This window comes from Astatotilapia calliptera, chromosome 15, assembly GCF_900246225.1.
Source record: "Astatotilapia calliptera chromosome 15, fAstCal1.2, whole genome shotgun sequence".
Taxonomy (NCBI): Eukaryota; Metazoa; Chordata; class Actinopteri; order Cichliformes; family Cichlidae; genus Astatotilapia; species Astatotilapia calliptera.
In genome coordinates, this window is record NC_039316.1 from 592963 (window position 1) to 664742 (window position 71780).

Below are 71780 nucleotides of genomic sequence, written 5' to 3' on the forward strand. Positions count from 1 at the left end.
CTTCCATTTGTGCAACATCTCTAAAGTTAGAAATATCCTGTCTCAGAGTGACGCTGAAAAACTAGTTCATGCATTTATTACTTCCAGGCTGGACGACTGTAATTCATTATTATCAGGAAGTCCTAAAAACTCGCTGAAAAGCCTTCAGCTGATCCAAAATGCTGCAGCAAGAGTCCTGACAGGGACTAGAAAGAGAGAGCATATTTCTCCTGTTTCGGCTTCCCTTCATTGGCTTCCTGTTAAATCCAGAATTCAAAATCCTGCTCCTCACATACAAGGTCTTAAATAATCAGGCCCCATCTTATCTTGATGACCTTGTAGTACCATATCACCCTATTAGAGCACTTCGCTCTCGCTCTGCAGGCCTACTTGTTGTTCCTAGAGTATTTAAAAGTAGAATGGGAGGCAGAGCCTTCAGTTTTCAGGCCCCTCTTCCGTGGAACCAGCTTCCAGTTGGATTCAGGAGACAGACACTATCTCTACTTTCAAGATTAGGCTTCAAACTTTCCTTTTTGCTAAAGCATATAGTTAGGGCTGGACCAGGTGACCCTGAATCCTCCCTTAGTTATGATGCACTGGGTGTTTCTTCTTCACTCACTATGTATTAACAGACTCTCTGCATTGAATCATACTTGTTATAAATCTCTGTCTCTCTTCCACAGCATGTCTTTTATCCTGTCTTCCTTCTCTCACTCCAACCAATCACAGCAGATGGCCCCGCCCCTCCCTGAGCCTGGTTCTGCTGGAGGTTTCTTCCTGTTAAAAGGGAGTTTTTCCTTCCCACTGTCTCCAAAGTGCTGCTCATAGGGGGTCATATGATTGTTGGGTTTTCTCTTTATGTATTATTGTAGGGTCGACCTTACAATATAAAGCGCCTTGAAGCGACTGTTGTTGTGATTTGGCGCTGTATAAATAAAACTGAATTGAATTGAATGGACCAGAGTGGTTGGTCCAAGAACTTGCAGCAGTAGTCTGCACAAACCGCAAAATTTGAGGGCTATGACCACGTTTACCCTTTTTTTAAAATCAGAACTTTCTTCGGACAGCTTTATCGTAATTTCTTCAAATAAATTTCAGGAACAGTTCTCCGTGTTGCTGGAAGAACATCCAAAGCTGTAGCAGCTGACATCCTTTGCCATGACTCTCTACTGACCTCCTCATTTTTAACCAAAAACTTGAAATCTGGATGAATCATTCGAATTTTTGTGTTATTTGTCTCTACTTTTTCTCTGACAGCCACTCTTCCACTGACACCATTTCTGATGAAGCTTCAGTAAACATTAGATGAACCAGCTGAAGATGCAGCTCTCAGATCCTGTGGATATGTTTCTTAAAGACGTGACTTTTAGATACTGTTCATCTGCAAAGTTGTTTTTTTAGGCCTACCTTTCCTTCTCCACTTTAAGATTGTTTTTGAGGACACACTGCTCACTGTGCCGAGACCTGCCATGCTTTAGGCCAGTTGCTCTTTGTGAATCACATTGTTGCAAAAATACTATTTCATGTCTCACAAGCATTTTTCTATATTCAATTAAAAAATGGGAACTAATTATGTGCTTTGGTGACGGGCTGCTAGTAACAAAGTGCCTAAGTATAAAATTTAAAATAGGCTCTTTGTAGAGAGATGCTATGTGGTTCTTTGCTTGAGTTAGGATCCTTTTTATTTATGAATGATCTAGAGACCAATGTTAAGTTGATTAAAAAACATGAAAAAGAAGCCAATGTCCAATGACCTTCAAAAACCTGAAAAACTGTCGCTGAGACCATTTTAATAAAAAACAACAGTCTGGCTATTTGGAAGCAAAATACAAAGAAATGAGGGGAGGCTTGAGACTTTTCCACAATCCTGAAATTTCCAAAACTCCCCTGTACTGCAGACGTCATACATTAACTACGTAGAGTCATATGAGTAGTTATGAAAGCATTTTCAACTCTGCAGTAAGGCTTTTTGGTTTTCAAATTAGTGTTGTAGGTGTTCAACAGTCTGATTAATCACTTTCCAGCCAAAAGCAGTTTTTTAATATAAGTGAACCAATCAGCAAAATGTTTTAATGGTGCCTTGTGTGATTGTTTTTCCCCTCACTGACTTCCATTTACATCATCCGCATCTGTTTCTGTTAATTTGAACGATGTAAGAATGAGCCAAGGTCTGACAGGTCACCCAAGTTCATGATGACACACACGTCTCAAAATTCTTAAGCGTTGCTTTAAATTCACAGAAGTGCTTATCAAAGAAGGATGATGATGATGGCATAACTATTTTAGTCGAGGCAATTCTCTGTTCTGAATCAGCCGTGCTCATCACTGTGGCAGGGGTACGTTCGTGCGGGGAGATGAGGAGATGGAAATCGTCGTCTTTTGGCTGGAAAAATTGCGCTCTCGCAGTTTCCACTGGATAGGCATTCTCGGCTGGCCAATAGAAGTGGACTTGCCAGCCGCCCACCTGGTGACTAGGCCCCTGTGTGGGTGGACACGGCGGAGAAGACACTGCTGCTCTCCAGGCTTGTCTCTGGTTCTACCTACAGACACATTTTTATATATGCAGAAAGCTTAATATTGCTCTTTGCTATTTAAAGCAAACAACACGTTTTCTTCCTCAGTTTGTCAAATACATCTGAGCAAACAAAGGTTCCAGATTGACTTTGACCAAGCAGCCCATGTTTTGTTTAGATTCTGTTTTTCTTTTTATTCAGAGTTGTTTGTCTTTTCTTTGTATAAGTGCAAATAAGAGCTCATATAAACAAAGGTAAACACAGTCTGGTGCATCTGAGCAGAAAAATGAAGCCAATGCACTTTTGCTACTAACCGTCTTTCCAAAAGTGCATTCCTCCCTAAAGACTCGCATGGTAAAATGCTCAACTTTGCAACAGAGTTAAATCAATATCTCAGCTCTTTAGCTGTGCTGTCAGTGTGGCTTATTGTCAGTCAGTCTGCCCACTTTGGTCCAGACCACATGAACTCAACAACTATTAGCTGAACTGCTAGCTGACTTTGACATTCACTCATTAGGCCAAACACGAGCAGTGACGTTGCATTATGCTTGACTGCATTTCTCACTTCAGACATAAAACACGGAAAACATTTGGTGATGTTTAATGGGAAACACTTGTGCATACAGTTGAATCATCACATAAAGCCAGATAATGCCGATGAGGTGAAAACTGCCAAAACAAACTGATCGAGGCAGGCACCTCTGGGAGCGTCACATAGAGTCTTTGAGTCATGTGACATCTGGAGAGTTTGAACATCGTAGATTTTCCATATGCATGTGACGCTGCATCCGCCTGTGTGGGTTGGGGCTTGTGTCTCAGTGGGTGGTAGTTGTCAAAGGGAAAGAGAGTTTAATCTTATTTCCTTCACCTGTCTGAACCTGTCTATAATATTGTTGCTGACTGCAGTACCCGATGCTACTGTTACACTAGGGAGAACAGCAGTTGGAGACTGTGATATGATCAATGAATTGATGAGCAATGAACTTTGAATTGTTTGCTTCAGCCATACAACACCTCGCAGTCACGTTCCATTGTTAAAGCAGGTTTGGTGCGTCGAGATGATGATAAAATAAGATGGAGTCAGCATGCTATGAGCCTACTATCTGTTTGCAGTTGAATGGGTCAAGGTAGCAGTTACATGTGGTCTGTGATAATACAGCTATTAACCTAATCACATAATAAATTTGCCTAACTCACAAATCTTTGTTTATTGTGAATGAAATTTCTGTTTATTCACAGTAAGCAGATATTTGCATCAGCCACTTGCATTCAGAATTCAGTGGTAGCAGTTGCGCAACAACTCTGAGATTAGAAATATCCTGTTTCAGAGTGATCCTGCAATCGTTACTTCTAGGCTGGACTACTGTAATTCATTATTATCAGGATGTCCTAAGGAGCCCCTGAAAAGCCTTCAGTTGATCCAAAATGCTGCAGCGAGAGTCCTGACAGGGACTAGAAACAGAGAGCAGATTTCTCCCACATTAGCTTTTCTTCATTGGCTCCCTGTTAAATCCTGAACTGAATTTATAATCCTTGTCCTCACATACAACAAGGCCCCTCTTGTCTTAAAGACCTCGTAATACTGTATCATCCCAACACAGCACTTCACTCTCAGACTGCAGATTTAGGTGTGGCTCATAAGATATTTAAAAGTAGAACGGGACGCAGAGCCTTCAGGCCCTTCTTGTGTGAAACCTTCTCCCAGTTTGGAGACTCCAAATCTTTGGCTCCTGATTTGGGAAACTTTGGGTCCTGTGAGATCTGAAGAGTTTAGAGGGTGATTTGGCACTATGTAAATAGATTTAAGAGTCATGACGTAGTAGCTGCTCAGTGTCAAACTGCAAAATGACATGTGCTCGATCGAGGCCTTTCTGTAGAATATCTAATGCCTAACCATTTAAAGCGTTTCCTTTAAATAGTCATCTCCTTTTTCTGCCGTTGGCCGAGGTGAACGTGTCCATGCAGGGCGCTGCCATCGAACAGAAACGCTTTTGTGTGTTGGGAAAACAAAGCGCTTTTCTCTTGCTGACAGCTGACTCTCTGTCAATCAACACAGCTCCGGATTAGCCCGCACTGACGGGCGGCTGGCCGTCCCATCCTGGGAACAAATGCTGTGCCCTTCCCACACTGTCGCCCGTCAGCACCTTTCACATACAGCATTGTACAAATGCAGAACGTCGCCATCCCCATCACACTTCTCCCCACTGTTCCAGCTACCCCTTGACAGCAGGGTTTTTTTTATCCCCTATCCCCACAGCAAATGTGGCCCGCGGCTCGTCAGAGTAGGACAGAAAAAGTCTGAGTCGGCTAGTTGCCTCAGCTTTCTTGTCGATGCAGAAATAACTGACAGAAAGAGCGAGATAGAGGAGGAGGGAGAGAAAGGTGGTTGGGGCTGAGGGGTTATACAAACGGGACAAACAAATAAGGGATCCAAGCGTAAACCGGGCTGTCACAACACGTTGTCTGGCTAATTGAATTGTTCCTGGCAGTGCTGAGAGAGCGCAGACCATTTTAAGTTTAGCTTTATTGAATTATTTAATCAGGGGGGAAAAAAGAGGATGTTAACATTTAAGGGAACATTCTCCAGGCTTGTACCCCGAGTGAAGAGGGAGCGGCATCGTGATTCTCTGGCTGTATGCAGTCTAACAAGACTTGAAACAAGATTACTTGTGAAAATTGTATTAGTTTGTACTGCGTCAGCATAGATCGCCATGTCTGCGTTACCTAAACCCAGCCTGGCTGCAGTAATGACTTCTTTTGTGTCGAGGTACATTTGAGCTGTTTGTGTTTTGCTCAGACTGAGCGTATATTGGTAATGAATAATTGAAGAGTCGGGCATGAGTACGTGGATCGTTATTAGAGCGCACGTACGAGTTGATGAATGTTTAAGCGTGCACTGGGAGGGGGGAGGGCTGGAATTTGGATTTGATGCCGTGTCAAACAAATCTGGCGTCTGGGATGGAGGGGACAATGTCTGGCTGCTCTCGCTTTCGTCTGCGTCTGCTGTCGCGCGTTTCCATTGCGTACTAGTATGTAATTCACAAAGTATATGTATCAAGGTCAAGGGTGCATTGCAAAGATCATTGCTAGCACTGGCGGGGCCTTCAGCAGCAGCAGACGTCTCTTGGACGCCCTTGCCCCGTCTCATCTGCAGTGCCTCCCCCCAGCACCACTGCATTATGTTGCATTTGCATCGTATTGCCTCTGCATTGCCTCTGCAAGACTGGCCCCCTTTTCATTCTCTCATCTCCCCTTGCCCTTTTTATGTCTCCTTTTCTTTCCCTCCAACCCCTCACCATCATTAACATCATCATCACTGTCTCCAGCGTCGGGGTAGTGCCTGTCTGCAGAGACTTGGCAGTGAGTTGCTCTGCATACAGGCCGGGTATTGCTGGGAATAAGCAGCAAACTTCAGAAAGATTACGGCAGGAAAAAAGGGGGGAAAACAAAAAGGACAAGGTCTGGGTGGGGGTACATCAGAGGAAGGAAATCCCTGGCTGGAGGATTCCAGCTCAGCGCTTTCTCCCTGACACCTCTCTCCTCCTCCCTCCATTTTTCTGCATCATTTTCCCTTCCCTCCCATCTTTTCCTTATTCCCACTGGTGCGTCTCTTTGCTGCGTGCTTGGATAGGTGCCTCTGCATTGATCTGCGCATTTGGGACAAGGAACGAGGGTTATCCCTGCTGTTGACGCAATGCACTGCCACTAAGCCAACCCCTCCCTTTTGATCATACACTTAACGTGTGTGTGTGTGTGTGTGTGTGTGTGTGTGTGTGTGTGTGTGTGTGTGTGTGTGTGTGTGACACTGTTAGAACTGCTGTCGCCATCGACCTCGTATTTAATTGAAGATAGTAAAATGTTGACACAGACAATTTACTGCATGTTGAATTTGATGCCTGCAGCATGTTGAAACAAAATTGGGGTAGTGCAGAAAAAGGACAGGAAAAGTTGTCCAGTGCTAAAAAACATAGACACTGGTAGAACATCACACCTGAAGCTGAATCCTAATGCAAGTGGGAATAAAGGGAGCGACTCTGCGAGGCTTTCAGGGAAGTGGATCACCGCTCAGTGGACGTCTGCATGGGCCAGTGATTTCACTGTTTGAGAAGATTTCTCAGTGTCAAACTGCAGAAAACGAGTTGATGTGCCAAATTTCTTTGACATGATCGTGAAAAACAGCCACCGTCTCTGTTCCAGGGCTCGTTTAGGACGTACTGAGGCGGAGTGGAAAACTATCTTGTGGTCACAATTTGAAATTCATTCACTGACCAACACCACTGATACTGAACAATATGTAAATATAGTTTCTGGAACGACATGTGCGTCCATCGTTTGATAAAACAGACATCTTGATGCTACCAGATCTCGTTTTGTGGCGCCATCCAATAAATAAACAGATTATTTATTTCTACGTAATAAATAACTCTTACTTATTAAGTATATTTCTGTAATAAATAAGCAAAATGTGGTCTGGCATATTTGAAGTAATGCTGAACCCCGTACTACACAATTCTACACAACACAAGGATACACGCTCCAGGCCTGTCACTCCTTCACATTTTTCAGTCATGTGACCGGCGTGATACACCTGCAGGATCTTGAAACGCCGTTCCAACACACCGACTGTGATCTTATCATCTCGTTTCAAGCCCCAAATACTTGTAAAGGAAAAACAGAGATATCCTGAAAGACTGAAGCTCTTGGACACTTGTATGCTGTGTGTAGCTGCAGTACTACAGAAAAAATCCTTTCTGCAGCGCCACTTTGGCAAGGTCTATCTGTCTCCTTTATACTGCTGCTCGGATTAAAGTTTAAAAAAGTAACGAGTTTTATTTCAGCTTGATGTGCTGCAGCGCTGCCGCTCTGGAGGCGAAGGATGAGATATTTTTTGTTGGTGAAGCAAAGGTGAGAGTTAATCAGCTGGTTAGTTTCAGGGTGGCTAGAGTTCTGGCGCAGTAGTGTTGAGTCGGTAATGTGTCGGCCAGGTTAACACAGTATGTAATGGCGTTGATCTAAGTTTGAAATCACTCTCCATCGACAGCCTGAGTTGCTATGGAGATTTAGGAGCAGGTGGACTGGTGCAATTTAGCGTGACAGGGTTAGAAAAGTGGATCAACATGCAGGCTTTACTTTAGGCTTTGCTGGAGTGGAGCGTCCCAAACAAACTGCAGATCATTACAAGCTCTCCTCTAACGATCTGAGAAACATGGAGGAATATTTTAATATGACAAGTAGCTACATATGTTTCTTTTTTATATACATGTTAAACAGTATTTTGCATGCATTTGTTCTAGATATGTCCATGGTACTAATGAAGTGGGGTTTTTAGAGCAAACGGGTGCTGGGTGCTGGTGCCTCCACCCTAGGGGCCTAGCACTGATATACAGGGTCTCTCACTCTGTCTCTGTGTCTCAGACAACTCCTGAGCTCAACAGGGAGCCTGCTGTTCTGCCGGGCCGTTATTAAAGGGCTGTTTGTATTGCCTGCTGTTTTTTTCATTAGCAGGAATCTTATATCATCGCCTCTGAATATTGCATGAGGTTCGGGGAGGCTTGGTTGTCGTGACACCGCCATAATATTTCACAACAATCAAAGATGGATGAGCCTATTCTTCTAGGTAAATAGAGGGAGGCCTGGCACCAATGAGGAGGAACCCAGAGATGGTGACGGTGACACTGACGTGCTATAAAGTGGGGTGGGGGTGGGTGGGGAGCTTGGAAGAGGAAGGGACCAGAAAAAATGCTAGAAGAGTGATTGAGTCCATAAAAATACACTGTAAGACAAATGGAGCAGGCAGAGATGAGGGAGCAAGGTAAATGAGGGGGAAAGAGGGAGGGAGAGGACAAGAGAGGGAGACAGTAAGAAAAGACAAGACGTGAGAAGGCGGAGGATTAAAAAAATGAGAGTGATGGAGCTATTAGACGTTGAGAGAAAGAGTTAGAGTTGGAGAGACGGAGACCGACGCTGGCCCAGTAATTGAAAAGGCAGCGGGACTGATTTACAGAGGAAGCTTAGCTGGGTTTGGTGGGATGGTGCTGGTGGAGAGCTCGCTGCATTGCAGAGTCCAGGACACAAGAACAGCCGAACCCCCCCTCACTCTTTGCTCCGGCACCTCTGTAGTCGTCATTAGTGCAGCACGGTGAAAATGACCCTCAAAGGCCCATAATAAGCAGTGAGGCTGCAATAGCATCATTTTACTCTCTTTCCTTTTTACCATGAATACAGCAAAAGGAAGTGAAATAAGTAAAGACGGCTCTAAAGGCAAAACATAAAACACAGCTGGGGAAGGTCCTTGTGTTGCTGCAGGTAACGTCTCCACACAAAACACAAGTTTCCAAGTGATTAGCGTGTTCGTGTGTGTGTACGTACACAGCGTGAGCGCGAGGGGTAAAGATCAAACCGCTCTGAAAGGTCGTGCCTGCCTTTCTTTATTACAGTCCTCGTGGCTTTGTGCCGTTCACTCTGGAGACAGGTGGGCCTTTAAAACGTTGCCACCTTTCCAGCCACCACAAAGGCAAATATGCTTGTTTAGGTCGATATAGCAAAGTCCGAAGCACGTTACGCTGGTGCAAATGGACCTGTGTTACTGTGTGTGTGCGCGTGTGTACTTGTTTAAATGTCTTTGTGAGGACTGTACTCGTGGAATTTTGAGGCTCAAAATGTGGTTTCAGGGAAGGCCTGATTAAGATGTGAAAACGTGTGTGTGTGTGTGTGTGTGTGTGTGTGTGTGTGTGTGTGTGTGTGTGTGTGTGTGTGTGTGTGTGTGTGTAGGGGTACTTATAGAAAGTACTAGAAGCTTTCTCATGTTGATTGCACGTCTCCGTCAGCTCCGCTCATCCACTTCCTTGACTTGCTACTACAGCTGGACGTTACACCAACCAGCAGAGCTCCATGCCCTGCCCTCCAACACACACACAAACACACACACACACACACACACACACACACACACACACACACACACACACACACATTACTAAATACAGGATACACACTCATCCTGTATGTCATAGGTCTGTCTTAAAAGCGTGCCCGTTCTTTCCAGCAGCATTGATACTTGATATCCGTGCCCGGTCAGTCCCTCTCACATTACCGCCTCTGCAGTGAGCTGCTTCATTTACACGTGAAATATTGATGTTCTTAATTTAACCCCCGGGGTGCTCAGGTGTCCCTTCCTCTCCCAAAGAGCCGGGGGAGAGGCCTTTTCCAGAGAACCTGCAGCCTCCACACTGAAACCACACCCCTGTTCTTCTGGGATTGGTTGAGAGGATGTGCTTGCTTTTTCTTCATTGGTTGGTTAGTGCTTACAGGCAAACAAGCCAGTGTGGCGGTTTGTTGTCAGTCTGCTAGCGTTTAAGTGTTGATTGATGCTGGGGGGGGGGGAACAGGCACCTGCAGGCACACCTTTACAGCTTACAGTCACCAAGCTACTGGCTCCAAGACTGTGTTACTTCCTAGTATTCACTATTTTTAAGAAAATAAATCTATTATACACTCACCAACCACTTCATTGGGTACGCCTTGCTACTATCATTCAACAGAGATTTTGGGCCATACTGACATGGTAGTATCACAGTTGCTGCAGATTTGTCAGCTGCACATCCAGGATGTGACTTTCCCTTTCCACCACGTCCCAAAGGTGCTGTGTTGGATTGAGAGCTGGTGACTGTGTAGGCCATTAGGCCCAGTCGGTGATGAGGGGCTCCAAAGTGTGCCAAGAAAAGATCCCCCACACATTACACCCCCAGCAGTAGCCCAAACCGTTCCGTGTTAGTAAACAACATGAAAGCAGGGTGGCTCTGCTCTTTCATGTTGTTGACACTAAACTCTGATCGCTGCATCTAAATGTCGCAGCAAAAATTGAGACCACGGTTTTCCGTAGAGGCACCTGGTGCGGTCTTCTGCTGCCGTAGCCTGTCTGCTTCAATATTTGCTGTGTTGTGCATTCAGATGTGCCCTTCTGCTCATCTAAGGAGTGGTTATTCCTGTTACAGGAATGGCCTGTCTGGCCATTATCCTCTGACATCAGGCTGATTAAACCAGGTTAACAGGAGCCTGGATTTTTTTTCTGGGCATCAAACTGTAGAGCTCATGTTAGAAGCAGCAGTTATCTGGCTGTATGTTTTTGGCACAAAGAGTCTCCTTAAAGCAGACACAGTAACATAGTTTCAAAATTAGATTTATTTATTTATTAATTCCAGGAGAAAATTATTAGTTTCTCCAAGAACAGTAACTAACTAGACGAAGTTAAATAATACAATATATTTTAAATGTACTAAATGTAACAAAATAGCTCTAATTATAAATATTACACAAAACTGAATATCTATGTATATCTATGTGTGTGTGTATATATATACACATATATATACACACACATATACATGTGTATATATATATATATATATATACACATATATATACACACACATATACATGTGTATATAGTTGAAATTGATAATAGTAGCAAACAGGAGCTCCACATCCAAGGATGTCATGTTGAAATAAAAAGACTACGGCTCAGTTAAAGAAAAAAAATTTTTTGTAACAGAAGTGAGACTAATGCTAAAGTTTTAATGTTATAGCAGCAGGATGACTTTCACAAAAGCGCATTGTTTTCATTATTTTATCCCACCATTCATGATTTTATTGATCTATGGGCTTCATGAAGACCTCTTTTATCTTCCTTTCAAAGTAAAATCACAGATGGAGCATCAGACTAACCGAGGTACGGTCCCAGCTGTCAATCAGCTGAGCAGCAGTTGCTATTAGCTCATCTGATACTGCAGGGAGGGGCAAAGCAGGAAAGCCGAGTTTATGTCTTCTTCCAAATAAAACATCATGACTGTAATTAGATAGGCTTCCCAGTTCCTGGCAGTAGTCGGGTGGCGCTGTTTCTTGTTACCCACCCTTTCCTTTTTTATCTGATTAACGTGTGCAAGGCAAGTCCACAGAAGCTAAATACCACCTAATTTAGACCAGATCAGCAGAGATAATGATGACGTGAGGTATGCAGAGAATATTCTGTGTTTTGTCTTTTGAAAGCAGATTCCAACCCCTCTGTGTTTTTTCTTCAACGTATATGTCTAAGGCAAGTCTTCACATCAAGCTCGAGCTTGCCAGACATGCATGCTGGTGGGAGGAGAGCGGCCACATCTTTTCCTCTTTCCAAACACGGTGACGTTACAGTCCAAATATAGTAAAACAGTTTAGGTCTGGCTTTACTTTCAGACCTTTAGGTAGCACTGAGGCATGGCAGAGCTTGCTCCCTGTTACGTTGCCTCTGTCCGTGCGTGTTGTGTAAAAAGCTGTGGCCCGGTTTGCCTTACTAGGACAAGCCAACATGGAGTCGTTGGCAGAAAGCAGGAGGGTTTATTCAAACTCCCACTTGCCTTTTCAAAAACCCCCAACATCCCAGTTACAGCATGCTCCTGTTGCCTAGCAACCAGCTGGGTCTCGAGAGGGAAGAGGCGTCACGGATGTGTATGTATATCCACGGCTGAGCGGGAAAGCAAACACATCCTGCTGCCTCTCCCTCCCCTGCGACCGCTCGCTCTCCGTAAACCTCACCGCCATGTAAAGGAGTATCACACACCACCCGGTCCTTCTCAGCACCACCCAAAGACACGGCACATGGAGAGGATGATCAGAATTATTTATTGTTGACACATTTGTCTACTCGGTAAACAACATACAGACTCATTATGCTGTCTTTATAGATCATTTTCACAATCAAGCATAAGAAAAATGACATAAGACACGATAAAGTTCATGGTCTTTTATTTGAAAAAAAGAAATAAAGACTAGCATGTACAACTTGGAATGAATGTAAACTGAACTCAGAAGAACATCTGCAAAGACCGGTGTGCCGACACTCCTAACAGCATGCGCTGCGAACACAGTACACCCCTCACTATGCTCACGTCTGAGTCGAGAAACAGAAGAAGAAAAGTGAAGGCCAGTGATTCTCTCTTGCAAGAAAAGAGGACAGACACTGCATCTCAGCGAGAAAAAAGAAAGATAAGAAAAAAGAAATGAGAAAGCTCACCGTAAGACTCTTTAAGTCCCCCCTCCTTTCAAAGGGCAGGACGCACAACTACTAAGATGGCCGTCCAAATAACATAACAAAAACAAAAGAACATGCCAAACATTTGAAAATGTTTTTTGTACATTGTGGGGTTTTGTTTTTTCCACTTTTTATCTAGCATACATTAAGTCCCGTTCCACTTTAACGCTTGAGTTAGAACCTGTTATATTCTCTCACCTTAACAGTACAGAGTTCCTCTCCAAATACAAAAAACTGTACCAAACCAACAAGAGGACAGCTCATAGTGGAATCAGCACGCTCTGGTAGCCCGGAGGAGGGGCGGAGGTGAGGGAGGGGTCGGAGGGTTAGGTTAGTGCTCCGGTCTCAAGCTGCATGCATGAAGAACAGAAAACAGAGAGAAAGAAGAGATGGCCAGCCCAGACTTTACCACTAGCAAATGGAACTGGAAGGAGTTCACCAAATGCTGCTGCTTTAGTCTGAAGGGAGTTACAGGGTTTGTCGTTATTATTTTTACTTGTTAAGTACTGATGCTAAACTGATCTCCGGGGGGGAGGGGACAGGATCACTAACCATTTTCATGCAGATATTTTTTGTATGTTTTTATATTTTTCCTGTGTGGACAGAAGGATATTTTATTTCAACATTCAATTATTTTCTATACAGAAACAGTATGAATAAATGAACATTTTTTCCAAGAGGTAAGTAAAACATTTTGATTTTTTTTTTTTTATCCTTTTTTTGTTTGTTTTTCTTCTAAGAGGGGGCAGGACGGGGCAGGCAAGCTTCACTTTGCAGTCATCATCTGTACAAACTCTGCAAACAGAGAGAGAGGGGACAAGAGACAATGAGGACATTGGGTGTGCGGCTTTGGCACAGCCAGTAAGAGCAGTCACCTGCTAAATTGTTCAGTGCTTTATTAATTTTTTAATCAACTTGAGCAGGTTCAGAACACACATACTAATTAGTGTCCCCTTTCCAAACAGCTTCCGTGTTCATCTCATTAAACCCGTTTGATTAAAAAGCTCGAGCGTTGTGCTTACAGCTGGGGAGAAATGTGATGGTGAAATTGACAAGAGTGAACAAATAAAAGGAGGTTTTCGTGTATCCGGTCGGAGTGTAGAAGTAGGGCACTTTGCAGCCAGGACTTATGGACTGTTCATAATATATCAACAGCCTTCTAGAAAATGAGCGCAGTCTCTCGTGTAATGTGCCAGGGGACCAACAGTGGGAGGAAGGGAGGACGAGGGAGAAAGAGTGAAAAGGCTCCTGGCGCACTGATGATAATTCAGGAGGATGGCTTTCTCCTATCTCTGTTTCAGCAGGCTCCATCTATACCCCCCATCTAATAACTAATATAATGTGCGGCTGGCTTGACTTGCGGTCGCCCTCAGAGAAATACAGTTTGGCAAATGAAGCGCTCCGTTCTCCCTGTTTAATAAAAGCTCGCACCCTGGCCTAGAAACTAAAGCTATTTGTGTAGCGTGACATTTTAGCATGCACTTTCCTTCGCGCTCGTCACAGTCTTTTACCTTCGTAGTTGACCTGTCCGTCTCCGTCGATGTCTGCTTCTCTGATCATCTCGTCCACCTCCTCGTCCGTTAGCTTCTCTCCCAGGTTCGTCATGACGTGACGCAGCTCTGCGGCGCTAATGTAGCCATTTCCGTCCTAGAAACGGAGCACGGGAACAATCGCATCAAGCGGTAAAACAAATACCCTGCAGGCTGACAACTGCTCAGGTAAAAATGGAGTAAGTAAGTAAGGAGAAGGTGTTACGCAAGCAGGAAGTAAACGAACAGACGACTTTTCTTTGCATCAGGTCTACTTTCTGTCACATACAGTCTACTGTTACAACGGGAGATGCTCGTCTTCAATTCTTGGATCTTCATGTCAAAGAAATAGGATATTCCCAATATGGTCATCTCAAAAAAGTTTGACCCACCTGCTGTTCAAACTCTGTTTAGGAAGGGCAGCCAATCAGAAGAAGGCTGACATAAAGGAGGAAGAAAGGCAGCTTGTTCCACACAGAGGAGAAACTGAGGGGCTTCACAACGGCCAAGAACGAGACAACTAAGGATTATTGTGTGGATTGTCTAACGCTACTGTAGTAGAGTCCAAAATAAAAACCACTGAGCTGGAAATGAATAGAATAGCTCTGCTTTAATTGAACATTAGCCTGGCCTGCTGTAATAAATTTACATTATCATGCAACTTAATAACCAAGAGGTTAAGGCGCATACCACATGCATCCAAATGCCATTTAGTCCCTGCGTTACCAAAGCATTTGCTGCATTTCTTCCCCCTCTAAAACTAATCTTAAAAAGGCAAAGAAAACAAAAAGCTCTCCCTGCTCTGAATTATCGGGCTTATTTGTTATTATGTGTAAAGTGCTTTGGGGTCCTTAGGGACCAAGTAAAGCGCTATACAAATACAGGCCATTTACCATTTATTTAACAATCCGTCGACCTCTTGTTCCACCAAAACCAAAACTTCAGCTTGGAAAGCACGGACGCTGTGCTGTAATTCCTTAATGATGCTCTTAAAAGCTTATTTACCTTGTCGAATACCCGGAAAGCCTCGCGGATCTCCTCCTCGCTGTCTGTGTCCTTCATTTTTCTGGCCATCATGGTCAGGAACTCTGGGAAGTCAATGGTTCCATTACCTGCAATGGGTGATCAACGGGGCGTGTTTAATCAGCAAAAAACTGCAATTACGTAAAAGCAAACACTGATAAGTAGACATAATACAACGCAGCATTTAGCTGATGAAAAGCACAAAAATACTCATTTATGTCCTTCTGCTGCTGCTGTGTATTACAGAAACATTTATATTAGCATTTAGGCCACGTCTGCTCTTCAAAGATGTTTTTGACAGTGAAGCTTGAGGCTGAACAGTTCAAAAATAATTTATCATACACCTTTACTGCTGTGCTAAACATATCTACTGAAGGCTGGGAGGAGGAGGAGGGGGGTATGTGTGAGGGTGACTCTGTGTATGTATGTGCTTCCTTTTCTTCCTTAGGGGAAGCCCTTGGAAAATGTTGCGTATGTTATAAGCAACGCAGCAGGATTGCAGTGAGGGGACCCATGGGCAGTCATCCATAATGCAGACATTTAGTGTACTGTGCAGCTTTGCCTTCAAGGAGCCTGCATGTATCGAAAGATCTCTTGTGGCCCCACAGTCACAAACTGAGGCTGGAGGGAGAACGAGAAAAGGTCTGGATGCTCCGTCCCTCCTATCCATCTTTGTTGCTCCTGTTCCCTGTAAAATATCTACTATTTTGTTTGCAGAAAAAGTGCAATATCTGGCACACGTGAACCAGCGATGGCTTTCCAGATGGTGCTAATGGTAGCTGCTATGCTAGTGACACATGCATGTGTGTGCAAATCGATCAATATCCATGTAGGTGTTGTCAAGACAGGATTACCAAAGGATCAGACATTCCTGACAGTGCAAGGCTCTATGGGGAGCTTAGTGGCTCACCAATAACACCATAAGAAGGAGGCTGGGAAAGCTGGTGGGGGACGTAACAGATCTCCAGATCTATTACAAGATCTGAAGAATCAGTAAGAACTATGGGAAATGTATTTTCATTAACAAGTGACAAAAAATACCCAGAAATTTATGAGGGAATTGAAATGAAGGTCAGGGACACCAAGGGCAAAGTAACCATGAGGATTAGCCCTGGGGTGGGATTGTGGGCAGATTAACCAATGGCAGAGCATGCCTTAGAGGGAGAGCTAAAGAGTGAACAAGAGGATGGACGTGTATATCAAAAAAGGAATGTCGTAATGTGATGGGGCAGATGGCGATCTCATGGCCTGCGGTAGCAGTCTAAGGACCTGTTATCTAACACAGAGACATCAAGCAGCACCGAAGGGAAAACACATGCTGCCACTGGGGGGTTGGGAGAGATGGATATTGGGGGGGGGACCACAATCCAAGGGGGAAAATAACAAGAGAGGTAGCCCTTGAGCGATATCTGTACAGCTGCACCTCAGGCCAGCTGCAACAGCAAATGAGGAAGAACGGTAGAAGCAGATGGATGAAGATAGGGAGGAAGGCAGATGGGAAGAGGAAGAGAAAAGGGTGGTAAGATAAAGAGAGAGAAAAAAAGAGAGGGAGGGAGTGAGTGGGTGGCAGAGAGGGAGCTGGAGATGAGGGAGATGTGAAGAGGAGAGAATGTAAGGAGTGAACCGAGTGGGAGATGGTGCGATTACACATAAGAGGTGCTGACGCAAACTATAGAAGGCTGAGGCATCTCGACACTTGTGTGTGGTCATTGGATTTTCCTGCATCATAAAGCCAGCGTCCATCCCAGAGCCGGGAAGGAAGGGTCGGGTTGTGTAATGATGACGAGTGATGTGCTGCAGCTAAAGCTTGTATTTTAATTCATAATTACGCTTGTTTTTTATCCTGTCTTAAACATGATGTGATCTTCTTTTAGGCTGAGGAATATAATAGCTCCCGGGTGTTTTACAGCATGTGTGGTTATGCTTTCGTGCTCAACTCTGTGCGGTGGCGAATTAAAAACCAGCATTTCTATCTGATACCACACCGACACAGTGCCGTCTCTAGCTAAAGCCTTCCATCCTGTCTCCATTTGTTGTAATTCTTTACCCCAGCCTCCTTGTTTGGTAAATAAAGCTGATTTTCAATGGGCCAGCTGACATCCCATGGCTGCTGATGTGGGTACTGGATGTGCAAAGCGCAGAGAGGCCTTATGTAACCACTTTTATTTTCCATTACTAGCTTCACTGCTGTCTGACCTAGATTGCATCAGCCAAGGGAGGCAGAGGCAGAACAAGGGGATGTTAGTGTGTGTGTGTGTGTGTGTGTGTGTGTGTGTGTGTGTGTGTGTGTGTGTGTGTGTGTGTGTGTGTTCGTGTTCGTTCTTGGGTGTAAGAGAAGGGGAGGGCATCAAGGATTGTGGGAGGACGTTTCAATAAAGGGGCAGCCAAGCTGCGACGCAATTGATTTCTCCTGATCAATGTGCTCCCATTTACGAAATCCTATAAGCTGACAGAGCAGCACTGAGGTAAAGGCCCCACTGAAAGCTAACATCCTGTGCAGCTCAAGGACGGCCAACTTTTGAGCTACTAGCCAACAACTTGGATTCCTGTCCTCTAACTCAGTTTGCTGTCTCACTATGTCTGTTTCACACTGCAGCGCAGGGACGGATGCACAGGAGAAGAGAATTATGTCAGCCGACGGTGGTTCAACATGGGCTCGGTAACGCTGAGCCTTCGACACACAGCACTCACCAGCACTGAACACTCCTCGTGCACATCCATATGCGTGACACTGACAACTGTGATGGAGCTGAACGCACGGTGACTAAACTGCTGACACAGAGAGGATACGTCATCTAAAGATAAGGCTGGCCGGACAGTTGGCTTGGACAGTTGGTTGACAGTTGGCAGAAAAGGGAGGGACGTGGGCAACAGCACCGCTGATGTGTTTCGAGAAAGGGCCGTAATGGATGGTCGAACTAATCCCTCGTCCATTTGTAACAGAGGTTTTATCGCTAAAGTCACGCAATGAAATGTTAACTAGAAATTAAAGTCCCACCCACCCCATTAGACCATCCAATCAAATTAACAGACAAATCTCCAAACAGTTAGTCCTCTTTTCCCTAGCTGGGACCACATCCTCATTTAGGTTTGATAGTGTTTCTAGTACAGAATGGCAGATGGCGTGAACATGAATTGAGGCTGCAGTCTGGGGACTGGATGCAGATCCCCATGTACTGACAAGAAGTGAATGAATTGAAAAACAGAGGGTGGGTGTGTGGGTGGGCCACCAAAACAACAACGAACAGCGTGCAGCGTGGGGGTGGGGTCCACATATAGACAGAACCAGAAGGGGTCTGCATGGAGGTGAAGTCCCACTCCTGAAAATCAGTTAAATTATGTCCAACTGTATTTAGGCAAATGAGTCGCAGTTGTGTAATTTTTGCTGCTTCTCTGTTGGGAATGACAGCTGCCGGTCATTTTGTTGATTAAAAGTGGGGCCGTTACAGGAAAGGATCATATTAACCCAAATGTTCAAACCCATCTCCCTGGTTTAGAACGTAAGTCTTGTTTTTGTAGCCTGGACGCACCGTACCACAAATAACATCCACATGCATCCCTGATTCTAGTCGCCTATATTGTTTTTGGATTTGGAAAACGTTATTGTTCAATTATCACATCAAACACAAACTCTTCACCTTATGGCACAAAGACGGGGTTAAAAAAATGTTCTCAATAAAAGTGATAATCGTCAACATAAAGTTAGGGTAGTACTTTTTCAACCAATCAAGAAAACTTCACTGCCTTATATGGCACCTAGGCATGTACTGAACTGACAAATCATAATTGTAATGAGTAACTTTACACAGTTTTGTTAGTCTAATGCCAAGAAATGAAGCGTGAGTATACTGACCATCAGCATCCACCTCGTTGATCATGTCCTGCAGCTCAGCCTCTGTGGGGTTCTGGCCCAGCGACCTCATGACGGTGCCGAGCTCTTTGGTGGTGATGGTGCCGTCACCATCCTTGTCAAATAAGGAGAAAGCCTCCTTGAACTCTGTGGGGGTTGGAGGTGAGAGCGCCAGTTAGATTGCTGTTGCTGTGCAGTTAGAGAATAGGTTGTGTTGGGACGCTGCGGTCAGGTCTAGAAAGGTCAACTGATTCTCAACTAACCTGCAAAGCTAATGCACACGTGTGCCGAGCTCTGACTGCACAAAGAAGTCTTATAAGACTCAGAAGACTGGAAGTGGGAAAAAGCCAGCGTGTCTGTTTTTATCTTTTGAACAAGCAGGCTTCTTAACTACAGGCCATAAAAACCCATCCAGAGATTGAAAATAGGCAATAGTGAGCATCAGCCTTGAGGCTTAACACAAGCTAATTAGCCACAGAGGGGCTTTGAGTGAGAAGAAACTGTGCAGCTTTCACTTTTTTCCCATCATTTATTATTAAGAATATCAAGGTGCCTCAGTGATTGAAACTGTTCCTAAGCTTGGCTTTAAAACCGTCTATGTGCTGCACGGGTTTCAGCCTTGACTTATGATTGCTGCAAATAGTTCTTCCCCTTATGTCCTGTTCATTTTGAAATGATAATGATCTGCTGAGGGAGGGCGGGTGCCGAATCTTTCAATGTTCTTTCACTTCATGTTCCCTATAAGCAACATGGAAACTGCCAGAACAGCTAATGGGAGACATTTCCTTACTCAGTTCTGGAACTTTACAGCATGTAAGTGATCCACTAGTACACAGGGGACATCGCACCAAGAGAAAAGGGGAAGTAGGGAAAACCTGCTTATTCTTACCTGCAATCTGCTCCTCTGTTAGCTGGTCAGCCTGTGTGGTTGGGGGGGGGAGAATGGAATGTTATTGTCACAAACAAACAAGTCTTAGTCACAGGGCAAAGATTGCAAATCCCAAGTAGTTTTGTCATTACATTCCTCATCATCCCCACCGTGCAACCACCACACAGCTAAACACTGGCCACAGTGTTCTGGGGTTGGCTGGCTTCAGCTAGGAGCTCCTGTTGGGGCTGCCAAAACCTACCCACAACAATACTCCAAATGGGTTTCCTTATATTTCTTATCAAAATAGTGTTTTGTTCTCTCATATAATAGTTAACTGCCAATTACATGGCAGTAAGTCTCAAATGTAATGCTATAAAATTGACGCTAAAAGCTAGTAATCAGGTTTTGCTCACAGTGAGAGCGGAGGCTTACCGTCATACCGTCAAGGTTGTATTTGTAAGACTGGCACAGAGCTAACACATAAAAGCACTACATGAAGGTGATGTATGAAATGTAATTTCCAGCCGAAGAGTGGCTCCCTAAGACTGACGTCCTCGTGTATAAAAGTAGGCTACACCATAGCAGTGCTCACAAGGAGGACTGCTGGGTAACAAGATACTGCAATAAATTTGATTAAGTGCTGCCTCCAGACCAGGAGTCAAAGTTTAGGCGGGGTTGTTTCAGGACATATCAGTGCCGGCGTGTTTTCCATAACCGTAGTAACAAGAATAATGGCCTGGCGGGTTGGCCCGGCTTGGTTGCCCTCCCAGCCCTGCTCGCTGTGCCAGCTGGAGCTGTCTTAATAGCTCAGAGTGACTCACACATACTTTAAATGGCTTGAAACCGAGCATCCACCACCACGCCTTTTACATAGATTTATTAAGCTTGCTTGTAAAAAGAGCCAGCGATTTCAAACAAACACCTTCAGCTGTAAAAGTATGAATACAAAGCTACTGGTGCAGATAACTCCCACCGGTACACTCCAATCTCTGCCTTATAAAACATGATTTTGGGTTTTTTATTAGTATTGTTAACAGAACGCTCTGACATCATTGTGCTTGGCAGCAAGGAAGGAACACACACAGACAAACATGGAAGAGTAAGCTAGGGCGCACACATACACAGAGTCCCTTTTAATAGCATTCTTCCTCAACACCAATACTTTCCACCCCCATGTTTCCTGTGAATTAGTCAGAGTAGCCGGTTATGCCTCAAAGCGAATTCCTGCAGCCCATCAGTGTGTTTATGTGTTTGCACATGTAATTTTGCATTGGGTACAGACAAACACGCCCTCCAGGTCGTACCTATACGCCGTAGCTATGGCGATTTGACCCTTGTGAAGTTCACATTTGGGAGTGAGAGTATCTTGTTTTTCTCAGTTAAACCAGTAAATCAAATTTGCTTCATACATTTGCTCTGACTGGATACGATTTAGCAGATCACCACACAATGTGCTGCCAGATGACCTTTAACTTTTCACCAAAGAAAGAAGCCTCACGGCTTGAGCAGTAGCAGCAGGCTGGGGATGGATCGATTCAGTCAGCAAGGGGTTCACGAAGAACCTCGCGAGCACTCGTACAATTAGCTGACCTGACTCAATAACCTGCTCTGAACACGTTTCTTTCTTTCTTTCTTTCTGCTTTTTTCCTCCCTGCCTCTGCCCTCCTCCTGTCTCCACTTCCATCTGATGGAATAGGAAATGTCAAGAGACAAAAGCAACCTCCCCGACGCTGACGTGCCACTTGGGTCGACCGATATTCTCAGTCTCATCTTTGTATTTGAGTTCTGCTGCTGCTCTCTTCCTCTTTACATTTTTCGTCCCTTATTAACCCCTGTGTGAATTTCTCACTGTGTTCATGACTCCACCTTCCAGTCCTCCCTTAGTCACCCTCTTTGTCAAGCTGTGTTGCTTGTGCTGTCTCTTGCTGTCTCTCTAAGCGGACAGGGTGTGGGCACTGGTGACTCAGTACTATGGAACCTCTCCTGGCTTAGGCCCAAGCTGTCGGGGCCTTATGGTGCCGCAGCACCACTGGGCTCACTACTGACCCATCTCTTCCTGTCCTTCCTCCTCTCCCTGGCACTTGTACCTCTGCCAATATTTCCTCCTTCAGACCTTTTCTCCTCTGTGTGTCCCTTCTTCTCTCTCCATATGTGGCATACTGTTGAGAGGAAACTCCCAATGATTCACCATCCTCACTGTCTTATGGACAGCCATGTTTGCTGCCAGGCTTCCGGTGTTAAAAATGGCTTGTTTGGGGATGGGGTGTGCTCTGCTGGCAATAATTCACTGGCACGAGTGGGTCAACCACTCCCACTGTTGCCTGGGCAGTCAGCCCTAGCTATGCACTCCAAACAGGACTGCGGGAGGCAGGAGACAGTTCCCTGGGCCAGCGTAAAATAGCTTTTAGCTCTCACTTCCTTCCATATCAGGCTTGTACAAACACTGCATTCGCCTATGTTCATACTTGATTTAATTAGATAGGGGATGCAAAATAGCGCAAGAGAACACCATCAACTATCATCTTCTTCTTTAACAGCCTGTTATCAATGTTTAATGTGCATTTTTTTTTCTCTGCTGCTGCTCATCTGTCACCGAGGTGCCCTAACAATTCCTGAGCTAGCATCTCTGCATTCACCAAGTGAAAGGTGCAGAACCAGCTGTCAGTCTGACAGATGGGTATGACACACACACACACACACACACACACACACACACACACACACACACACACACGGTCCTGTTCTATAGTAGCACTGAGCTCCACAGCGCATTTAACACCTCTTCTCTTTGAGGCTGGACAAAAAAAAGAAGAGAAAAAGAACAGCGAGGCCTCAGGGCCGAGCTGTGTCTAATGGGAGTGAGGATGGTGTAAACAACACCAGGCTCCCAACATCCTGCAATGGGGGCGCCCGTTCACCATATGGCTGGTGGTGGCAGGTGACCGGGTACTCCATTGTACTTCATTTCCGCCAAACACTGGGAACACGGGACCTGGCTAGGTGTTGTCGGCAAGCGTATAAATTATTCACTGCACTGGATAGGATGTCAACTGAGTTACTAAACATGCATCAGCAAGCAAGCGCGTAACAGGAACAGGATAGGGCCTTAGCCCGGTCCCGCTACATATTCGATACGTCCACCTCAATGGGGGAGTCTGTTTCCACTTCAGCGCATGTATTGATGCAGACAAGGGGGCTTACGGCCGTGGATTAAACTTTTCAGAGCGGCTGATACACGGGGACAACTATTCCCCTTTACACTCCAATTACTGCACTGCGCTGCAACATGAAACTGCATCACAGCTTGTTACCATATATGGGGTATTTGATTGCAGCAAAGGGGCTGGAGGAGGTCTACAGCTTCTTGACCTCCTTGAGCCATTAATGAGCTATCAAGCCCGATAATCAATGGATTAAGCTCGAAGGCCTCTTTTCCACATCCAGATCATTTCCACTTGTTAACTTCTCCTCACAGCCAGCAGAGAGGCTCTGCCTCGTTAGCTGGTTGCAGATGTCAAGAGTGTGTGTGGCTTCAGGGATCTGGTGAAAATTGTTAGTTGCCCCCCCCTCACAGAATTCAGGTTACTGCATTCTGTAGTGCAAGCCTGCCACTTCCCATAATTCGCAACATCTGGTTTTGGAAAAAGTCGACTGAACTCTCCAGCTGCTGATGCCTTTTTTTCTTTTTCTTTTTTTTGCGGTGACCAAGCGCCACAAAGAGCTTCTTGGACAACTCACACAGGCACCACATTTGCATAACATCGAGAAAAATTTGCAAAGAGCCAAGCAAATCAGCCACCATAACACAAATAGATAACCCCGCTTACGATAAACCACCAGTAAAGGCTGCATGCATTAAAGGTGGAATTGCGTCTATTAGTGGTTGTTTACAGGCCGGGATGACACGTATAATGTAGCCATAACCTTGCAATTACATAAATATGGTCAGTTTCCGTTGCGGAACACTGACGAGATACAACAACCGTTCCCCATCATGACACGGCTCGGCTCGACCAACAAGGTGGTGCAACCTAAAAAAAAGAAAGAAAGAAAGAAAAATGGAGGGAGGGAGAAGCAAACGCAGCCGGTTCGTTTTCCTTCTAATTACCAGTGCTGCGTTCACGTTGCGAAATTTACCGCGCTTCTCTGTTCAAACACGCTTCTCCCGGCTGGGGAAACAGCGCTTTATGGCTCGGCTACGTTTCTCCGAACGATAGGTGTGCTTCTCGGTAAGGTGTGCTCCTCAGGCGGATTGTAAAAACGCACCCTAACTCACCCGTGGCTCCAGAATTATGCCGTAATAACCCAGAATAGCTTGCTAGTTACACCGTTAAACTAGTCCAAGAATTAATTCGATATGCACCGTGCAGCCGTGAAGCGGCTACTTGACCCCATATAGCCGAATAGCCAATAATGCTGTGTGAATTGCGCAGTTATGAAGCATAAAGCAAACCCATTTGGAAGTGGACAGTATTTCCATTTAGAAAGTCACTAAAACGGACAGACAAAACACATAATAGTGTACTTCATATTGCCCCATGCACTAGCTTAAAAAATGCGCCTGGCGGGCGTTTTCCGCCTCCTCCGCGCAAACCGGATAGCTGATAAGAGGAATCAATGACTAAACAGTAAACATACACGTATGGTAGGTTTGCGCTTCTAATAAGCAGGCTTTCCCTACGTTTAAAACACATTTCCCTACTAAACGGAATGAATGACAATACATACCATGTTGGATGGGTTGTGTGCTTGTTGGTCTGTGGAGGCAGACTAGGAGTGTAGTCGTTCCTTAGATGGAGTTCCACTGGCGGGTTAGGAGTGAGTGTATTGGCCGTGGTTAGAATGGGGATTGCCTCGTGTATCCCTCCGCCACACTAGCACTGATCACTCACTTCCTTATTTTCAATTCAGGGCTGTTGCAGCAGCAACAGCGACGCGGGCCTCCAGCAGTGGACACGTCAATCACTGGGGCCAAAACGCCTGCAGTACATGGAGAGAGCGTCCCTGCACTCGTGTCAAACTACACAACTTGGGATGTGGCAGACATGCAGTTATTTTACACATTATTCTACGTTTTGTGTTGTTGTTTTTCTTTTTGATGCAGACAAACACCGCTGCCCATGTTGTTGAAATTCTGAGCCTGCTAGTAAACATGATCTGAATAAATATTTCTAGATGTTACTTTTTATTCACTTGGATGTTTGCTGACTAATGCAGACTAATATTGCTTATAGATTTACATGGTTAGTTCCCCTCGGGAGCTTTTAGGCAATAACTGAATGAAGCAGCAGTAAAGCAGCACATTAAAGTTAAGCCCAACTATTTATGGAGCCATTAAGATGCATATAAAGACCATAATTAACTTTAAGTAGAAAAGAAGGAGTGTGAAGCAAACCATTAACACCTTCATCTTTATCAAGAATAAGATGAGGCCACATTTCAGAGGATAGGATGCACTAGTAAATTGTTTGACCGAACTCCAGTGATTAATACTTATCTGGAAACACTGTAAAAACCTTTCCTACAGTTTGATAATTAGCGTTAGCCAAAAGTTTATTTTATTATTGGTAACAAGTTTAGCATTCAATGTTCAAAACTCACGATGTGGTGGTAAAAAACATACTGTGTCTTTAAATTAAAAAGAGATCGGAACAGTTGAAGTCTGGCAACTTCACTGGGTTTATAAAATAACGAGTTGTAAAGTAAAAATTACAAGAAATTTTGACGCTACCAGCTATAGCTCAGGATTTACATTGTTATTATTATTCTAGGGGCAGGTATGTTTTACTAATATGGGTACTAGTTTGCAGTCGCGGAAGGATACCGCCAGTGTAGGAAGCCCGGTTGACGCCGGAGATTTGCTGTGCCGGTGTGTGAGGTCGCTTCTGATTGGCCGCTGCAGACCTGCAATATTATACTCCATGTGTCGGCACCATCGATTGGCTACACGGGACCTGCATTGCACCAGGCAGTGGCACTTGATGGAAACAGAATAAGTACAAATACATAAAACTTAAAAACAACGCGCCTTTCAGAGCCTCGCTTTCGCTGTTTGAGGAGTTTAAGCAATTATTTATTTTGTATAATAATAAATTTGACTGGGGCGAGAGGAGAAGCGACGGCTTTTCATTGGCGAGGGGTAAACATTTAATAGGCTCGATATAGGAAGTGCGCACATTTGCTATTGGCTGCCACAAAGGTTTGGAAGGCCTGCGCGAAATTAACAGTAAAGCACGGCGGGGTTGCTAGCTGCTTGTTTTCGGTCGCAGACGAGAAAAGGGGAGTGGGTTTAAAAATGAGCCGTCCTGTGTTATTACTCTTAGTAATAACAGTGGCTGACTCCTGGGTATAACACTGTGACTTGGGCAGGTGGGAATGACGGTGCAGAATTTGGCAGAGCAGACGGCATCGCAGTGCTGTCACAAGAGTCCGCACACACACCACCAAGACCCCCGCCACAGAGTGTGAAGCGTGCCCGACAACAAAGCACCACCCAGCGGACAAAGTGGAGAAATTTTGGACGCTTGTTTACAGCAGCCAAGCGGGTAACAGGAGGACGCCACACACTTCATAAGGACAAAAAATGCCTCGTATGAAGGGTATGAATGCTTCATAAACCATTTCTAACAGTGAGATGACAGCGTGTGGGTTGCTGAAATGTTTCATCAGTCGCAGCTTTGTTTCTCAACCTTGATCTTAGAGAGAAGACCTTTGGTATCCTGAGACTAAACTGATACAAGGCCCCAAAATGTTTTAAATCACAGTCAAAGCTATTTTAACAGCAGAACTTTGAACATTACGACTCTTCTCCATACAATCCCCCCCCAAAAAAAATAAAATAAAAAAAACATATGATGCAACAGTCATTATGACTGTATTTATAATTAGATATGATTAATATATCTACAGTTACAGAGTAGCAGTGGAACTGGTCACCAAGACAGATCATCCTTTAAATATCTTCTTAGATATCTTAGTGGAAGCTTTAGCCCGGCATAGTGCGTCTATGTGTTCCAGCCGGGCTCCTCGCAGCCCTCTCATCAGGTCGAGTAACTAACTCAAGTTGAGCCGTTTCATTTGTTAATCTGCTGGAACTAATCGTGACTTCTTACTGAATTTGTTCAGTGTTTCGCCCTGTTTAACGGGAGAAATGGCCATTACATAAGCAGATATACATTTTTCCTGCTATTGCTTTGCATCTCTCCGACTCTCTCTCACACATTTGTGTCTTTTCTTTCAATTGTTTGCTCTTTGCAGAATCACAGAGGCGAAAGCATGAGCTCTGCTGGTTATTTTCCAGCACAAATGGCATATGAAACATAATATTGCTGTTTTGTATGTATGCCTTACGATCCCCTTTTCTCACCTTAAACCTTTATGTTCTTAAAAAAATTAAGGGGGGCGGGGGATATGTGGGGCTTACCTGAGACAGTATCAGAGAATGATTAGTCAGCCATTAGGAAAGACTTTGAGCTGTTTAAAATATACAAATACATTGATACAAGATTTGCAAGGCAAATAAGTATTTAAATATTCCAACCAACACAAAGACAATTAAAGGCATTTCTGATACAGCACTTTGTTCTTTTTTTTCTCTAATACGGGGGAACTTCAGGGGTTTTGTTGTTTTTTTGGGAGAGCGCATTAAATGGAAACTATCAAAGTGTGTCGACACCCAGCTGCATCAGCTCATATTGGTGCGTGTGTGTGCACGCGCTCACGGGGGCTGTTAATACCCAACCCCAGCCTTGAGCTGACAGGGCAAATGTCTCATTATAAAACACGGCACCCATCTGCCGGCACCCAAACGCGCTGCGCTTGATTTAAATGTTTTTCTTTTTTTACCCCTTTCAATTCTTCCATTTGCTGAATGAGCTGCAGTTGAAATGCGTGACTGATTTAATAAGGCGAGAGAGCTTGCGAGGAGGGGGCTGCAGAACAGCAGCAGCAGCTCGGTCCTCACTGGAGCCCGGTGAGTGGTTTGATGCCCGTGCTGCATGGGGCCACTTTCTGCTGAGCAGCGAGTTGCACATGGCTCCACATCAAGAGGAATTAAATCAACGCTGCCGCTCTCCGTGTGTCACACTGCAGCAAGGGCAGCTTAGCTGGATTTACTTAACTTGGAGGCTGATTTAAATAGGGGAGGGGGTTGTGCGCACAAACATAAACATGTACCAAAACCCACTCTGCATTCTCTAAACACTTAAAAAGTTGGGCATTAGTGCAGTGACATTATGCAGCTCCTGGAGGTGACGGCTGAGTGAAACATCACAATCAGGGCGTTTCATCCCAAACATTCTGAGAATCTCTAAATAGCCAGTGTGCTGTGCTGCGTATGGGGAACACACAAAACAAGACTTTGTGTATTAACAGGACTATTTATGACACTCGGGTCAACGGGAGAAGTCTCATAATTCATGTGAATATCTCAAAATGTTGTAGCCAACCAATGAAGACTACAGGAAGTGAAAAGGAAGCAGATGCTGCTGCAGCAAAGTGAAAGAAAAAGTGATGAGAACACGCAGTGATTAGATATTATATTTTGTCATTTATTGTTTTAACACGTAACGGTTAAAGGAGAGCGGGATAAGCCAGACATGACATGCACAAAATATATCAAACTCTCTGAGGAGGCGACTCAGCTGCTGCCTCCTCTCTTTCACACAGCGATAGATAGTGATGGGGTGGGGAGGATGAGAGAAAACAAAAATGTTTCAAGGTTAGAGGTAAAGCCCCTCTGGCGTGCCCTCCTGCTTCTTGTACAGAACGTTCTCCTTGGACTTTTTGAAGTCTTCGTTGGTGACTTTCATTCGGCGCTCTCGCAAAGCCATGAGGCCTGCTTCTGTGCAGATGGCCTGGAGGATGAAAGGAGGAAACACAGGGAGAGCAACAAGAGTCAAACTGGAGGAAAAACAAGCACGTTACACAGTCTAAAAATAACGTAGACTGGTTGTGATAACAGCTCTGATTTGTGCTGTTATTTAGATTCTTAAGTTTATCTTCCTGGATAAATGCTTCATTGAATAATCTCAGGCAAAACCTACGAACATCTAAATAGAACGTGAAAACGGCTTACTTGAAGGAATTCGATACAAATATGTGACAAAGCGGTACGAGCTATAATAAATAAACAGCCGGTTGTTTGTGGCTTGACTTGATGTCAAACTGACCATGAACAGTCATGTCAGTCAGAGTCAGACAGAGCCTTAATGTTTAATGTTTGTCTGAGGAAAGAAAGGACATCCCTAATATTCAAACTCATTGTTTGCTTCCCAAACATTTCCATTTAAATGTCATCCAAGAAATCTCCATGTGTCATTCTGCCACGCTCCACACGAGGGCAGCAAAGCTGTGTGAGTGATCCGAACACTTTGGGCCAGGTCTTTTTTTAACGGGGAGCTTAATAAAGTTAATTAAGTGTTGATGTGAAAATCATTTAGAAAATCAACCCCCGCTTGCTTTCCTTCAAGCAGCCTTTTCTGCTCATTTTATTCCCCGTTTTGCTGAGCCACAGTGTGAACTGGCTCGCCGCCAAGCCCTCACACAATCAATAGATGGCTGCAGCATCAGAGCGAGGCCGGAGCAAATGAAGAAAGCAGGACACAGCTCCTCTGCTAGGATGCAAAGAGGCTGGACATGCTTCGTATTTCACTCATGTTTTAAACAGTCCAGCAGAGATCCCTACGCCAATTCAGATTTCAGGTTGAGCATCTTTATCGATTTCTATTTTTCACACAAATGCACAAAAAAATTTAATGGGGTGAAACATTTAAAAACCATCTAAATGCTTTGGCAGACAATTTGAGCTTGGTGTTAGCTAATGCTAAAGCAGTAAAGTGGTTAATAGACTGGTAGCTAAAACTGTCAGGTCTACAAGTACAGCCACAGTTTCAGCTTTTGGAAGTGAACAGCAAACTTTGTGGGGTAATTTCTTAACACTGAACAAGTCATTTCATGGTAGTTTTATTTGTTTACTAATTTTTAAAGTTTAAAAAAATAGTTTTAATGTGAAAAATTATTTTCCCTGTGAATTAAAAATGGATTTCCTGTTCGGCAGAGTCTGCATGGAAGGGAAAAAATGAGCAAACTGAAGTTTGCATTGAGCAGAAAATTCAATACAGTTCGAGTTCAGCCTCACAGCATTCACTTGGTCAAACCATCACAGCTGGAGGACTGGGAGGGAAAAACTTGTGCTGAGCTAGAATGTGTCAGTTTCTGTCTTCAGTTATTGTTTTTTGTGCTTCTTTGTACTCTGAAGAAAAAGGTGTGAGTGCCAAAGAGAGAGAAAAAAGCCTGTAGTCTTCTCTTACCTTGATGTCTGCTCCCGACAGGTCATCCTTTGCCAGGATGAGGTCATCGAGGGTGACATCATCTGCTACTGTCATACGGCTGGTGTGGATCTGGAAGATCCTTCTTTTGGTCTTCTCATCGGGAAGGGGAAACTCAATCTTACGGTCGATTCTCCCTGAGGAGTACGACAGAAAACAAAACATCACAAACTGACTGTGACTCTGTTCTGCCACGAGTCTGTTAGTCTTCAGCAGATCAATGAGTCTCACTCAAAAACCGTCTTGTTAATCAAACTCAGGTGATCAATCGTACATTAATAATGCAGGGAAGATATTTATGGAGCTACTTTTCTCATGACACTCCCAACACTTTTCGTAAGCAGGACTTGGAGCAGTGTTTGCTAAAGCTTAGACAGCACTGAGTCTTTTCTGGAAAAACACTGAGGAAGAACATTTTACTGCTCGTGGCTGATTAGAACAAAATATGAACAGTCACTTCCAAAAGCAGCGCTGCAGTGACTCAACAAAATGCAGCCATGTCCTGAATGTCAGTCTAGTTTACAGTACTGTGGATGTGAATAAAGATGGAAGGCCGGTGACAGTCACACTGGTACTGACCGGGTCTGATGAGAGCTGGATCGAGCGTTTCTATCCGGTTGGTGGCCATGATAACTTTAACGTCTCCCCGCGAGTCGAAGCCGTCCAGCTGGTTGAGCAGCTCCAGCATGGTCCTCTGGATCTCCCTCTCACCGCCGGAGTTAGAGTCGTACCTACACAACACAGGCAGTGAACACACCACGTTAAAATCAAAGGCATCCCCTACATTGTCTCCCGTCATGGGCTTGCTTATGGTCCTCCATCAAACAGGCTTCATTTGTGTGGCACCTTTTATTCAGCTTAAAGTGAAGGCTGAGAATTAATCAAGATAAAAACTGGAGAATGTGCTGGACAAAATGTAGACCTTCATCGAGGAGAAAAGGAGGAGGTGGTGCACTGACTGTCGAAATCATAGTGCAGCCTAGTAACCTGCAGTCTGAGGTTCATACAACAAAGTCTGTTTGTTGCAGTGATCTCACAGCGCTCAACAAGAGCAGCACATGCAGCAAGCAAAGAAAAAGAAAACAGTTACAATAGACACATGGGCAGAGGATGGGAACAGTGACACACACTGCTCAGAATTGTTTTATCCTTTAAAGTTTTTACAAACAAATCAGGGAACTGAGCAGCTTTTAATGTCAAGTAGTGCCATATTTTCCTAGCAGCACTACACTGTGCAGCCACCACTTTGTGCAAGCTGCCTGTGGTCACAGAAACACACAGACTACACCCTGAACTATTACAACCTGCAGCAGGGTGAGAGGCAAAATGAAGTGTAAAACGTGTAAGAAAGGACTGTGCAGTGTAACTGATAAACTCAGCATCCTGTACTTGAGATGACGAAAACCCTGCAGCAGCACATCACCTTGCACTGTTAATGTGCTGTGAAAGTATATAAAAAAAACGCCGCCATTTATCACACATACTAATCAACACCTTGGCGTCCCCTTCCAGCTCCTCAGCAGCACAGGTAAAGCATCACTGTGCCGATGCTTTCAGAGCTTCTTTTTACCTCTTTGTGCCGATGGCGTCAATCTCATCGATGAAGACAATTGAAGGGGCGTGCTCCTCTGCTACCCTGAAGAGTTCTCGCACCAGCTTGGGCCCATCTCCCAGATACTTCTGGATCAGCTCTGAGCCCACCACACGCAGGAAGGTGGCTGATGTCTGATTGGCTACAGCCTTGGCAAGTAGTGTCTTACCTGGTACATGCATAACAGAGGAAAGCGTAAAACATACCTGCCACACGTCTATATAACTCCCTAAAAGAGTATAGTTTAATCCAAGTGAAACAGAGTCCAGCGTAGGACTGGACTCTGTTTCACTTGAACCTTAATCTTTCATTTCAATGCAACATGAAGAACAGTTAGTCTGTGACCATGAGCCTGCATTCAATTGCGGACATTTCCAGTAAAAATGGCGTCGCAAAGAGCTCATTACACAAATGTCATTTCCTGTGGCTGCTGACAGAAAGATCACCAGCTACAGTTTCTAAGAAGGCTTAACTCTTTACCCCTATGGAAGCCTCCTAAAAGTAATGCTTTAAGCTTTGTGCAGTTTGTGTCATATTTCAGGCCTGCTTACAGAACACAACGACTGGCTTTGCATCAGAAGTTAGTGAGGGTGATCTCTGCCGACGCAGCTACCCTTGAAAAATTTTTTTTTGTAAATTTTCTATTCTAATTGTCCTCAAACAAAGTTTTTATTGATTTATACTGAGGCGTCAGAACCCATCATTACGGGTAGACGGGAGATCATCAGATGGAATCTTTATAGGGGAAAGAGTTACACAGCTTTCCATAACATAATCACAGCTAACTCGCTTGTATTACTCACTTAGCTTTATCGCTTTCCATGCATTATGTATTTAACATTACTGGAAATGTTTTATTAGAAGTTAAAAGGATTTTATGAACTCTGAAGATAAAATATTAAACACTGAGCAGCTAAATTAGGAACTCAATCATCTGCACAGTTCACAGACACGATGGCCTTCACACAAAAATACCTTCACTGAAAGAAAGTCAACTTTCTGCAGTCGCCGTACTATTATTTGTCTGTTTAAGATATTTCTCAAAATCCCCTCAAGACAACCATTTTTAGAGTGAAATTGTGAAACTATGTTGCTATGTTTGTTTGGACGCCCTTGAAAATTACAGAATAAATAGCCAAACATATGAAGTGTACCAAAATACATAGCTTTGTGTAGGGCTGGGCTATATCATACCGTTCACGGGAATACCAGTATAATTTTGGGCAATGATAGAAAAATGAAATATCGCGATAGAATATGGGTAAAACGCGCATGCGCACACGTCGGAAAAAGCATGGCGGTGAAAGCAGATCGTTAAATGAAACATGAACCAGAACTGGTTTGTAAAAATGCTGCAGCTTCACTGGTGTGGAACTGGTTCAGCTTTCGTCCGTCAGATACACAACAAAGCACTATTTCTGGTAGCGCATGCTAGCGGGCCGTCGTTATTACCGTGTTTTTGGAAAATACGTCACACTTAAAATCAATCCTTTGATTTTTCTGAAAATCGACAGAGCCCCTTATAATCCCGTGCGCCTTATGTATGAACTCTGGTTGTGTTTACTGACCTCGAAACGATTTTATGTACACGGCGCTCGAAAATCTGTTAAAGGTTTCAGTACGACTTTGCTGAGCTACGAAGCCGCACCGCTTGATGGATTGTCGGAGCATTACGGCTATTGTAGGCGGAGCCTCGCGGAGTGATACGTACTGTGCTTCAACATAATATTACTGTATTGTGTGTGTATAACCTCTTTTTAAGTTTTGTGGATGTTATACATGGTTATGCTGAGGATATGTCGGCCAGTTTCCACTGGAAATGTTTTTTGGTTAAACTGTCAGCGAGGAATTTGCACTGTTACATTTTTATATAACTTAAATGCACATAAAAAACAGCTGCTTGTTTAAGTGAAAATACATTGATGGGGTTTTTTTTTTTGCACTAATAAAGTTGCGGAGTTGTAAAGTATTTTGTCTAGTGTCAATTATATCGTCAATTATATCGTTATCGCAAATTTTCAAATGTATATCGTGATAAATATTTTTGGTCACATCGCCCTGCTCTAGCTTTGTGTTTTTCAACATCTCTGGTTCAATTCTAGCAGGAGAGACAAAGCCCCACTGGGGAGGTGTCAGGAGGAGCATCTGGCGTATAACTCTCCCAGATCAAACATGCAGAGCTGTCTGCTGTGGCGACCCCTCGTGGCAGGAAAGCAGCCCAAAGCATCTTTCTACGTGAAACGGCAATGACATGCAGCGCCTCATAAAAAACACCAGCGAGCTCCAGACACGACAGTGAAATTTACAGCTAAGTCAAAGCACAATGCATGTCCCAGTCATTGTGCTGGGACATGCTGCTGACATCGTCTTCAGTCAAGAACAGATTTTATGTAAACTCATAAAATGAGATATTCAAACAGTGTCGTGTGATTTCTGAGCAGACATTAAGCGATTAAAATATTATAAACACTTGTGGTGGAGTTCACTGTACAACCAATCACCACCACAACAACAACAGTAAACAGGACTATCACTTCTTTTTAAAGGCAGAAACTGATCTTTGGACACTTTATTAAAAAGAACTGATGGCAGAGTTTTTCTTTCTTTCACACTGAATATCATATTATAGTGCCTTATAGTGGAGTTTGAAAATTACAGAAAAGTATTAATATTTAAAGGTTAGATCTGAAAAGGATCTTAAAACTTCTAAGAAGTAGGATGAATGGAGAGATGACACAAAACCACTAAAATGATTTCATAGGTTATTATTTCCCTACAGCATGACTAATATCAGTGTGGACACTAATGTTTGTTGGCAGGAGAAAAAAATTTTAAGAGCCTAAACCCACAGTTCAGAGACTTACCTGTGCCAGGTGGTCCATATAAGATGACTCCTTTGGGAGGCTTAATGCCCATCTCTTCATAATACTCTGGATGTGTAAGAGGCAGCTCCACTGACTCCTGTTAGAAATTTGTTTAAAAATGCAGTTAATCTCTAAAAAGAAGCACTTCACTATAAGACGTCAGTTTGGCTTCTGGCTTCTTGTCATAGTGTACCTTAATCTCCTGGATCTGATTGTCCAGTCCTCCGATGTCAGCATAGGTTTCTTGTGGGGCTTTTTCCACCTTCATCACCGTCACCAAGGGGTCAGTGTCATCCATCAGTACCCCAATCACAGCATGAACCTACAATAATATACAAACACAAGACAACTAGTGTGAATTTTTGAGGTCAGCTAAATTCAGTTTTGGGGAATTGATTAATACTCACTGACCCAAGGTCAATGAGTATTAAGTTAGGTGGTGGAGTTGGGTCAAAAACACTGCTGGGAAGTTCATTAACACTTTTTTTTTTGGTCTTCACTGGTCCTCTAAACAGGAGGACAAAGGAGGGGGGAACAACTAAGCTGTAGTGCCTCTTCACCTCACTGTGCAATACCTTTTGTGCAATACTTTTGTAAATAGTCAACGGTGCAATAGACTCAATACTTGAAATGTGCAATTCACTTGTATTTTTATTCCTATTTATTCTATTTATCCCCTTCGTATATTTTATTTATATTGTCTCTGTATATATATATATATATATATATATATGGGTGTGTGTGTGTGTGTGTGTGTATATATATATAATATTCTGTAACTCTGTAACTTCTGTCGGTGCTGTGCTTTTTTGGAAATCGAATTTCCCAGAGGAACCCACCCGAGGGATTAATAAAGTTCTATCTAATCTAATCTAATCTAAATAAGAAAATATTAATATTACCTTGTGGTTGAGCAGGACAGAGCAGCCTGGCTCCAGAAGATCCTTATCCACAAAGGACAGGATACTAACGTAGTGCTCTGATCCCACTGAGGTGGACACAATGGCATGGTTGTCATCTATGATTTCTTCCAGAGTGCCTACAGACATGGGGGTCCCCCGCAGGTCATCTACCTTTGACCTTTCCTCCTGTAAACACAAACAGCACTGGAATAACTTCATTTGATCCAGACATGGAGCACAAAATGAAGTCAGGTACAAATACTGTCAAGATGATCCCACGCTGCTTTAATTATGCTGAGGTATCTGGGTTACAAAAACAAGCCAGACCTCAGCATAATTAAAGCTCCACTGTGTGTTTTTAACCCAGATATGCTTTTACTGCACAGCAATGTGTTTGGGATCATTGTCATTTTGAAAAAGGAAGTCATTGGAAGTCAGATGCTATTCAGGTGGTACTGCATGATGAATTTGAATTCTGAGGTCATAATTAATTAAATTAGTTAAATTAATAATTAATTTTGACAAGATCCCCAACACTACTGTTTTGTTTTTGGTAACTTCATTTCACCCAGACCTGCAACACAGAAAGAAGTGTGGTATTTGAGGTGCAAATGCTGACCTCCTGTTTCTCTTCCAGGGGCTTCATCTGCTCCTGGTTCCTGATAAACTCTTCCTCCATAAGCAGGTAGTCTTTGATCCGTTCCTGCTTCAGCAGCTTCAGGCGGCACTGAGTGTGAGGTGTAACTGAAAGCAAACAAGCAGAACGTCAAAAAGATGCACAGCATATAACCCAGTTGATACAACCACAAATATTATGTCACACAAAGGAAAAGATTTCAACTTTAGAAACTGCCAATTATCCATGATATCTTGAGTAAAAACAAAGTGTCCAGGGATGCATCCAATGAATTCACACAGAATATCGAATAAAAGCATGGAATAAAATGTAATTATGAATGTCAATTTTCTGATCTACAGGAAAACAAGCTGGCAGCAGAGATTTTTGTTCCCAGTGCAAAGCTTTTCACTCCTTTACCCAATGGTAGTTTGCTTGCAGCATCTGGTCCCTTGGTCTTCTTCTTTTTCTTGCCAACTCTGGTGGGTATTGGAGGCTCATACTTCTTTTTCTTATCCTTCATTTAGCAGAAAAAGAACAAATTAACAGTGGGAAACATTATATACAGTTTCAAAGCTCAAACTACTTATGTAACAACATAAACACATCCTATCAGCCTATTATGTAGGACCTTTGAATACATACCAATACATACAATCCATTTCCTCAAACCATGACGCCAGCAAAATGCAACCCACTATGTAAGGAAGCCACCAGATCCCCTCACTTTAGAGGTAAGAATTCAGTTTCATGTCTTTCATTTGGCACTCGTCTGTTGTACAGTCATGGAGAAAAATGCACATATTTTTTCTGTTCTTTCAAGATTATCCCACAGAGTTTAAATAATATTTTAAGTCCAGGCTCTGTGGAGGCCAATCCTTGACTGATGGTGTTCCATTGCGTAATATTCTATCCACAAATGCTTTTACTGTGTTGGTTGTGTTGGGTTCATTACCATGCCACATTAAAAAAACAAGTCTGGCTCATTAGAAGTAAAATGTGGCATGAAAACCTTTGCACAGTATTGGAAATAAAAAATAGTGACAAGAAGGTACGAGGTACTTGTTCAGACGTCACTGTAAAGATAAACCTTTGCTACCAAAACAATCAGCTGGCATTCTCACCTTGTCATCCTTCTTGCCTCCTCCTGGACCGTGGCCTCCACTCTGGCTTTGTCCCTAGAAGAAAAACACACTTGTGTTAACACAGTAGAAATTAAAGAACGAGTTCACTTTGTCTCTTACAGACGATTATATCTGTAAGCCAAAATCACCAGTTAGCTCAGCGATATATTTAGCGCCTCACAGGCAACTGGAAAGTGCTAGCCCTTTATTTTACACCACGGGAAAAACAAACTTTAACAGAGAACCCGTTGTGCTTTTTAAAACATTACTAACATTAGAAAAATAGATGAAATCATCGATCGAAAATATGAATGGCTTAGATGGCTGAGAGCTTCGACAACGGCACCCGAGGAAAAAAGCAAATGTCGCTAGCCTTTCCTTTCGCTAGCAGACTGATGTTTATGTTTAATTCCATTTTTACTCCACATGTTATACATAAAATAGTCTGAAAGAACGTGGCAGCGCGTATACTGGAGTTTAAAATGAGAAGAATAAAGTTTAAGTAGCAAATAATAGGTTTCAATATTTTAATTTTAAGAGCCGTAGAGAAAATTGCTTGCTCACTTACCATTGTTGCTCGTCGCTATCGAGTGACGTCACAGTACGGCAACACTCCAGGACAAAAATGTGTCAGCCGGAAGAGTTTCACTGCATGGAGAAGTGAGTTGGCAAAAACCTCTATGTTTTATTTAACGTTCTGTGTAAGGTTATCGACCAAAGCCGTGAACGTGATATTAAACATTATTATGTAGTTACTGTGGAATAAAACAAAAAACAACTGGTCCTTCTTTTATTGATTAGCATGGAAATACTTAAAGTGAATACTTAGCAGTTGATAAGTAGAGAAAGTAAGTCACCAATTTAGTACATTTTAATAAGGACACAGATATTTTTTGTTCACAATTCATTTTAGGGATAGAGATGTTTGCAGACTCCAGTCCAAATTTTGAACATCTTTGCCAAACACATCATCTAATTTAAGTGGTATTACATACAGTGGATCTGGTAAGAATTCACAGTGCTTCACTTCTTCCACATTTTGTTCAAAACCACTTTAAAAAACAAGTCCCACGTGTCATTTGCTCAATACTTTGTTGAAGAATGTTTTGCAGCAATTACAGTCCATTTTTGAGTATGACGCTAAAAGTTTTGGGGCAGTTTCTTCCATTTTTCTTTGCAGAACAAGTCAAGCTCCATCAGGCTGGATGGGAGCTGTGCAGCCCTTTTCAGATCTCTCCAGAGATCTTGAATCAGTTTTAAGTCTGGGATTTTGCTGGACCACTCAAGAACATTCACAGAGTGGTAGCAAAGTCACTGCTTTGTTATCTTGGCTGTGTGCTTTGGGTCATTGCCCTTTAGAAGATGAACCTTTGCTCCATCTGAGTTCCAGAGTGCTCTGGAGTAAGTTATGATCAAGGACATCTCCGTACATTGATGCATTCATCTTTTTCTCAACCCTGACTCGTCTCCCAGTTCCTGCTGCACAAAAACATCCCCACAGCATGATACATGCCACCACCATGCTTTACTGTAGGGATGGTACTGGCCAGGTGATGAGTGGTGCCTGGTTTCTTCCAGACATGAGGCCTGGCATTCAGGCCAACGATGCCAATCTTTGTTTCATCAGAGCAGAGATTTTGTTTCTAATGGTCTGAGAGTCCTTCAGGTGACTTTTGGCAAACTCCATGCAATTTTGACTGTCATGGCTGTGAATACTGTACATGTTATATTTTTGTATTTTATTTTTAATTTTTATTTGTGTATTTTGTGTAGAGTATTGAGGTGAAAAATTAATTGAATTCATTTTGAAATAATGCTGTAACATGACAAATGTGGAAGAAGTGAAGTATGTGGAATTGTAAATATAGTGCTTTTCTACTCTACCTGACTACTCAAAATGTTTTGCACCACTTGACTCACCAGTTCACACAAGCAGTTCTTCTCTATGTAAGTGCTTTTTATCTAACATTCAAACACACTCACACCCCATCAGAGAGCAAAGTGGGGTTAGTACCTTGCCTGAAGTAGCCAGGGATTGAACCACCAACCTTCTGATTTAGTAGCTGACCTGCTGGACCTCCTGACAACACTTACCACCAGAAAGTGTTATGAATACCTCCAAGTGTATTATAATTATAGGAAAACGAATTATGGTTTTTACAAACATACTTTCTTTATGGTAATCTTTCTAGCATAAACATGTTCAGTTTTATTGTTTTTGTTGTTGTGCAAGGTATTTTGTTCACATTAATTTCTAAAAGCAATAATCAGTAAGGCAAATAAGTCTCTAAAGCATGGAGGGTCAAGGCTCACTGATGCACATAGAGAATGAAAGCTGGCTTGTGTGGTCCGATCCAACACTTGAGCTACTGTAGTTTAAATTGTTCACAAAGTTAACACTAGTTCTGATACCAAAACTGTGCTAGAATACACCGAGCAGCGCAGTTTCTTGTGTGTGTGGCTGCCGAGCCTGAGACCAGTCAGAGTGCCCATCCTGACTCCAGTCCACTGCTGAAAGCACCAACAATGGCTACCTGATCATCAGAGTGGACCATGGAGCAATGGAAGTAATTAGTCTGCTCTGAGGAATCACGGTTTGTTGTACATCATGTGTTTGTTTGTTCTCCAGGTGCATGTGCATACCTGGAGAACACCTGGCACAAGGATGAACTATGGGAAGAAAACCAGCAGGTGTGATGCTTTTGGAAATGTTCTGCTGTGAAACCTTGGGTCTTACTTTGACGTGTACCACCTACCAAAACATTGTTGCTGACCATGTACACCCTTTCATGGAAACAGTATTCCCTCGTGGCTGAGGTCTCTTTCAGCAGCAGAAATCGCACTTCTACAAAGCAAAAGTGGTTCAGGAATGGTTTGAGGAGCACAACAACGAGTTTGAGGTGTTGATTTGGCCTCCAAATTCCCCAGACCTCAATGCAATCAAGCATCTGTGGGATGTGCCTGAAAAACAAGTCCCATCCATGGAGGCCCCACATCACCACTCATTATGCTGATTATGCTCTGGACTATACCAGAGCACAATCAGCGGTCTAATGGAGTCCATGGGACAAACTCAGTATGAGGCAGGTGGTTATCATATTATACCTGATCTGTGTATATGTATATGTAACTCCATATGACTCTTTGACCATTAGTTGACTTTAAACAGCAGCACAAACCTCTAATTATTAAACATCTTACTGTTAAATCTGTAATTATTAGCATTACTTTGACTTTCTGCTGGTTACTGACTGCACTCTGCTGTAATATATTCATTTAATGAAGTGTCACTTTTGTTTATTAAATTAACTTTAATGAACATCACATGTCGTGTGCTTCCAAGGTTTAACCGCACATTACTGCGTAGAGTGGCTGATTATTAATCTTGTGAGCCACGTAAATAGACAAGAGAGTGAGTAGAGTCCCGTGTTTGCAGAAAGACAAAAAGTCAATTTATTGGTTGATGTACAAAGAACACAAACAGAAAGTAGACTTTGATGTATGTACGGCATTAAGAGAAGCATTAACGTCCTTGCAGTCAACTGGAGGGAGCTGCAGAGATTTCGCTCTTTCTAAGGTGCTGCTTGTGAACATCCAGCGTTCACTCTGCATATGTTTAGGTAGCACCAGCTGAATCTCACAGCCTCGGTGTTCACAGACACTATTTAATTGGCTGATTTGCTGTTTACTCTCCCCTGACACACTCAGGCACATGACGTATGAAGAGTTATGTGCACACTGACGATGCATATGCTTTAAAAAGTTTATTAAAAAGTTTAAGGTAATTAGCTGTACTGTTTTGCTAATCCCTGTAGTCAAACATGTGCAAAGTCACCGCGTGGCAGCTGCTGTCCTTTACAGTACCTGTATAACGCTGAGGCTTTATTGACTTTCTTTAGTATCATTTGCATTTTCTGTAGTCTGATAACTACAGCCACTTTCAGTTATTCCCACATGATGGGTTTTTTTACCCTGGTACACAACGTTTTATCACCTGTTGCAAGCATAATAATAAAATAGCCACCTATTAGGTTTATTCTCAGTGAAGCATGAAAGGTGGAGCACACTGAGGCCACCCGTGCAGCAGTGTGGAATCAACTATATTGTCACATCCCACGTGGCTCCTCCATTAGAGTGCGTATCAAACAGAGTGGATATGACAGTGGTATCAGTCACTCTCTGGGTGGTGTCGTGACTTGTTTAAAAAAAAAGAGCTTTGACAAAGAGTCTTTGTGTGTCTACATCTGCCCGTGGCTCTGCTGTCTCACTCATAATGTATCTGTGCACTCTGAGACACACAAACAGGAACACACATTTCTTCAAAGCTGTTATTATCCATGTAGGCATATTGACATATTCATAATTCTTCTCCGTTTGAATAGTTTGTGTGTGTTGCAGTTTGTGATTGCGTTTGTGTGTCCGTAGCAAAGAATCAGTCTAAATGTGTATTTTCAGGTTAGTTTACTTGATGAAAATATAGAAATGTCCTTGTTTGTTCTACAGCGAAAAGTTTTCCAGGCTTCGTCCATGAAACACCCGGGCATTCTGTCAGCCCATAATGAACGTGCAGTAGCAGAGCCAGCTGACTTTGACAACGAGCCAACTTTCTAAAGGATCAACCTGCCATTTTTTGCAAACTTTGATTGTGTTTCTAAAAAAAAAGTGTGTGCTCCCAGTTTTACCATTTTAAATTTTTTGCACCCCCCCCCACTTCTCTGTGCTTTCACTCAGTCTGTGGTGAAGCTAAAATCAGGTGGCATTCAGTGGGGAAATTCAGCACAGTGGTCTGCTGTCAGGACCACAGCTTTTCTTTGAAGCAACCAGTGACACCCAAAAACCAACATGTACAATGGTAGATGCACCATATTAAATTTGGGGTATTTTCTTTATTTCAAAGAGAAGTAGACAGAAAAAAAACTACAATTGGCAGTTTGTGTTGTACTAATACTACATGCAGGGATCTTACTTCCCTGGCAGGTTTGCATGGCTGTCATCTCATCAAGACAAAACTCAAGAGTATTCTCTCTCTGCTCTTCATCTTCGGTCATGAGACGCACTTAAAGCTGGGGCAGACAAAAACATCCATAATAACCTTTCAGCATATTGTAATTCAAGTGGTCTGAAAGTGAACTGCACTCCTGCACCCCTTCTCGGCTCTGTCGTCAAGCTGCAGAAAGTCTGTGAAAAAATACAGGTCTTTTCAGAACAAATCAGATGAGCTGTATAAAGAAGCATGAAGAGAAAAAAATAACTCCGTAGATGCAACGTGTACAGGACGTCTCCCTGGAGAGACTGAGATTTGAACCCCATGTGAAGTAGTGGGGAGAGCTGCAGGGAAAGCCATGCCTATTTTAAAATACTGACATTTAAATGAATTCGTGTCATCAACATTTCTGATGAGCCTCTTCTACACGCTTTAAGTCACATGTACAGCAGGTACTGTCAGAGGTGGAGCCCGGAGGATAACAACCCTGTAATTTCAGTGCAGAAAGCCAGACCATTATTGTAATACATGTTGAAGGGGAAAATATCTTAATATGGTCAAAATATGAACTGCTAAAAAAAATTAAAGGAGCACTTTGAAAGCTCATCAGATCTCAATGGGGAAAATATCCCAGATATAATTCCATGCTGTATGCTTGGCTACATTTTGGATCCATAATATTCTCCTTAGAACCCAAACCTCTGACAACAGATCTGACAATGCTCACTCTGTGCCTGAGGCGGAGTCAGAAGTATTTACCTCAGTTATTTTCCTCTGCTGAGGATACAGAGTCTGTCGTCTGTCAGCCGGGTTAGACAAAAACTATCAGGCCGAATTTCATGAAACCTGGCGAGGAGGTAAAACATTGGAGGTAAAACACTTTGGAGTTGCTGCAGATCACTTTTGGTTTTAAATTTGCAACACAAGGATTGGCTTTGGCTCCTCGAATATTCTTCTAATTGTTTACTGCACTTGTCGTGTGGATCCAGACTAACAGAAAAAAGAAACAGCAAGCAGCACTGAGCCAAAATGTAATAATGAGCCCTGGAACTACATGTTTTTACCTCATTTGTATCAGTACCAAACACCAGCAGGCCTGTGTCACAACAAAATATGAAAATGCCATAATTTCTGTATTTGTGCTTGACTAATGTGAAACAAACTCGGAGTAAACAGAAATCCTACATAATGGGGATCAGTGCAGGCTCTCTGATTCTGCAGAGGGCAGGGCTGCTCAGGGTTGTAATGAGGGAGATTCTGTCTTTGTTGTTGCTATTTGTTGTTTTAATGAATGGATGCGAGCCACTGAATAGTGTAACAACATGGCTGTGAAACATTTACCACAAATGCTGTGAGCGTAGAACTAAAATCTTTTTAGTTAGTCATGTTTTCCCGTCTTTTTTAACTTTCCAAACATGACACAGGGCTTTGTGCAATGACTGCTGTGAGACTGAAGAAACACCATCTTTATTAAAGCTACTTCTCTGACAATAATACCTTTCATGGACCGGGCAGAGTCGTAGTAAGTGTTGTGAAGTGCTGTGAATGAGTGAAAGTTGCAGGTCTATGTGAAGCAGCACGTAGTGCATCAGGCTTTAAAGCTTAGATACAGGCTTTAGGCAGGCTTTTATTTATCACCATGGAAACTGGATTCCTCACAGGGGAACATTCCAGCACGCCTGGTCCAGATGTGGAAATCCAGCACGCTATCGTGCATCTTTCATCTAGCCAAGTTCTTGGCAAGAAGCTGGGCTGAGATGGTTTCCGTCTAAGCAGTAGCTGCTGGGGTCAGCCTTCCTCCTCCAACATCAAAGCTTCTTCTTCCTCGGGGAGGCGGCGCTCAGTGTAAGTGTCATACTCTTTCTCGTGTGTCTTTTGTTTCCTTTAAAAGGATCTCGCGCTGTTTCTCCCTATCTGTCCACACTAGTCTCTGCCAGGCGGTTGTTCATGATGCCCAGTGCACCCACCCCTCCCGAGAAGCCGTTCTGACGTGAACTGGAGCTGGACTGGCGCTGGTTCCCGACTGCCATCTCCGAAAGCTGCTTTTGCATAATGGCCAAGTTCACCTAGAGGAAGAGATTAAAAAAAATCATCACAAGAGGAAACGGAAACTGCAGAAAACTGGGGAAAGTGAAGTGGTACATTCAAGCTATAAAGTCTTGGCAAACAAACACAGATCGAACGGCAGCATCTGATTTCACAGGTGCATTAAAAAGCTGCCAGATGGTATTTCTTCTTTAGTGGGCTGCTTTAAGCAAACAAAGGTGAAAAGTATTGACGCGAGTGTCAGTGATTTAACTTTTGCCACTCAGCAACTTTTACCTTTGATTTTTTTTCTGCACAACAAAGAGCAGAAAATGCAACAGGCTTGTTTTGTATATAATCGGGTGTAAATGTATCCACTGTCAGGTCAGGACTTTATGGTTTTAAGGACTTTGCTTTCTCCATTCCCAGCTGCTTTATTTTACCTGTGGCCATGGAAGTGATTGGAACACCTGAATTCAATGAATTGGATGAGTGAGTGAATACAGTGTATCTGCTGACTTTGGCAAACCTGGCACACGGTTCACCTCCATACTGTTTTGGGTGAATAAGTGCACCACAAACACTTGAAACACCACACACCTCTGACGCCCGTTGCTTGCCATTTTGGCTTTATAGCAGAAATCAAGAGGCCAATCAAAGGATACATTTTTCAGCCAGCAGAAAGAGGATATATTGTGAGTGCGTAAGCTAGCGCGGAGGTTAGAAAGCTGCAAATGTTTACAAAAATGTGGCCGCTCCTGCAGATGATCCAAATTGAAGCACAATTTTTAGACTGTTTTGTTTGTTTTGGCACATCATGGTTTATTATGAGGAGAATGAGAGGATGGAGAAGATGTGTACTGGTACCAGTTTACAAGAACAAGGATGATGGGAAGAGCTGCAGTAACTACAGAGGGATAAAACCGATCAGACACACCATGAAGACGTGTGAAATAGTTGTTGAAGCTACACTGAGAAGGGAGGTGACAATCAGTGAGCTGCAGTATTGCTTTAATCTGAGAAAGAGCAGATGCAATGTTTGCTTTGAGAGTGTTGATGGAGAAGTATAGAGGTCAGTAAAAACTTCACTCTGCCTCTATGGAACTAGAGAAACTATACGATAGGTACCAAAAGAGGAACTGTGGCATTGTATGAGGAAGTCAGGAGGTGCAGAGAAGTATGTGAGGGTGGTGCAGGACAAGAAAGTGGTGAGGTAGGAGTAACAAGTGGATTCCATCAGCACCTTGTTGTTTGCAGTGGTGATGTCTTTATCCTGTCTTCCTTCTCTCACCCCAACCAATCACAGCAGATGGCCCCGCCCCTCCCTGAGCCTGGTTCTGCCGGAGGTTTCTTCCTGTTAAAAGGGAGTTTTTCCTTCCCACTGTTGCCAAAGTGCTTGCTCATAGGGGGTCATATGATTGTTGGGCTTTTCTCTGTATCTATGAAGCGCCTTGAGGCGACTTTTGTTGTGATTTGGCGCTATATAAATTGAATTGAATTGAATTGAAAATTGATGGACAGACTGACAGATGAGGCCAGGCAGACGTGGACTATAATGTTTGCAGATAACACTTTGATCTGTAGAGTAGGGAGCAGGTGGACGAGAGTATGGCGAGGTGGAGGTATGCTCCGGAGAAAAGAGGAATGAAGGGCAGTAGAGGCAAGACAGAATACAAGACTGTGGATTAGAGGGAGACAGGTGGAAAGTTGAACATGGAGGGAGTAGAGATAGTGAAGGTAGATGTGTTTAAATGCCTGAGATCAACCATGGAAAGCAAGAGAGCACAGGTAGGGTGGAGTGGGTGGAGACGAGTGTAGTGAGGCCTGCTGTCATGTATGGTTCACAGATGGTGGACGGTGTTCGTTCCTTGAAATATTCAACCCAAAGCAAAAGCTCGTTTGTGTTACCAACTACAAGTTACATCAGCTACCTCCTAACCTGGATACAAAGTCGTCCTTTGAAATTTGGAAAAATGTTGCAAATGTACATATTTCTAGCTGAATTTCCAAGCCTCAACCTCCCTTCTTGTTCCTTTGCTGTTAGTGAAAGCAACGCTTTGATGTGGAACGGACAGACTTACATTAACATGCCTTAGACACACACACACACACACACACCCCCTTCGCTGCTGTCTCAGAGACCTCACAGTTTTTAAACGCCCAGTTGTATCAGGTTAATAAGTACAGAGCTTTTGTAACTTAATGAGCTCGTGGAAGTCACGCCACCAGAGCTTTTGAACCCTCTAAACCATCAGATCTTTCTCCATGAATGAATACCCATCTGGGGTACAGCCTTATTAAACCATCACTCGCTCACTTCACCTTGTTTACCTCGACTCTTTCTCTTTTATCTCGTAGACTTTTCACAGCTACTCCAACTGCTCCAGCATCCACCGTTTTAGCTAGCTGGGGAAAGCTACAGATAGACACCAGGGAACACAAACGCACTGTCCTCTTCCTGTTTTGGTTTCACAATTAAGCCTTTGCTTTCCCCTGAGACGGGCACACAGTGGTAGACGGACTGTCATATATATATATATATATATTATATTTGTCTCTGTATTTATATATGTGTGTGTGTGTGTGTGTGTGTGTGTGTATATATATATATATAACAATTCTGTAACTGTAACTTCGGTCGTTGCTGTGCTTTTTGGAAGTCGAATTTCCCAGAGGAACCCACCCGAGGGATTAATAAAGTTCTATCTTATCTTATCTTATCTTATAATGAAAGCAGAGCTTACAGGGAACCGGCCGAAAAGCAAACTCTGCCCATTATTCTGCTGCAGGTTTATCGTGCAAACAGCATTTCCACCTTAATAAAGAGTTAAAGCCTTTGGTAGTGCTAAATTATTTTAACTGTGCAGTGGAGATTACTATAAAGTGTTTGTACTTGTAAAGAAGGTTATAAGTTTTGTTATAAGTTGCTGATTTCTGTGATATATCCCCCCCGCCCCTTTTCTCTCTGTTATTGTTGTATTAGCAGTACATAACATTCAAAGGTGGTCGGTCTCTCAGATTTAGCAGGTGCTCCAGTGAAATTCCAGGCTCACATTTTCAGAGTGAAATCGATTACCATCAATTACCCATAAATTATTATGTTTTACGTAAAAAAGAAGCGCAAATGAACATGTGGTGCTTCAGAGGTTAGAAACCGTGCTTCACTCTAACAGGGAAATATCATAATTTGCAATAAATTTTACCATCAACCAACACACAAAGACATGAGTTCCTACAGCTTGATAAAAAGTATTCACACAGGTTTCTGATGTCATCAGCTTGTTCTGAGGCTGAATCAGACGATTAAACTCAGTTTCCTGAACTGTACAAAATTTCATTCATCTTATATTTCACTAACAATCCTAACACAACACAAGACTTATTCTTGGTTGTGTCAGTTCAGCAGAATTAAACCATTCGGCCTTCTAATTTTCTCAGTCAGGACTTCCAGGACCTGTAAAGAAAGATCTAAGAAGGATTTCTGATCCAGTGCAGAAGGGCGCACACTTTTGACATTTAATTGTAGCTCACACTGCTCATTAGTCTTGTCTACATGGTGGAGTAGTAGATATGGAAATGTATGGACAACTGACACTCCTGAGGGGCCACAAGAGCTGCTGAATAAGCAGTGCCGGTGGTTGCTTAGCTGTTGATATTCAAAGAACTTTGACGCTGCATATGCATGCAGCCCAGCAGTTCAGCAGCCAAACATAAGACACTGAATATGAAGCATAAGCTTGTATCAAAATAGGAATTCTCCCCCGTATTTTTTCACACATATGTACAGCGAATACAAATATTTTGATCAGTTTTAATAAGAACATATATGCACCGGTAATCACGTGGAGGTTATGGCTCATAAAGAGACATCTGACAGCAGCAGGACAAAGGAGTTTTCCCTCCACTACTCGCGTCAGTCATCAGATTACTCTAAGAATGAACTGCTTGCTTGTAAAGACAGGTGTGATTTCATTCATCAGGTGCAGAGTCACACGAGTGGTCAGTCTACTCTCACCTTGTTGGCTGCTAAGAAGTCCCTCATGGAAATCATTTCCCCAGACAACCTGCGTCCAGTGTCGGTCTCGCTCTCATTAATGGCGTCTGTCTCGATGGATGGGTCTCTGCGGGCACGGAGGTGGCCCGGGGCCACCACATTCCGACGGGGATGCCGGTGCGGGTGGTGACCCCTCCTGGGGAAACAGCAGCGACAGGGGGCCTCCAGCCTCCTCAGCAGCCAGTTGAGTACCTGCTTGATGACGATGGAGATGACATTGAAGAGGGAGTAGATGCAGCAGACGCCGGTCAGGATGAAGAAGAAGTTGCCCAGCCTGTACGCAACCGTAGCGTGGCCTTCGTAGGCGACTCGCTGACTGCTAACCATATCTCCAAACCCAATGGTGCTGAAGGCTACAAAGCAGAAGTAAAGCGAGTCCAGGTAGCCCCAACCCTCCGCTGCGGAGTACATCAGCGAGGCGCAGCAAGACACCAAAACGGCTGCCGCTCCTAAAATGAGCATAACGCAGTAGACTGAGGGCTTCCAGCCTGCAAGTTCCTCCCCGGCTCCACTTGCTCTGTTTCCCTCAGAGACTTGACGTCCGTTTTGTGGCAGCACAGCCTTGTTATGACGTCTTTCGTAGCACGACTTAAGGACAAAGGCAATGACGGTGATGACACGCTCCAGGAAGAGGTTGAAGAACAGGATGGTAGCCGCACAGCCGAGCAGGCCATAAAACATCAGGAAGACTTTTCCTCCAATGGTGGCCGGGGTTGTCATCCCAAACCCTGACGTTCACACACAGAGAAATAGATCACGTAGTGAGAGTAAATTTACACAGTGTTACTGCTATCATTATAAGATGACAATAGCAGTGGAAGCTCACATTTATTGGTCTTTACCCTCTCTAGTACTACAACCGAACACTCTCAGTGTTGTGATGTGAGCTTTGTAGCTACACTGACAAAGATTGTAGCGGTAGAAGTCTGCCTTCAGTGCTTTTTAGCAGAAAGACCGTCTGACAAAAGCCTTTTAAAATAGACTAACAGAAGCCAGAGGTCATATAAAGACCAACAGAGTCTGATCTAGCTTTTCACCTAATGTCCTCCAGGATAGTCTCCCCCACTGCCTTAAGGTGAAGGTTGATGGATGTTACACTATTGTTACTTTTAGACACCAAATCTGTTTGAAGACGTTTAGGAAAAGATAATGGTTTGATGTGATAAGATTACTTTATGGTCACTCTTAGAGGAAAATCATCCTCATCATCATCAGCAACTAAAATCAAGACAGAAACCTTAAAAGAATTTGGTTTGATGCACATTTTCACAAACATCAAGCTTCTTTTTTTTCTTTTTACCAAAGGCGTTGATGACTGAGCTGTGGCTTGTCCCATCTGTGGACTCTCGATTTTACTTGCCATGTCTGCAACGATGCTAGGAGCTAAGCTCGCCAACTCTGCTGGCGCCCAGTTTGAAGTCTGCCACCTGACTGGGGAGCATGTGTAGTTGGGGTATTGTAATCTAAACTCTGTGTGGTCAGACCTGTGAGGTCATGCACACAGACCCTGACACTCTCCATCTGATAACAACATTTGGACCGAAGCGAAATCACGGACACGGAAAGTGTAACTGAGACTAAACAGGAAGGACTGCTTTGCTGTCAGGCTGCTGGCTGTGTTAGCAGAGTATAACCAAGGCTGCATACCACACGTCTACTTCATGAAACTAGTTTAAAACTGTATGAGGCTATTTTGTTTCCTTCCTTACACTCTCAAAGCAGCATCATGCTGTCGCTACACTGTGCTACATGTAAAAAGGGACAAAGTCAGAGGAAAAATGATTAATGAGAGAACTTTAAATCCTCAGCTTGTACGGATCATCTTTGAATGAAAGGACAGACTAAAAGAGTTCTCGTACGTTAAAACGTCACCTTCACTTGAAAATGCGAGTCCTGCCCATAACTTCTGGGTTTTTTCTTACACACAAGCAAACTAGAGAAAAGTGGCTACCAACCTGCAGCTGCTTTATCTTTTAAATCAAGCTCTCTTCCTATCTGCCATCAACAAAGACGGCCAATTACAACTCTCTACTCCTACTAAGTGAAAAACGTGCTCATGCGACTGCTTTCCTCCACAGGGTTGCCATTGGTGACATGCTAACCCTCTCTCGCTTTGTCTCTCTGTGCAGCAACACTCAGTTTGAGAGCCGAGGTGTTCCAGTCTCACATTTCACTGTATTTTTTTCCACACTATTTTGGCAAATGAAAGACGCAGTGGAGACACCCCACGCCTCAGGTGTAGCTTTTTTTTCTCCAGATTTTTAAAGGTCAAACAGATTTTGCAGATTTTTATTCCAACGGGATCTGAAGATGTTTTTCTGTGACTGACTTTGTCTCTTCTGAACTGGCAGATGAAGAAAATGGGAGTCAGAACATGAGGTCTTTCAGCTGCACCACTCTCACTGATGTCTTTTCATCCCTCATTTAACACTAAAGTTCATGAAGTGCCGTCTGTCTCTCTGCTGCTCTTCTTCTTCTTCTTGACCAATTGTTGAAAAATCGAACTCTGGCTTTTATTTTAGAGTGGAAACGTCATAGTTATACACGCTCGTGCGACAAATTATTGTTTAACAATATGATTGTCCTTTTTACTAAAAACAAAGTTAAACATGACTGTATCCACTCAGGAAAAACACACGGTGCAGCGTGACTAGCTGCCTCCATGCCAGAGGCAGGCGTCTTGTGGAGGGTTTGATTGCCTTCACATTCAGAAAGGATCTCAAGGTGCTAATTGAAACAGAGATTTCATCCAAATGCAACAATAAAGCCAAATGGCCTGGATTTTATAGATGTGTATTTCTTTCCACTTGTTTTGTAAATTTGATGTTGATGAGTCCTGTGAACAAGATATGCGGCGCTTCAAAGAAAAAAGGTAAAATTTCAGCGCCATTACAGCGCTCTCAGGACACAGTCGGGGTTATTTGGGGTTGCACAGCTAAAGTTTGTCTTTTTTGGGTGATTATTTGCTTCTTGATCAATAATAATCATTAAATAATAACTCGATTGTGTCTTTACAGGATGTACGCAGCATGAAACAACCCTTTAGCGTAGTTGGCAAGTTTTTTTTTACAAATAGAAAAACAGAAATGTAAAAATAGGATCTTTATGAATGTGTTTTAGTGATTATACCAGTGTTACTGCAGAGGATATAAAATATGACAAAGTCTTACAGTGAAGCCACTAATTTGTGGGAGTCCTGCCAGAGTGGAGTCCAACATCACATCACTTCTTCTACATTTGTAAATTCGACTCAGGATTCAAATTTAAACTGCGATTGGATGTTTGCTACATTATTAAGCCTGCAGTTACTCAGCTGTAACGGCCTCCTTTCTGGATACACTTGTTTTTTCTTACCCAGTTTTTAATGTGTTGTACTCATAAATTGTTCATAATGTTTATGCTCTTTTTTACCTTTTTTTCTTTTTACAGTTCCCCCTGACAGTCTAAAGCACCTCATAAGTTTGTTTAATATAGATTTGAAACTGTCATCTAGTTTTCCATCAAATAATAGATCCGCTGTCTTAAACGTCGCAGTGATGCTTTAAATTTGACAGTTAACCAGTCAACAGACGACATTATTACATATCTGTAATAAAAATACTCAAATACTGAAGAGAAGGGATTTTTTTCACCAGTCTACTCGGTGAAGTCGACCTCTAAACATAATGAATTATACTTGGTTTCCTCAGCACACATACGAGATGCCTTTGAAATAGACTTCTTGTGCCTACGCATACACTCAGGCTGCTGTTCTTTGATAATCGAGACACATTCATCCAAGCTGTGATACACACAGTGCTCTCAGAGAAGATGCAAAATGATGATGTGTTCCTAACGGGGCTTTCCCTGGCAAACACTGAGAGGTGATTGTTGGAAATAAAGATGAGGAGGGACTGATGAAACTGGGGAAGAATTAAATATTATAACAATTTACATATGATTGTTTTGAAGTGGCTGGACACAGCGATTAATATACCATCAAATTACTTTAAGGTCATTTGTAAGATCAGAGATCGTCTCTTGTTACTTATAACATGATCAAAGGTGCTGTTTCCCCCTGCGCTTGTATCATGAATAACTGTGAAGTCATACCTCAAAAAGACAATCCTGTTTTGTTTTTTTAATCCTTAGAAGCTAAACTAAGGTGGGATTAAATGTCTGTTTAAATAAAGCTGTTGTGCACTGTCAGAGGGAAAAGTGCACAACGGCTGACACTCGAGCAGAGGAAAGTGTGGTTTCAGGTCTGTTTTTGAGGCACTTTCACTTGAAAACCCAAAGAATTAAGCTGTATAAGGAGAGTACTTCTATATAAAATATGTTCAGCTAGTCCACTCATTTAAACTGCCACGGGCAAGCCAGTTACAGTCATTACAAACAAATTAACTCCAATCAAGTTGTTATAATGGCTGCAAACATGACCTGTCCACAACATGAAAAAATCTGAAAAGACTTAAAAAGCACAAATCAGAGGAGCAGTTTTGACAAAAAAAAAAAGGATCAGCTGCAGAACGGTGAGTGATGGCTGTGTTTTTGTCTGCCTCACTGACACTAAAGACTTGAATGCTCTCAAACGGGCAGCCAGTCCTGAAATGGAGAAATAACAGTCAAGGACAAATCTCTGAAGTAGGCATTAAAAGGTTTGTGTGTGAGAGAGGGTGTGTAGTTCTGTTGAACCCACTGAACCACACTGTAAGCACTGAGTCAACTCTCTAAACTGATGCTGAAGTGGATCTGCCTACTTTTCAGTAAAGATTGCTACTGCGTTTCATTTGGCCTGTATAAAAGTTTGATCAAACTGAACCTGGCCAGTCTTTACATTCCCGGGAGAAAGGAATATAAAGTGATGAAGAGACGCATTGATGTGGGAGTTTGCTATTTGCATCCACCAAAAGCACAGAGTCACGAAACAAAAAGCCAGAAACTGATTATGTAAAAGAACGAAAAAGTGATGTATCTGACTGAGTTTGCAGAGGCCAGCATCTTCATCTCACCGATGGTTGACACCACAGTTCCTACGAAGTAAAAAGCGCCCGTGAAGTCCCATCGAGGTCTGATTGCGTCCACGCGGATCCCCGCCACGTTCGCCTCCTCGTAGTTCCTCAGGAAGTTATTCAGCTCTTTCTTACTCAGGTTGTACTTCTGGCTGAAATGTTCGAACCTCTGCGCCCAGCGCTCCTTCGCTTCTCTCTCCTTTGGGTGTTCCAGCGCAGAGAAGACGGCGGCCCCGCACAGGAGATAGACAACGATGAACAGCGCCAGCAGCAGGAACCGCGCGTTATCCTCGTTTATCGGACCGGAGCCGCAGCAGCAGCCGCTCCTGCATGCCATTATGCCGCCGTTGTCTCCGTGGTGCCGCTGCAGTGAGGGACCCGTAGCATGGTGCTCTCGAACACAACGCGCAGTCCTCGGAGGAGACGCTCACATGACAACCGGTTAAATCAGAAAGATGCGTTTTTAAATTGATGAATCAGGTCTTGCAGTTCTTCCTGGGTTTGGCATCGTGCTCGCGAGCTTCTGTTTGCAGCCCGGGTCCGGAGTGCTCAGCCCGGCGCGTGCTCAAATGACTTCATGTCCTGTGACTGCACTCTGCAGCGGGTTGCTAAGATGTTCAGAGAAGAGGAGAGATGCAACCTGTGGATGCAGAGAGTCGTGCTGTTGCGCTCTCTACCGCTGCCTCTCCAGAGAAAGTCTCCACCCCGGAGCGCACCTTTTACGCATCACGGATCGGCCACTTACATGTGCGTAAACTTAAAACAGCTGTCCGTTCAGTTTGCATGTCGAGAGCAAACACTCACAACGAGCCCCGATGTCACCTGTCATGTTCCACCCGATCCGTAACTTTGGAGGTTTGATCCTGACAATATAGAGCGTGTTTGCATAGTGAAATCAATCACTTGACATTTCCGAATTCTGACGAGGGATTCACGCTCCCGCACATGCTTACCCGGGGACGATGTGAGCAAATGTCACAGCGGAAAGACGGTCTGAAATAAATAATTCAGGATCACAGGGACAACAAAGGAGCTATTTCTGTAAAATTGGGAATTCAACAAAATGAGGACGAGTCGAGGCCGTTTCAGAACCACGGACAGAGCAGCATCGCTCCCTAAATGCCTCGATCTTAACTTTTAACATGCGCAGCAACTAAGAGCTGCTTCGAATTAATATTAATGTTTGTTTAAATATTTTTTTTAAATATTCGAAAACATTCTAGAGACACCTGAAATAAAACAAACAGAACTGAATATTATGTACTTGAATCTTTACGTGTATGCACGACTCACAGCATCATTACGCGCTGTTAGTTTTGAATCCATAACACACAGCAAATTATTGATGTTTCACAGGCAATTATTTGGAGATTAGTGTTGACAAGAGGTTCTTCACTCATAGAAGCTGACATGGATCTGAAATCGACAAGTGATAAATAAGCACTTAGGTCACTGAGACAAAATACGAATTGCAATTCTTCACACTCAGGGTTGAAACACCGTGTTTTCTATTGACAAATACTTTACCATCCATCTGTTTTTTTTTTGTTTGTAACCACTTATCCAGTAGCATCCTAAGGCGCCTGGAACCTATCACAGCTATTACTGGATGAGGGGTACACCTCAGACTGATCGCTGGTCCATCACAGGGATGACACGGAGAGACTGACAACCATTTACACCCACAAATTAACCTAGCATGCATGACTGTGGGAGAGAACCCACACAGCACAGGTAACATGCAGACTCCACACAGAAAGTCTACACTATACTGCGCTACACTAAAGTATAGTCGGGCATATTATACTATACAGCACTAACGCTGCCCGCATCAGTAAAGGTAAATGTTAAGGTCAGTGCTTTGACATCAGTAGCAACAAGCACACATACAGAGATTCATTTCTTTAGTAGTTACATCAAACTACTAAAGACAGGACAACTGATACAAGGTCGAGACACTTAAAGAAAGCTGAGCTAAAATCTGTGGGAGAATGCAACAGCAGCAGAGATTGTGTTAGAAGTATAAATTCCAGCGAGGCAACATCAGCAAAACCTTTAAGTTTTAAAAACAGATTTCGAAGATAACAGCAACAACAACACAAGCACCTGTGGGAGTTTCAAGGTGGCTGCCAAGTGATAACACTTACTCTTATGAAGAGGACTGCTTTGTGGATAATATAATTGATCAAATCTGCGATAAATAAAGTAAATCTTATGCATTCGTGTGAGTCAGATCTTCTAGTTCCCTGGCAGATGTTTCTGTGACATCCTCTGGAAGCTTCCAACCATTAAATGCTACAACACACCTGATCACATTATCACATGACAGGATTAGTTTGACTCCAGCCAGTCATTCCAACAGGGAACAGACAGCAAATGAAAACACCAATCATCCGAAAAACTTCAGTTTTGTGCTTTTCATATTCATGTATCCAGCACGACACCTGCCAAGTCTGAAGTAAGCAGGATAAACAGATGTTGAGACCGGTGAGAAAGATGAGAGCACATACAAACATTCCTCAATTTATTAATGATTAAACTAGACTACATCCCCTATGTATAAATAGAAAATATATACATTTTATTACAGTCTACTATTCACTATGCTAAACCATGCTGCACTGAACTGACAACCTAAAATTAAACTTTAATACTGATCAACTCTGTTTGCATATGTTTGGTTCTGATTTAATGAAATCTGTGTCGTATCTTGTTTCTCACAGTGAAATATAACAGCTGAAGCTCCCTTCACACTAAAGTGCATGCTGTTAATTATTCTATGACTTTGCACCCCAGGGACCGGGATAATAAATATGATTTATTACCCCTAAACATTTATGTTTTACATAACTTGCTGCAGGAGCTGTCAGGAGCTGTGCTTCTCCACGTCTTCCTCTGAATCAAAGCAAAGTCTGCTTTTGCAAAAGTAGCCGTAGTTCCTTGCAGAGACGGCAAACTGACTGTCTCGCTCCAGCAATTTGCCAAGTGCTAAAAAAGCAGAAAATGAAGGCTATCTAGTAACAATTCAAAGCTGTACAATTTAGATGAAAATCTGAAAAATGCTCTCAGCTGCAATTTCCTTTGCTCCTCGCCCACATTTATGCTTGTGCAACTCAAATCTTGTTCTTCCAGAACACTTTCATTTCCTTTTAAATACTTTTTAGTGACTCTGATTTTGCAGCACTAACAGACAGCTGCTGCATAAATAAAATTAGATTCATTTAACCATTCTGGTCTTGTTTCATGAAGCATGGAAGAATAGCAGAGCGATGGTGGATTAATGAATAATATAAATCACAGTAGAGTCCAGTGAACCAACATCACATTTGAAAATCTTCCCCTTAATTCTGGGTTCAGACAGGAGTCGCTGCATATTAGTTCAAGCAGTAAATGTTTCATTAGCACTCCATTACTGGAAGAGGCATGATCAGCCACCCTTCTCCCCACTGTAAATGAAATGTAAATGTTATAATGTAGATTTTCCAAACAGCAGCTTTACTAACAGGACTTTGCATCTATATTCTCCTGTTTGTGCTTTTATGGCCTCGATTAGAGGCGGTCATTTGTGACCTAGCCTGGTCTAGCACGTTATGGATGTGCATTTGATATTTTTAAATGCAAAGACCTGACCGCCTTGTAAGACTCTGACCGTGTCACTGTCACAGTCAATATTTACTTAAAAAATAGCCCCATGTGTAGAAAAGACCATCATTTTTTGTGTGTTTTGTTTTGGAAGCTTATGATCAGTCGGTCTATGTCCCCAACCTTAACCATGGATGCTAGCTTTGGGTTGTGACTGAAAGACACAAATGAGCTGGCCTCTCAATCAGGGATAAAGTGAAGAGTACAGTCATTCGAGACAGGCTCAGAGTACAGAGCCGCTGCTCCTCAACACTGAGAGGAGCCAGTTGAGATGGTTTGGCATTAGATGATTGGATGGATTGCTTGGACCACTCTTTTGACATTTAGTACCATGTCATTAAGACTCAAGCTTTAAGGGTCGCAATTCTGCTACTTGCGTGAATACTGTCTTACTTTTAACAGGTAGAGCAGCGCTGACACAAGCAGCTGGCACTTTTACAGCAGCTTTTCAGCATTTTAGAAAATTTGCCAACTGCTTTTAATGCTTAGCAGGAGCAAAAAGTCTTTTATTCAGGCTAGCAGATAGAAAGACCGAACCTGCGTCTGTGTAAATTGTGCAAAATACCAAACTATGTGAGCTCTGTAGGTTGTGATATGCTTGCTTCGTATCTCTGGAGTGAGCACAGGAGCTCCATTAAGAGGAATGATGCAACCAGTCCTGTTGCAAGACATTTAAATTAAAAGCAACATCACATTTCATCTCTGTTTTTATAGGAACAGAAGCAATTAGACCAGCCAAAGCGATGGGAAGAAGAATTTTCTCAGGGAAAAGAGAAAAGGTTTAATTTCCAGTTGGACTGAATGACGACTTCTCAATAAAGTTTTTTTAAATAATGCTCCCTAAATGTCTTTCAAGCATCTTGTGTTGCCGTTTAGACAATTAATTTTTTATGGGTTTTTCTGTGATGTGTTTTTTTTTTGGTGTCTGTCATACTCTTTCATTAAAAAGTCAGTTTGTTATGAATTTATATATTTATCATGTGAGTGTAATTAAACTCGCATATTCTACATCAGTGGGCATGATGGGACTTTCAGGACAAAACTTAAACACTGTTGTGCGCTTGTGACTGAAAGACGGCATAATATGTTGTCACAAAGCTCCAAATGTTGTGAATTGAATTAAAACATGGCTCTAAAACAGGGGTGGGCAACTCCAGGCCTCGAGGGCCGGTGTCCCTGCAGGTTTTAGATGTGTCCTTGAACCAACACAGCTGATTTAAATGGCTAAATTAGCTCCTGCAGTTCTCCAGAGGCCTGGTAACGAACTCATCATGTGATTCAGGTGTGTTGACCCAAGGTGCAGGACACCGGCCCTCGGGGCCTGGAATTGCCCACCCCTGCTCTAAAACATGGCACATCTGAGATAGATCTGATACAGTACATATATGACTCTCTATGATATGTGATGTATTCATTTATATGACTATATGTAACTCTGTATGATCTACATGATATATCACATATCATGTAGATTTACATCAGATATCACGTACATCACATTTATGTAACTATATGTGACTTTGAACTGGACAACTGGAAGATGAGATTGATGGATGGAGGCTAACTGGTCCAAGTACTGTGTAGCCTTTTGTTTTAACATGTGTTTGGTTAGTTTTAGCCAACAAATCTACTTGGTTAGCTTAAAGCAAGCATTACAATATGCGGAAAAATTGATCCTTTGACAGGACATGCTACAAAGCTGCACATGTGGTAGTGAGCTAGGATACCACTTTATTTATTATTTTCTGGAAAGTCTGAAAAATCGAGCTTTATGTAGTCATGGGAAAAACAAAGTCACTGCAAAAATGTAACTGTTTCCAAGATCGCAAATCTTTAATGTAGCCTGTTCTAAACTGTGAGAAAATACGTTACTTTATATTTACAGAGACACTTTATAAAGTATTTGAGTTTTTAGTTAGTGTAACTTAGTTTATTAGATTTCTTTTGCACACTTTGAGTTTGTGAAAAACAAATTATTGAAATTTTAAAACAAAATCTGCTGTATTTCCGTCATGTTTCATCAGGTCCTCTACCCGCTGAGATTTGGCTTGCAGTGAATGAACCTGCTGTTTATCTCGATGCACTCAAATCCTGATATTCCTTCATAGCAAGTGAACATGAAGAGAAATTAATTTGTATTTTCCTTGGCCAATTTTCAGGAATCATTTGAGTATAAACTTGGCTACTGAAGCATCAAAACCTGTTTTACATTCAGCACGAAGACGGACGAACGACTCAAATGATAGTTTTAGACACACAGCAGAATAATTTAGACATAATGGTTTCATTCATATGAGATATATTTTGAATATAATTTTTTTTAAATTTCTGATGTCGTTGTTATGGCCGTGTGTGTGTATGTATAAATTCAGAAGAAGAAGGAGAAGAAGAATTAACCTGCGAGATGTGTTTGTGGGCTTTATTAATTTATATAATTAACATATCCACAAGCATGCAATTACTTCATGTAATTTACTGTTGTTGTTATTTTGTGGTAGGAATGAGATCTGTTTCCATGGAAATTGGGAATATTCAAACTGGTTATTCATGAGCGTTACGACATTTTGTAACCACAGCAACAGACCTGCTCCATCCTAATAACAACCTTCTTTGTCATTTTTTTAATCACAAAACATTTGTTTAAAGTGTAAAAGTGCACGAGTCCAGGTTTTCCTTTTTTGTTGTTGTTTTTGTTTTTTACAAGTTGACACGATGACACCCTTGAAGCTTTACTTTGACTCCAACATTAGCAACGCTGTAATTTGGCAAGGTCAGAGCCATTTGTCATCATCTCTCGAGCTCTAAGTGGCCACTTCGCCTTATTTCGCCCCAGTTTAAAAGCCGCATCATTAGGCTAGTGTGCTAATAACTGCTACACAAACACACACAGCTCTAATTTAAGCTCCTGTGGGTCCACACTCATTTGCATCGTTGAAATATCTCTGAGCGAAGATCTAAACATTTCGAGCTGCTCCAGGGTAGCTGCTCTTATTTAGCTGATCCTGACCTTTGACCTCACTGTGTAGCAAAATAAGAGTAAAAAAATCAGGTTAGCAAGAAGCTGAACTACTGAGGATTTAGTCACACAGGCATAGAGACCAGTTAACAACCCCCCTGGCAACCTCACATTACCAGGAAAAAATATGCATTATCTTTCTGGCTGGAGAATAGTTGCTCGAGATTGCTGGTGGATGAAATCAGTGCCATACGTAAAGGCTGCTGCACCAAAATACCCGTGTGGTTGCTTTGGCTGCAAGCAGATTATTGCAGTCAGTGGTAGTTTGCATGAAAGACACCAATTTGTCTGCAAACACTTGTTAATAAACCCTTAAGTGATAATAGAATTAGTCTGATGCAAACAGAAAACAGAGAAAAAATAAATAAATAAATAAATAAATAAATATATGTGTGTGTGTATATATATATATACATATATATATAAATATAACAATCATTTTCTTCTTTAGAGTCCTCAGCACATAAAATCTGTTTATAATTTAATCATAGAAATAATCATAAAATCACTTTTAGCTGGATATTGAGTACTACTTGCAGAGCTTTAACATCTGCATTTGAATAATTATGTCTCTGGACTTTAATTTTAAGCCAGTGACAACACGGCAAATGAACAATCTTTATTCCGTTTTGGCTAAATTACTAAATTAAGGTGAAATTTGCTGAGCACAGACACAAACCAACTCCCTCTCTCTCTCTCTCTCTCTCTTTCACTCGATCGCTCTGGAGTGAGACATCTATGCACTGAGCATGAGGTAACCATAGTAACTAGAAACTAGGTTATAAAGTACAGTATATAAACAACAGTAGAGTGCACAGGAGCGTAGAGCGCACTGCCTCACATCAGTCAATAGAAATCTTTGTCAGGATGTGTGTCTGGCTTTGTCTTTATTCACCGTCTGACTCACTTTCACATATTACAGCATCTCTGGCTGCAAAGCTTTTTAAAGAAACATGAGGCAGTCTGCCTGTACAGAAGCTACAGTAAATACTGTATGGAAATCACCAGGGTGAGCGCTTTGTAGATTAAATCTAATCTGCAAAAACTCAGACACTGAAGGCAGCTTTTGTGAGACGGCTGATCTGAACATCTTTTACAACCAAATCAAATGTATTTAAAATCCAGACGCACAGAAAACACGTTTACATTTTATATAGAAATACATTTTCTGTTTCAAAGATAATCTGATTTTGACCTTGACTGCTGTGTATCACCTAGATGCTTTTTAGACTTTTAATCAAGGGAAAATTACTCAGTGAGAAATTGGTTACATTGTAGTCGTTATAATGGCCCGAAAACACCACTTTTCATCTTTCAAATTTAGATGTAAAATGGATGTGACTGACTAACCAGATTAAGCCCAGGAAACAATATTCAGTGACTTCCTGGTGCTGGGTGGGGGAGTGCTGGTCAACCAATAAACAAGTTGATACATCATCAGGAATATGATTTAAAAACGTCCAATATAAAAAGTGACATTTTTGATTTGAATTCATAGTTCATCATTTTCCTGAAAATGATGCATTGTGTGATTTAATCTTTAGTCCTTTAGTTTGTTCAAATTTTTGAGACAGACAGATCTATCTATCCTCTCCACAGATAGATGACCATCTCTATTGTCAGTTTTGTTTGTTTTCAAACTGCAACAAACAGCTTGTTTCAGATAGAGAAGAAGAAGAAGAAGAAGAAGAAGAAGAAGAAGAAGAAGAAGAAGAAGAAGAAGAAGCTGCACTTGCAGGTGCTTTGGTTGCTGGCAGATTTCCACAATCATCTATAGTTTGCATAAACTATATTGACCTATCTGCACAGACTTGCTGTTTAGTCTCAAAGCTGAAATGTTTGTCTGCAAAAGTAAAAGCTGTATCTTACCGTCACATTTTAAACAGCACAACTTTTACTTTGAAGACGAATCTTCTCTGCTTTCATTATTTGTAGTTTGTGAGTCACTGCACACAAGTTGATGTCGTCCATGCAAACTACAGGTGACTACAACAACCTGTTATTGAACAAAACAATTGCATGGAGGTTTTCACTGCAGCACTGTATGTCTGTTTGTGACCAATTTCATGCTAGCAGCTACCAGCAATTACTTAAAGCCGATTTTTCCTTAGCGACAGGCCTGTGGGAACTGGGCCGCACTTCATCATTTTCAGTTCTTCTTCAACTTTAATAAGCACCAAATCACAACAACAGCACTCAAGGCACTTTATATTGCTGCAACCAGTTGGGGATGATCTAATCTTAAAAGTAGAGAGGGTGTCTGTTAAACTGGGAAGGCCAAACTGGGAGCTGGTCGCACAGGAGAGGGGCATGAAAGCTGAAGGCTCTGCCTCCCATTCTACCTCTAAACACTCCAGGAAACACAAGAAAAGCAGCAGAGTGAAGGAAAAGTGCTTTTGTGGAGGGATACAATACTATGACCTTTTTAAACTGCTTAATTTGAAACATGTCTTTACACTCAGTAATATGTTTCTTCATTCAGCATGAAGGGTGTCAATCAATGTAGTTTTCCATAGTGTAACCATGTCTCTCTCTGTCTTTATTGTCTGCGTGATGTTTGCTCACAGTCTCTTCATAAAAGAATAAACAAAACAAAACTGAATGATTAAAGATTTACTCTGTTGAAGGAATCAATGTATCAAAGGCCATCAAACCCAGCTGGTTTTAGTCTTTTCATCTTTTGGACTGACAGAAACAAAATGTTGCCAGACTCATTTGTTACGCCTCAGATCCTCTAAGAAGTGCTAAAGCTTTGTTTTTAAAAATAATTAAATAAATCTGCATTCATCTAAAAACCAGCTGCACTCACACTCGCACAAAGTTCATATAAAAAGAAATAACTAGGTTTATTAAATTTTCACCTTTGCTCGTGTAAATGCCTGAATGTGTTGTTCTTCAGGGTTGCATCCCTGTTTCCTGGCCTGCTCACGTCATGTTCTTACTGCACAGGAGTTGTATCAGCAGCCACGCAGAGCTGGGATTAGTTGTCGAGCCAATTAGTTTGTGTATCCATGAGACGTTTTCTTTGAGGGAGTCTGTGTGACTGTGTGCAACTCTGGGTATTAGTGTAAAAGGCCTTCATCTCCAATGCCTTTGATGCTCACAGCTTTTTTCTCTCTTTTGTAAGGGGGGGGGTTCACACTGTGGCACGTGACAATCAGCAGCCAGTAGAGTCCGCGGCTTCACAAGCCCGGCGTAACTGCTCGGGCACGGATAATGAACTTGCTCAATTTGCGGAGGTATCACCGGCCACAGAAAAAGGGAAACTTTGACTGACTCGCAGAGAGCTGCCCTTCAAACTGGTTCTTTGACATAACCAGTGTCAATGAAATGATTCATCATTCATGAGCGAGAAAGGTGATGGCAGCTTATTAGTGGTCTGTAATAGCGATGAAACCTCTCCCACCTGTATTGCCTTTTTTTTTTGCCCTGTTGCCTTTTCTTCTTTTCATTTCTAAAGCAAAGAGCGCACGTGTGCATTATGAGCTGGTAATTATCACAAACACAGACAGTATATAGCAGCAACTGCAATATTGCTAGAGCTATTCATCAGCTTTAGGCTACTCATGTGGGAATTGAATACGGCTGTTTGACAAACTACCAGCGTGGGTCTGTGCACGACAACGTGTCAGCAGTGATTTTAGAGATTGCTCCACTTTTCTTTGAATGTCATCAAATTTTTGATGTTTTTTTAAAATTGTGTATTTCTCACAGAATCAGTCTTGTTAGAGGTCAGAGGTTAGTCTGAGTGTAGCAGTAAGAGCTGATCTACTGGGACTTTCCCACACAACCATCCATGGAGTTCACAGAGAATGGTCTGAAAAAGTGAACATCCAGGTGAAAATACCTTCTTGATTGAAAATGAACACCTGTTCTGAGCTGGTAGAAGGGCAACAGTATGTCAGATAACCACCCGTTACAACCAACGTATGCAGAAGTGCTTCTGTGAATGCACAACACATCAAACCTGAAGCAGATGGACTGCTGCAGCAGACACAACACCAGGTATCAACTATGAACGGGAACATTTACTGACCTTTTTGCCTTTGTTGGATAGTTACAGATAAGGCAGATGGGAACGTGCCACCACACTTAAAATAAACCTTGAACCCGCCCTGCATCATAGGTCAGTAAAGGATGTAAAAACCTACCTTTAAGGGTAACCCTGCCTCCTGGGAGCTCTACGCTGGCAGCAGCCTCGCCTACACCAATCACAGTTTTCCTGTAGTGAGAGCGCCTGTAAAGCAGAGTATCTGCTGCTATTCACTACGACAGATTAAGAGTTCATATGAGGTAACAGTTATTTAACCACCTGTCAAGATGCTCAAAACGTGCCTCTGTGGTTTTTCTACAGCAGGATCCCAATTTGCCAAGATGGCAAAAAAGCAGCAGCCACAGATCAGTGTTGCACTGCTGCTAGGTTGATTCGTTTTTGCCCCTCTGGGATTTTACTGTAGCTGCTGGTCAGCAAAGATCCAAACACATCGGAGATGTTTGCTCAACACGTGGCGGGCTCATTTTTTAACATTTGGGGCAACGTGCACGAGTCATTATGTGGCGATAAGCACATAATGAGGCAATTACACTGTATAAATTAATGGCTCAGCGATGTTCGGAGGCCTGCGTGAATGCTGACAGGCAATCGTATTCAGAGCAACTGAAAAAATACAATAGAAATCTGGCATTCCTTGATCCGTGTCATAATGACTTCACTACTTCGGACTGACTTTGTAGTCGGAATCTGAATTTTACCAATAGCCAACCCTCAAGTGTGAGATGTCCTTGTTAGCTTGAAGTTTTCCAGTTTCTTAAAAAACTCAGTTAGTAGTTATCGCTCACTCAACTTCATAAAAAGAGTGAAGCCAATCAATTTCTAACATCTGCCTTGACCTTGAACATTATTCTGCTGTCCTCTCAGTGATTAACGCAGCCACAGCATTTCTGATTTGCACATTTGTGCAGCAGTCCTTTTTCTGCAGACACTATTTTTTTGCCGTTTCACGAAAGATTCTCTTTATTCTGCTGTTATGTGCATTCAGCTCTATCAGTGCGATTTGAAAATACTAGTACTGGCTGTGAGAACTGTGTTTGTTACCTGAAGACTGTGACAGAAACTGCTAGACTGAAGTATCTTTACTGATGCACATTTTTGCACAGATAAAGCGGATCATGTTTCAGCAGGGCTGCGTATTTATTACCTGCCGTCCATTTGATCAAATGATCTTGCAAATTCAAAGGGACACATATCAAATACTTTCTTCTTCTTTCTTATCTTTCCTCTGTTCCAGTGAATCAGACGTAGCAGGAGAAAAATCCGAAAGGCCACGCACGGTGTTTTTGCCCTCTGTGGGGATGTCATGGTGATGCACACTGGTTGTCATGGCTATTTCCAGTAACGGGCCCTTTGATGTATCATTGCAGCTTTTCCTACCCGTGCTGTACCACCCTGCCCTGTGACTCCAACACAGGTTCTTATCGATATGGCAGCGATGCACCTTTTAAACCACTTTCATGCACATGTGTGTTTAGTTAAGCAAACTAGAAGACAAGTTGCCTCCCAAATAGAACAGTAGGAAGTAGGAAGTCAGGCCTTGCTTAGCCTCTGTTCAACCTTTCACATCCGTGTTGCAGGTAGAACTGTGTTTAAGTGAAGATGAATGAATAGTTGTGTTCAGATTAAGAGAGGAAAACTAAGTATCAAAAGAAATAGAAAGTACTAGATTAGCAGCATTTATGCCACTGTAGTCTAACACTTCACCCAGCATCCTAATAATAAATACCATCACCATGGTTTCAAGCTGAAGCTCATGCACAGTAGGAGGTGTTGAAAAGTTGCTGTTTTTCAGAGGAAGTGTTAAAAAACAGATGCTCTTCGTTTTCTGATGATTTAGAGGTAGCAGATGGTTCTTTTTCCACTAAGCAGCGTGGAAATCAGACACTTTATTAGAGCAGCCCACCAGTGTGTGTGCACATTGCATTCTTGTATGTGTGTGCGTCTATGGATCTGATATGCATATGTCATGCATATGTTAGTGACATATGCATCACATTTATCAGTGCAATTTTTATTATTACACAAATTAATATAATTTGTTTACTTATACTTCGTGTTTGATTGATCCACCAGTTTAAGCAACAACTACATGGTGGGATACACAGTGGGTGGATGTGATAACGTCACCCCGGAGGGCAAATGGTGATGTGATTTCTACATGCAACACACCAAAAGGTATATCCTTTAAATGATGACAGATGTGGACACAAACGTTTGTACCAATAATAATGGCTCATTGGGTAAATCATTGCATAGCAGACTGCATCGAAATCACTGGTATATAATAGAGCTTTTCTAGTCTTAGAGACTGATCAGCAACCCCCTGCCAACCACCACTTGTCAACTTGATCAGCTGACAACTGATTGCTGAATTCATTCGCAAAGAGCTTTTTGGGATAAGTTTGGTTGCAGCCAGATTGACATACCCGATGACTGGTTTCCGCTAACTGGCTTCTGAGCATGTGTGACTGGGGCCAAACTACATGAACCACTTTTTGCATGTACATTCATAACCTTTCTGGTAGGGTCATGATTTCAGGCTGCACAAGCTGATGCGCGATCTTTATAGTGTATTTCCCACATTCAAGCACGTAGCCACGGCGACAGCGTCAGGTGATAATAAACCATCTCTTACTGAAAGTTGAAAAATAGCCAAATTCTTTCATCTTTAATAAAATGGTCAGTGCTGCTGCTTTCCCAGGTGTTACAATAAAGTTTTATACCCAGGCATCCATGAAAAAGAGGATTTATGAAGTTTAACAGAATTTGAAGGTAGCAGGAGGTTAGCTTGTGCTAGTTCCCACCTAATGATGTTAAACCATGTTGGATTTATAAAAAGCCAAAACACAGACATGAATCAAATAAAAAACTAAACAGCAGCGATGTTTGGAGGTTATTAAAGTTGGGCTAACTGACATATAGTGATGTCTAGCTAAAGAGCAAATGGTTAGAATATTGTAAACACGTTAGCATAACTTTAAGTCAGTGTGACAGAAATAAGTGCAATCACATGGCAGTGAAATGATGCTGAAAACCTTGTAGGCTTAAGTCAAGAGAACACGTGAGATGATTCATCCACAGCATGAGGTAAGTTTGGATGACTTGCTATGAAAAATTCCTGACCCTCATCTTCATGTGTCCTTGGAAATCTTAGTTTACATCAGAGTGATTCTTTTTCTAAAGCTTTCCAAAATTTCGTTGTCTGGAAAAATGTGAGCACATAGGCTGGAGGGACATCACAAGGTTTTAAAAACTGACCTTAAAGAGGCGATGCACATGAAGGAAGCCGAAAATGACCACTGATATTTTTAAGGGTTTGATTATGTTAAATAAAACCAGATACAAAGCATTACAACACATGAGAAAAAGAAATAACAGCCTCAGTGAACACAGTTGGAGCTCCTGTAATCCAAAGGGAACCTGTCCTCCATTCTTCAGTCTCTTTGCATTTCTATGTGAACACTACATGCTGGGTTTTTTCTTCTTAGGGTCCAGACTCTGCACGTTACTTTCCTGTGGTGTTTGTTGTCAGGCTGTGTGATGTTTCCTATCTTTTTATACTCACTCTGGTCTTTCTCCACCCTTACCCCCTCCCCTTGGCCTGTCCTGGGTCTGGTTCTGCTCAAGTTTGTTTCCCCCCCAGTTAACGGGGAGCCCTTTCTCTCTATTGTCACCAACTACTTGCTCAAATGGGATTTCTGGATAAAATCCGCTAATGCTCCACAAGGGCCATTTTTTTAAATAACCCAGCCCACTCCTTTCTGCTCTCTTTTCAAAGCACAGTGATAAAAAAGACTTGATATACTTTCCCAGACTGCCAGGAATCAGCAGGTCAGCATAATAGCCTTGCGGTCATCTCCTACAGACTGGATGAGGTGAAAGTGCTCAGAGTCCACAAAGATGTGCGTTTGATGTCAAACACAAATACACTAATGGTTTGAATGGTATGTGCCCTGCTTTCATATTGCAAAGCAAGTCATAACTGAACAGAAAGCAGAAAAACAAGCTTTGTTTGAAATAGAACATCCATGCATGTTAAATGAGATTGCCTGAAAACACTGTACTGGTAATGACCTATTAGCCGAAGCAGCAGCGCTCACAGCGGATTGGCTCTGCTTCAGACGGCATCTTTCTGAATGATAAACAACTAATTAACGAACAACAAATCAATTACACTGCCAAGCTGTATTATTAACTTTACACACGCTAACTAACCAACCAACCATCATCACCCCATCCAGCTGGTAAAGAAGCAATCCGTGCCCCCCAGCCTCAGTGATTATGCTGTCACTGCAACAGCTGTAAATTAACACTTTTCCCTTCCTCATTCAGCCTCTCAGCAGTTAGCCAGCAGCACCGCACTCTAATAAACCTTGTCAGGGACCTGGGGATCTAAAGCTATTGGACCGATATTGAAAAGAGGGGTGGGGAGGCTGTGTAGTCATGACAATTTGCGTCTTTTGCTTTTATTGCCACCGTGTGTCACCTCTTTCACAGTTACATTTGGACATGTTTGTGCAGTGGAAACGACTGAAACAAAAGATCTACTTTTTTGAGTGGGTGTGGGGGGGTGTTTAGTGTCTTTACATCTAAAAAACGTAACTTCCACAATGTGACATCACAGGTTACTTATATAGTATTTCATGGATGTAATCGTCCAGCTGCTATTAGTGATTTCTGTGACACTTGGGAAATATTCTACTCCCTATTGTTGCAGACAGTTTGATAGGAGGGTGAATGCACTGTCATCCCAATATAGTTATAAGCGATTAAGCTGTAAATGTCCTCACTCTATTACACTTTATCTCATTTATTTAACACGTGAAAATAAATTGTGTTTTTCAGGGTCGAGTTACATGTTGGGAACTTCCAGGAGTCTGATAGTCTGGTAGCCTGGCAACCAGCAGCAGAGACTTTGTGTACTGATGCAACAAACAAGATATAACATGTCAGTTAGGGAGCCTTGGGGGATTGTGTTGAACTTTGGGCAGAGCCAAACTACCTGCTTCCCCTTGTTTTAAGTCTGTGTCTCTTGGTTGTCGATTCAGCGTGCTCATCCTTTTTGCTTAGGAACTTGAACAGTAAGGCACATCGAATGTTTCATGGATAAGCCTTATGCAAACAGAGAGGTGAGTGCTGCTGTTTCAGTTTTTAGTCACGTTCCTAACATTTTTGGAGATGCTGTGAGCTCTTCTTTTCCAGTAGAACCCCCTCCTTCCATTCACACAGATCTCTACCGTTTTCCACTTACCTCACCAAAAGAATTACGGTATAATACTGTTAGCATGTAAACCAGCAGGACGCCTTAAAACATGCAAGTTTATAAATGTAATTCAGCTCTTTAGGAAATTTTGTGGCACTTTAGTCACCATCTTATTCTTTGGTGATGATTTCTTGCCACCGTTGTTCACTGGCCAGATATGCCATGCCATCACATAGACAGTGCCATCTATACCGGGCCTGGCCCATATCTGGACGACATACCACTTACCATGCCAGAAGTCAGCAAGCAGTGCTGGATTGACACCAGATCTGGGCCACACCTGTCTGCTATGTGGGATATCATCCAAGGTCATGATGGAAAGCTTTGTAAAAAAAAAAATATTGCCTGTATATTTAAATAGTGCTCAGCAAGGACTGTTTTCAGACAGGTCACTTCTGCTGACTTCACATAAACAAGACTATTTATACTTTCATAGTTTTTTCTCTTTTTTTTTAATCTGACGCAGCCAATACACCAAGTGACTCATTAACTCCATTCTCTTCAGTAGAGCATGAATATGTACAAAGAGAAACATTAGTGTCTGTAGTGGTGCATAGAACAAAACAAAAAGGGGGAACAAAGACATGCGAGAGCAGCATTTGTAACAGTCTAATTGGGCTCAAACAGCGTCGGCCTGCCAAGAGGGACAGTTAGAAGATCAAAAAGAAAAGTAGCGTAAAGAGTAGCATTCTGGAGGCCCTTAATCTTCCCCTACCCCACACATCTTCCTCCGTCTACTGCTCCACTCGTCCATGCATCCACCCACTATGCAAATTCAAGGGGACACCGTTCCCTGGCAACCTTGGGGTAGAAGGTTCGGCAGCCACGGAGGGGCCGAAGATGGGGTCGAGCTGAGGTGAAGACGCATCTGTGTGTAAGTAGGAGTGATATCGTGGCCAGCGGCTTTTAGGGTAAAGCCAGGTGAGCAGGAAAGTGCCAAGAATGTGAAAGAATATTAAATTGAATCCCAGCTCCACAGTTAAGTAATACCTTTAGTTCAGAAAAAAAGCTTATGCCTGCCACTCCCGCTGCCATCAATTTGCCTCAGTGAGACATAAATTGGCTCTTTGGCAATATCCATCAGCTGGCTTGTTACCTTCAACAGTTCGGTAAGTTGCGGAGCACTACGGGACTCAAAGTGGAAATTTAGCAACGAGCTGAGAAGAAACAGAACTGATAACAAGATGAAGAGAAACCAATTTCAAAAGATGACAAGTGATCGTTATGAGAGAGTGAGAGCTTAGAGGCTGGCACAAATGACTCCCATACAGGAGAAATGAGTCTGCCCCTCAAGGACCAAAAATTGCAGATGGAAATATGTGTGTGTGTGTGAGTGAGAGAGAGTGATTGCACTGTTTAAAGCAGCTCACATTCCAGCCACAAGTGCAATTTAGCTCTTCTTCCCCCCCTAGAAGCCTGTATTTCTATTCCTGAAGGAGTTCAGCACATTTTGTCAGCGGTGTCACCATGCCAGTGCTATTTTTAGGCATCCATCTCAACCGCCTGCCTCATTAACATCTTCTTGTCACATTGTGGGAGAAAAACAAGGCTTATGATTGGCTCGCAGGGTCTGAAGTGTCTCCACAGATCTTTGAAGATACTCAAATAACGGGCAGTGGTGACTGATTGTATTCTGTCTTTAACGCCTTTGTTCGGCAAGTGAGCGTGACCGTGTGGATTAGGTGTGTCTAAAAGGTTGCAAATTGAAATCTTCGTACCAACTGTAACAAATCTCGATCTAAAAGTTACACTAATCTGGATAAATTTGAAAACGATGTTTTCGTCTAAAAACACTTCACATCCACACTATCGTTTTCAGTCGTTTTCATCCACACTGAAAACACTTGCGTGAAGCGTAAGACGATTTGACCTGCGTCATTTCCATCTGCCATTTATTTACTTTCTTTGAAACATCGCGGCAAAACGTTGAGGAAAAGCACCAAGTTTTTTAAATGGACTGACAATGTTGTTGCTGCAAGAGTACAAACTGATATTAATCTTTAATAGGGCTGTCAGAATTGAGAGCAAACAAAACAACAGCTGTACAATGCCATCCGCCATCTTAGTTGAATTGGTCACGTGACTGCATCATATGATTAAAATGTGTCATTGTTTTGGCAAGCCTCCATTTTTTAAGAAAGAGGATTGGGCACGTCTTTTTTTTCTTCTTTTTTTTTCTTCTGAGAAAAAAGTCAGAATTCCCGTTTCCAACAATGTCGACCGCTACTAAGTTTTAATATTACTCTTATTAATCTTTCTGGGTCACAAAATAAACTTTTAACATATTTCCAGATGAGAAAGTAGCTGTGTAAACTTCAAATATCTGCTTGGTTTATCAAGACATCGCATATTTGCAAAAGTGCTCCGAAGTTTTCGGAGACGTCTGTTACCCACCAGCTCGATAGTTAGCCGGGGGGTTCAATGGTCACTCGAGCCGGCGAGAGCAGCGGACTCCCGGCTTCATCATTTTCAGAGCCCCACTGTCTTTCGCTACT

General features: G+C 42.6%; 3 protein-coding genes across 3 annotated transcripts; all 3 read right to left on the reverse strand.

Moving 5' to 3' along the window:
* Window positions 1-12255: 12255 nt before the first annotated feature.
* calm1b (calmodulin 1b) lies at window positions 12256-24684 on the reverse strand. Its single transcript, XM_026194508.1, has 6 exons — window positions 24560-24684; window positions 19850-19880; window positions 18964-19107; window positions 15093-15199; window positions 14070-14205; window positions 12256-13353 (listed from the first exon to the last, which is right to left on the reverse strand). Exons 1-6 carry the CDS (start codon window positions 24560-24562, stop codon window positions 13325-13327), a joined length of 450 nt encoding a protein of 149 aa, XP_026050293.1. The 5' UTR covers window positions 24563-24684; the 3' UTR covers window positions 12256-13324.
* Window positions 24685-28359: 3675 nt separating this feature from the next.
* psmc1b (proteasome 26S subunit, ATPase 1b) lies at window positions 28360-37882 on the reverse strand. The gene is made up of 11 exons (XM_026142507.1): window positions 37825-37882; window positions 37257-37310; window positions 36553-36649; window positions 36136-36260; window positions 35517-35702; window positions 34808-34936; window positions 34615-34711; window positions 31730-31919; window positions 30739-30890; window positions 30142-30296; window positions 28360-28686 (listed from the first exon to the last, which is right to left on the reverse strand). The coding sequence occupies exons 1-11, from the start codon at window positions 37825-37827 to the stop codon at window positions 28552-28554; spliced, it is 1323 nt and encodes a 440-aa protein (XP_025998292.1). The 5' UTR covers window positions 37828-37882; the 3' UTR covers window positions 28360-28551.
* Window positions 37883-42138: 4256 nt separating this feature from the next.
* On the reverse strand, window positions 42139-54068 carry kcnk13b (potassium channel, subfamily K, member 13b). The gene is made up of 3 exons (XM_026143646.1): window positions 53311-54068; window positions 48281-49047; window positions 42139-44306 (listed from the first exon to the last, which is right to left on the reverse strand). The coding sequence occupies exons 1-3, from the start codon at window positions 53645-53647 to the stop codon at window positions 44151-44153; spliced, it is 1260 nt and encodes a 419-aa protein (XP_025999431.1). The 5' UTR covers window positions 53648-54068; the 3' UTR covers window positions 42139-44150.
* Window positions 54069-71780: the final 17712 nt, after the last annotated feature.

What these genes read in the sequence shown, in the direction of transcription:
- calm1b (XM_026194508.1), bottom strand. An exon ending in CTTTCCGGGTATTCGACAAG is followed by an intron (nt 14,206 to 15,092) that starts GTAAATAAGCTT and finishes CTCCGTTTCTAG; the next exon opens with GACGGAAATGGCTACATTAG. An exon ending in CGGACAGGTCAACTACGAAG is followed by an intron (nt 13,354 to 14,069) that starts GTAAAAGACTGT and finishes CTCTGTTTGCAG; the next exon opens with AGTTTGTACAGATGATGACT.
- kcnk13b (XM_026143646.1), bottom strand. Translation starts at nt 53,647, where the DNA reads ATGGCATGCAGGAGCGGCTGCTGCTGCGGCTCCGGTCCGATAAACGAG. An exon ending in AACTGTGGTGTCAACCATCG is followed by an intron (nt 49,048 to 53,310) that starts GTGAGATGAAGA and finishes TGTGAACGTCAG; the next exon opens with GGTTTGGGATGACAACCCCG. An exon ending in ACTTCTTAGCAGCCAACAAG is followed by an intron (nt 44,307 to 48,280) that starts GTGAGAGTAGAC and finishes CTCTTCCTCTAG; the next exon opens with GTGAACTTGGCCATTATGCA.
- psmc1b (XM_026142507.1), bottom strand. An exon ending in GAGGCAAGAAGGATGACAAG is followed by an intron (nt 36,650 to 37,256) that starts GTGAGAATGCCA and finishes TGCTAAATGAAG; the next exon opens with GATAAGAAAAAGAAGTATGA. An exon ending in CTGTCCTGCTCAACCACAAG is followed by an intron (nt 34,937 to 35,516) that starts GTAATATTAATA and finishes ATATTATTGTAG; the next exon opens with GTTCATGCTGTGATTGGGGT.